The sequence below is a fragment of the Oncorhynchus masou genome, chromosome 25, assembly GCF_036934945.1.
Source record: "Oncorhynchus masou masou isolate Uvic2021 chromosome 25, UVic_Omas_1.1, whole genome shotgun sequence".
NCBI lineage: Eukaryota > Metazoa > Chordata > Actinopteri > Salmoniformes > Salmonidae > Oncorhynchus > Oncorhynchus masou.
In genome coordinates this window covers 42,778,647-42,850,735 of record NC_088236.1, presented here as the reverse complement: position 1 = coordinate 42,850,735, position 72,089 = coordinate 42,778,647, and the positions used below count along the sequence as shown (strand labels likewise).

The window sequence follows — 72,089 nt, the reverse complement described above, 5'->3', positions numbered from 1 at the left end:
TCAGCTCAGCTCAATCTCTCTGTAAATGCCATGTCTGTAGGTCTCTGTGTTTCACGCTCGCTTTGTGTCGTAACCTCTCTTTTGTTTAAGCACCTCATAGCACTTTGTCATCACCTGTGAGTATTGTTTTTGGTTATGGTGTTTGTGTTTGATTGCTGGTGGAAAAGGGGGAAACCAAGACAAGTCGCCCATGGGCATACACTACCCGTAGGTGAACTTTGTTAAATACACTAGTTAGAACTGGGCGGACCACCCACTGTATTTTTGGTTAGTTAGTTAGCTGTTGTTAAAGTAGGCTAGTCTAGCTTAGGGGTGTTTTTGAATACTTATTGTTTCTTTCCTTGGGTCCAGCCCAGCCCCTTTTCCTGCCCCCCCCATTACTGTGTGTTTATAAATAAACCTAGAGTTTGACGGTAGATTTCAGTTGTCGTGCTTATTTCGTTCACACTTTTCCTTTGTCACAATAATTTGCATGAGTTGTTACGAGTCTCATTACCATCCCCCCTAGACTGTCGGGCCAAAAGGGATTCGTAACATCAATATATTTATTTGGTTTTCTAATAAGGTGGAAACAAGATATAGCTGCATAACCACAGCTCGATCGTGTGATGAGTTGTTGGTTATTAATTTTTACATTTAGCGGAGGGTAATTCTTATTCAGTAAAACCAATAACAAACTCCTAAAACGCTACACAGTACTGCGTCGTTGCAGTGGCGGTTCTATCTTGTATTGCTCCCTGGGCGAACCCCCCCCCCCCCAATGTAATTCTTGAACAAATTTCGGTGTTGTGTTGCAACATGCACACAGGCTTGCCACTGTGAAAAAGTACTTGATGCCTTGAACGGTATACCTTATTATTTTACTGCATTGAATAAGATAATACTCCCTTTAGTGGATTCAATTTGATTCTCTTTGTATTGATAGTTTGTTAGCTACATGAAGCAGAATGTTTTCCCAGACATCAACACTTGCTAATGCCGACGATGGTTGAATTACTGATTATTGTGTAAACATGCTCTGACCATCTCCAATTCAACATCTGATGCCAAAGTAGTCCGTTGTGGCTCAGATAGCTGTGGGTTCGATTCCCACGGGGGACCAGTACGAAAATGTTTTCACTCACTCACTACTGTAAGTCTGTCACGGCAGATGTCCTCCTCTTCCTCTGAGGTGTAACAAGGATTTGACCAATACGTGGCGTGGTAGGTGTCCATGGTTTTTAATTTGAAAAACTGAACATAAACACGTATACAAAATAACAACATGAACTAGCAACGAAACAGTCACGTGTGGCACAAAGACAGACACAGGAAACAATCACCCACGAAATACCCAAAGAATATGGCTGCCTAAATATGGTTCCCAATCAGAGACAACGATAGACAGCTGCCTCTAATTGAGAACCAATCTAGGCAACCATAGACATACAATTTACCTAGACAGGTCACAGCCCCATAAACATACAAACCCCTAGACAAGCCGAAACATATAAATCAGCCATGTCAAACCCTGGCCTAACCAAAATAATAAAGAAAACAAAGATAACTAAAGCTATAATAAGCTGCTAAATTACTCAAATATGCTGCGCTCCCTCACTTTTTTCAATTTAAGAATGCACAGAGAAGGGAAAAATATTGGAGGAAAATAAATTATGATAAATTCAAAATAAATGATTGGCTATTTAATTACCACAAAATTCCAGGAAAAACGATAGAATGACAAACCAAATAAATATGTACAGCAGCTTAGAATTAACCAACTCGCTGAGTGGCTGCTGAACTTACAAGTTACAAAAGAACGGTGCGTATATGAACACACTGGGTGCCAAGCTCTTTCCTGGTCCAACAAGCCCTGCGCTCCCGGGCCAAATCCAAAATAACAATAACAGCCACAGACAGAAAACTCTATGAGGTGTTTCCAAAACGTCTGTCATCAAAACAGTTTGATATGGACCTGGGGCTGTATTATGCAAGATCAAATAGCATAGGCTATAGCATAGTAGTAGTGGTAGGCCTATGTTACAGTTACACCCCAACAAAAATGTTTACGAGCTTTTAGGATGCTCGCTGAAGCTGAATAGTCACTTTTCTAATGCGGCCAAAACTTCAACAGCTGCGCCGCTAGGCGGGATATAGCCTATTTGTATTTATTATAGATCCCCGTTAGCTACTGTCCATTATAAAGTATTCATACCCCTTGACATTTCCAAAATGTTGTTCGGTTACAGCCTTATTCTGAAACTGATTAAATCATTTTTTCACTCATCAATTTACAGATAATACTCCATATTGAAAAAGCAAAAACAGGTTTTTAGAAATGTTTGCAAATCTATTAAAAATACAAAAATGAAATATTACATTTACATAAGTATTCCAACCCTTTACTCAGTACTTTGTTGAAGCACCTTTGACAGCGATTACAACCTTGAGTCGTCTTGGGTATGACGCTACAAGCTTGGCACACCTGTATTTGGGGAGTTTCTCCCATTCTTCTCTGCAAATCCTCTTAAGCACTGTCAGGTTGGATGGGGAGCGTTGCTGCACAGCTATTGTCAGGTCCCTCCAGAGATGTCCGATCGCGCTCAGGTCCGGGCTCTGGCTGGGCTACTCAAGAACATGCTGCAGAAATGTTTTGGAACTCCTCCCCAGATCTGTGCCTCTGTCTCGGAGCTCAACAGAGAATTCCTTCAACCTCATGGCTTGGTTTTTGCACTGACATGGACTGTCAACTGTATATATATATAGGTGTATATATAGTTATATATAGGTGTGTGTCTTTTCATGTACAATCAATTGAATTTACCACAGTTGGACTCCAATGAAGTTGTTGAAACATCTCAAGGATGATCAATGGAAACAGGATGCAACTGAGCTCAATTCTCAAATCTCACAGGACACATTTTGAATGCTTATGTAAATACAGTGGGGCAAAAAAGTATTTTGTGTTTAGTGTGTTTTTTCATTAATTAAACATGAATCTCAATAGCCACACCGCATTTTTGTCCGACTCTCCTTCACCTATAGAAAGCCGTTACAGAATCACCCACCACAACAGGACCAAGCGGCGTGACAACAGGCAGCGGCAGCAGGAGATACGTAATAAGGACTTCTGGACTTGGGAGGAAATCCTAGACGGAGAAGGACCCTGGGCACAGCCTGGAGAATAATGCCGCCCCAAGGACGAACTGGAGGCGGCGAAAGCGGAGAGGCACTGGTATGGGGAGACAGCACGGCGACGCGGATGGAAGCCCGAGAGTCAGCCCCAAACATTTCTTGGGGGGATGCTTACAGGGAGTATGGCGATGCTAGGGAGGAGACCTACGCCAACTTCCTGTGGTTACCGGGGGGCTAGAGAGACCGGGCAGGCACCGTGTTATGCTGTGGTGCGCACGGTGTCCCCAGTGCGGGTGCATAGCCCGGTGCGGTATATTCCAGCTCCGCGTATTGGCCGGGCTAGAGTGAGCGTCGAGCCAAATGCCATGAAGCCGGCTCTACGCATCTGGTCCCCAGTGCGTCTCCTTGGGCCGGCTTACATGGCACCAGCCTTGCGCACGGTGTCCCCAGTTCGGATGCATAGCCCAGTGCGGGCTATTCCACCTCGCCGCACTGGCAGAGCAACCGGGAGTATTCAACCAGGTAAGGTTGGGCAGGCTCGGTGCTCAAGAGCTCCAGTGCGCCTGCACGGTCCAGTCTACCCAGTACCACCTCCATGCACCAGCCCTCTGGTAGCAGCTCCCCGCACCAGGCTTCCTGTGCGTGTCCTCGGCCCAGTACCACCAGTGCCAGCACCACGCATCAGGCCTACAGTGCGCCTCGCCTCTCCAGCGCTGCCAGAGCCTTTCTCCTCTCCTGTGCTGCCGGAGTCTCCCGCCTGTTTAGAGCTGCCAGTCTGCATGGAGCAGCCAGAGCTGCCAGTCTGCATGGAGCAGCCAGAGCTGCCAGTCTGCATGGAGCAGCCAGAGCTGCAAGTCTGCATGGAGCAGCCAGATCTGCCAGTCTGATTGAGTATTGTACATTTTTTCCTACAATGCACCCCAGTCGTGGAGCAACTGGAAATGACTGGCATAAAATAGTGTCTCTGTCTGAATTTTAAGTCTATGATTGATGCAAAGCTTGTGGACACATTTAATTGCTTTTCACTTTTGTCCATAAGTTTTTGTCTCAGTGTGTTGTTGTTGTCAATTGTCATTGCAGTGTCAGTGGCAGGGCAGAAATTGGGACAGGAAATATAATGGATTAGGACAGAGCGAGAGGCTGTCTCCTTCAGCTGCAAAGACAATGATCAGTGTACAACGTATGTCTACTGGTACCAGAAGAAGGAGGGAGAACATTTTTGCTTGATTCTCGAGGTGTGAATTAATGAAAAAGAAAGTGTACGGCACCACAGGAAGTGACATTGTCAGAGGAACTGTTAGAGACGACACACTCCAGCTGGTTTTTCACCTCTCTTCTTTATAATCAACTATATGATCCAAACCATACTTCAGTAAAGATCTGTTAAGTCAGTCTGATGTTCAATGTTATTTATAACGTGTAGCTTTTCATTTCCCCAATTATTAAGCACACGTTCATTGAACATGGACTCTGGTATAATAATATTCTCTCTTTGTCTGGGTAAGTGGTTTATCCAACCGGTATCCATATATTTGAATGGAGTAATTCTACTGTGAATTTTTTTGTGATCCACTTCTGTTTTACAGTGGCTGCTTCAGGACAGCGTCTGCAACAAGATCAGATATCAAAGACTAAGAGAGAGAAACAGAGTATCACCTTCAGCTGCAAAGTTACTGGTTCGTGTTCAGGTGGCAGGGTCTACTGGTACCAGAAGAAAGAGGGTGAAGCCTTCACTTGGATTAATGTTGATGCCAATTCTGCCAGCAGTGCTACCACTCATCCTTGGGGAGCAGATTTCATTGTTTGGAGGGAGTCTGCGTCTCACCCCAGTGAGCTGAAGATTAAGTCAGTTAAAGTGTCCCATTCTGCCACCTATTACTGTGCCTGCTGGGTCTCGGGAAGCCACAGTGTGAACTGATCCACACAGCCTGTACAAAAACTCTGTGGTTATAATCAAGCTTTGAATTCATGAAAAAGGTGTCTATACCAGAAGTAAGTGACATAAGAGGTTAGAGTGCAGTTTCTTCTTCAAATCCAAAGTGAAATGCAATTGTAAAAGGAATTATTAATACATCATATAAGCAAGATGTCTTGCAAATGAGCAAACAATGTATAAATCACATCTTCTTGCTGTGTCCTGTATACATACATTGTGTGCAAAGGTTGGGCAGAGGTTTGTGTGCTATCTGGGAAAATGGTCTGAATGTCGTATTTACAGTTCAAGTCGGAAGGTTACATACACTTAGATTGGAGTCATTAAAACTCGTTTTTCAACAACTCCCCAAATTTCTTGTTTAACAAATTATGGTTTTGGCAAGTTGGTTAGGACATTTACTTTGTGCATGACGCAAGTACATTTTTCAAACAATATTCCAACAATAGTTTACAGACATATTATTTCACTTATAATTCACTGTATCACAATTCCAGTGGGTCAGAAGTTTACATACACTAAGTTGACTGTGTCTTTAAACAGCTTGGAACATTCCAGAACATTATGTCATGGCTTTAGAAGCTTCTGATAAGCTAATTGACATCATTTGAGTCAATTGGAGGTGTACCTGTGGATGTATTTCAAGGCCTACCTTCAAACTCAGTGCCTCTTTGCTTGACATCATGGAAAAATCAAAAGAAATCAGCCTCAGAAACAAAATTGTAGACCTCCACAAGTCTGGTTCATCCTTGGGAGCAATTTCCAAATGCCTGAAGGTACCACGTGCATCTGTACAAACAGTAGTACGCAAGTATAAACACCATGGGACGAAGCAGCCTTCATACCGCTCAGGAAGGAGACGCGTTCTGTCTCCTAGAGACAAAAAGTGTAAATCAATCCCAGAACAACAGCAAATGACCTTGTGAAGATGCTGGAGGAAACAAGTACAAAAGTATCTATATCCACAGTAAAACTAGTCCTATATCGACATAACCTGGCCGCTCAGCAAGGAAGAAGCCACTGCTCCAAAACAGCCATAAAAAAAGCCAGACTACGGTTTGCAACTGCACATGGGGACAAAGACTGTACTTTCTGGAGAAATGTCCTTTGGTCTGATAAAACAAAAATATTACTGTTTGGCCATAATGACCATCGTTTTGTTTGGAGGAAAAAGGGTGAGGCTTGTCAGGAATTGTGAAAAACTGAGTTTAAATGTATTTGGATAAGGTGTAGGTAAACGTCCGACTCCAACTGTACACAAGTATTCAGATCATTTGCTATGAGACACAAATCCAGGTTTCCATTAATCATCTTTGAGATGTTTGTACAACTTTATTGGATCAAACCTGGGCAAATTTTTATTGATTGGGGACATGATATGGAAAGGCACACCCCTGTTTTTGTAAGGTCCCACAGTTCACAGTGCATGTCAGAGGAAAAACCAAGCCTTGAGTTTGGAGGAATTGTCCGTAGAGCTCCGAGACAGGATTGTGTTGAGGCACAGATCTGGGGAAGGGTACCAAAAATATCTGCAGCATTGAACGTCCTCAAAAACACAGTGGCCTCCATCATTATATAGTAACGTTATTAATATGAATGACGAAGCCTCTGTTTTGAAACCATTGGATACAGTAACCATTCAGCAATACTGTAATGGCTTTTGGTGGTGGAAGGAACAGTGGACCAAAGCGCAGCGTGGAAAGTGTTAATGATATTTATTTTCAAGAAACACTCAAACAAAAATAACAAATTCAAAAAACGAAAGCGAACAGTTCCATCAGGCACAGACACTAAACAGAAAATAACACCTCACAAAACCCAAACGGAAAATCACAACTTATATTTGATCCCCAATCAGAGACAACGATAGACAGTTTCCTCTGATTGGGAACCACACTCGGCAAAACAACAAAGAAATAGAAAACATAGATGTTCCCACCCAAGTCACACCCTGACCAAACCAAACATAGAGAATAAATACGGATCTCTAAGGTCAGGGCGTGACAAATACGTTTTATCATTGGGGACGATTTTAGAACTCATCACTGTATTTTTTACAAACATGTGGGATGGACCTCTCTGTCACGTTCTGACCTTAGTTCCTTTATTTTTGTCTTTGTTTTAGTATGGTCAGGGCGTGAGTGGGGGCGGGCAGTCTATGTTTGTTTTTCTATGTTGGGTTTTGAGTTCGGCCTAGTATGGTTCTCAATCAGAGGCTGCTGTCAATTGTTGTCCCTGATTGAGAATCATACCTAGGTAGCCTGGTTTTCACTTTTGGATGGTGGGTGTTTGTTTTCTGTGTGAGTGTTTGGTCCACACGGTACTGTTTCGGTTTTTGTTCGTTCACTTTATTGGTTTGTATTTCAGTGTTCAGTTTGTTTCATTAAATATTATATCATGAACACTTACCACGCTGTGCTTTGGTCCGATCCTTCTTCCACCTCTGAATGCCGTTACAGAAACACCCACCACCAAAGGACCAAGCAGCGTGGTAACGGGCAGCGGCCGAGGCCGAAATCTCAAGACTACTGGACATGGGAGGAGATTCTGGACGGTAAGGGACCCTGGGCACAAGCAGGGGAATATCGCCGCCCCACGTCCTGTGCCAGCTCGGCGCTACAGCTCTCCAAGCCGTGCTTACCGTGGCGGGCGTCATACTGGTCAGGCACCGTGTTATGCGGTGGAGCGCATGTTGTCCCCAGTACGCGTGCTTAGCCCGGTGCGCTACATCTCAGCTCCCCGCATCTGCCAGCTAGGGTGAGGATCCAGCCAGGGCGGATGGTGCCAGCCCTGATCTCCAGACCTCCAGTGCGACTTCACGGTCCGGTCTATCCGGTGCCACCTCCACACACCAGCCCTCCGGTGGCAGCCCCCCGCACCAGGCTGTCTCTCAGAGCCGCTAGTCAGCCAGAAGCTGCCAGAGCCGCCAGTCAGCCAGGAGCTGCCAGAGCCGTCAGTCAGCCAGGAGCTCCCAGAGCCGCATGTCAGCCAGGAGCTGCCAGAGCCGCCAGTCAGTCAGGAGCTGCCAGACCTGCCTGTCACGCCGGCGATGCCGGAATCACCCTTCACTCCGGAGCTGCCGGATACTCCCGCTTGTCCGGCGCTGCCTGAATCTCCCGTCCATTCGGGACCCGTGGTTTGAGTCCCCAGTCCAAGGTCGGCGGCGAGGGTCGCCGCTCTAAAGAGGCCATGGAGGCGGGCTAAGAGGAAGACAAAAACTATGGGGAAGTGGGGTCCACGTCCCGCGCCAGAGCCGCCACCGTGAACAGACGCCCACCCAGACCCTCCCCAATAGGTTTAGGTTTTGCGGCCAGAGTCTGCACCTTTGGGGGGGTACTGTCACGTTCTGACCTTAGTTCCTTTGTTTTTGTCTTTGTTTTAGTATGGTCAGGGCGTGAGTTGGGGTGGGCAGTCTGTTTGTTTTTCTATTGTGGGTTTTGAGTTCGGCCTAGTATGGTTCTCAATCAGAGGCAGCTGTCAGTTGTTGTCCCTGATTGAGACCTCTACATGCTTTGTAAGTAGGAAACCCTCTCCCAACTGTATATACACAGCAGAGGCGGACTGAAACAATAATTCAGGCGGGGAATTTGACTCCATCCCAGGCCACCCTGTTCACACAAACCATCAGACCGTTAATTTTGTAGGCTAACCCTAGGAGAGCATCCTTGTACCCTTGGGCCTTGCTTTGGATGGCAGGTTTTATGGTCACATCCTTTTCAATTATTTCCATAGTGATGACCACATCCTTGTAAAGTGCACGGTCAGGCTTTGCAAAGCTTCCAAATACTTTCCCCAAGGCCTCATCTTTGGCCCACCAGCATGTTTCACCAATTACATCAAGCCATCTGTGTCTCCTGTCCTCACTGGTTTCCTCCCATAGCTTCATGCGCTTGCAGGAATCTCGAACAAACACTACAATATCATTCAGAAGGTAGAAAAGGGATTCACCTGCCACAACAACCCCAGTGGTGTCAGTTAGCACAAGGTTGAGAACATGTGTGTAACACCATATGTGTATTTGGTTAGGAGACTCTCCTGTGAGCAATGTAGAGAAGCCCATGTATCGTCCCTGCATATTAGCAACTCCGTCTATCGAATGACACCTTTTGATATCTATGTCCATATCGCAAGGGTCTGTTTCACAAGGTCCACAAAGTACTGTCCAGTCGATGACTCACAGTCAATGACCGCAATGAGTCTTTCTTGGACAATATCAGTAACATCTCGCAGAACTACTGCACACTGGTCTTTGTGGTTAAATCCTGTGTTGTGTCCATTTGTATTGCCTTTCTCACTTCAATAGCAACTGTGGGCTGAATCAACATTCTGATGACTTGAATTACTTTATTTGCTTTTGTTTTGGACATCATAGTTACCAAGGACCCTCTTCCTTTACTTCCCATCTGCTTCTTGCTCTTCTCAATGCAATCATTAACATGCTCTTGTAGGCAGACATCATATTTGCTTAGCAACAATATAAGCTCAAAAAAACTTGCCATGATTGACGGCCATGTTTTCCAAGTTATATGCAGCTTCGTGTTTGTGTCCTCTGTAGCTCACATTTACCAATAACTTTAACTACATCAATCACATGTTCCATGACCCGCCTCCTCTTTCTGTCCTGGTCTTGTTGAACTGACATTTACTTATCACTCAGAAGGGTACGGATGTCTACTTTGCTGGCTGTGAGGAAAAGGGCTTCTGCACTTTCTCTATGGGTCTTGCTACTCTCATGTTCCTGTACTCTCTGATGGGCATGTTTCTAGGCCTGCATGCCTCCTTTGACAAATGCACTACACTGGCTGAAGCTTTTGCGAATGCAAGACACACTGAACAGAATAAAGAGTGAGTTACTTCATTGTAAGTCAGCCATTTTCTGTTTGTGCAATCTTTGGAGTGGAATACATTGGGAATGACTGTTTGAGGGGTTGGTTTTGAGTGGTACTGAAAAAAATAAGTCAAAATCCTTGGACTGAGGACGGGCAAAATAATCACATTTTCAGTGCTTTCGCCGTCCCTTGCTATTTTCCCTGTACTGGGCTCTGAACCTCTCTCTCTCTCTCTCTGCACATCTGGTTGCTCTGCAGAATGAGATTATTGTAAATAACTTAAACTTAAATTTATATTACTTGTGCAGTCATCAATTGTATGCCCCCCGATTACAGTCCTACTGATAATCTCATAAATAAAGTACATATTAATCTAAAATCATAGCCTACATGTTTAGGTTTGTGTCTTAAAATGTACCTGAAGGTTCCTGCTCTGAGTCTGACTCTGAACTGACCACCATCTCCAGTTCTGCAGGAGAACCTGAAGTTCTGGTGGTGGTGCTGCTTCCTTCTCCACCTTTGCAAAGAAAATACTCTTATCATACTTACTATCATTAGTGTATCGGAAGGCTACATTAATACAGCTCTGGAAAAAATGAAGAGTGGTCTCTTAATTTTTGCCAGAGCTGTATATTATTGTAGTAACTTAAAATGCTGGTACTAATGGTGCTAATGATCTTTGTCATTGCCTGTACTGTGTCACACAGGCTACTGTGTTAAGTTCATGGATGTATTATGGTTAGGTTACTGTAGCCTGTTTCGCTGTACAGTGTATGTGCACTTTACCAAGCTTATGTGGCATGAGTCATGACCGAATGCTGGCAAGTCCATAGTCTAGGTTTACTGTGTTTTACTAGTTGAAACATATTGCCTTCAATGTTATATTATGATCGCTACGTTGCACTCATTGCTATGATATAATTCCTCCACGAAGACTTAAGATGTGCAAACTGTTTAGCCTACCGGCCATTGTGTCACTGTTTTTAGCTATTACTTAGCTAGCCATATTGGGTGTCGTGTGTGTGTTTTAGATAGTGTTTTTGACTGACATGGTCCCTTATTTGCGAACATGTAATTTATTTTGCAGCATTTAGTTGTGTCTGTGGTAAGGGTCTTTCTATTTTTAGTCTCTCCCTCTCTGATCCACCTTTCCTTTTCTGACCGTCCATTACGCCGTTTGACCTTTCTAAAATGTTATCGGGAGAGAAGCAGGTAGACGGTTTCTATGTGCATTGCGGAGAGACCTGATGTCAATTTTGGCACGCTCACCCTCTCACGGGGACACGACAGCGCCTGATGCATGGATTCTCCATCAACTCATTCCTGCTTGCTATATTATCACTTGTCAAGTTGACTACTCACGGCATGCCAAAATGGGCCTCAGGGTTAGGGTGTGAATCCGGCTTTCATTCGCGAATTGCTACAAGGAAACCACTACTAAAGAACACCAATAAGAAGAAGAGACTTGAATGGGCCAAGAAATACGAGCCATGGAAATTAGGCTGGTGAAAATCTGTTCTTTGGTTTGATGAGTCCAAATATGAGATTTTTGGATCCAACCGCCGTGTCATTGTGAGACGCAGAGTAGGTGAATGGATGATCTCTGCATTTGTGGTTCCCACCATGAAACATGGAGGAGGAGGTGTGATGGTGCTTTGCTGGTGAAACTGTCAGTGATTTATTTAGAATTCAAGGCACACTTAAACAGAATGGCTGTCCCGGTTTTCACCAACCAGCTCTCCGGACTTCCGAAGACAAGGTTGCATGTACCTTCCCATATCGCATTCTTGTATTCCTCCACAACCACCTCTCTGAGACCCAGGGTTGTTGCCCTGCAGATTTGGTCGTCCGTTCACCACAACCATTAGTGTGGGCACAAATGTCAGAATTGGAGGCTGTTTTCCTAGCTTTTTGAAGATTCATAAACGGGTAAAAAAAAGGTGTTTCCCCAAAGCTTGTTGGCAAGACTGTCAATAGATCCTCCCATCACACAAAGGCTCAAAATGCTTCAAGTTGGTCCAATTTTAATTAAAACCCTTCATTGGTCATTACTAGGTGGCAGTGTAATCTCTCTGTTTTATTTTCAGAAAGCTCCATCATATAGTTTTTCTCCCCAACAGATTAACCTTTTCACTAGTCAGTTCCAAATATCTCCAACGGTCTCCCCAACATTACTTTTTTATGAGCATGATGTCAGAATGCACTCACTGTTCCAAAATGTGATTGTTACGCAACAGGACAGGTAACCTGCGCTGCCCTCAAACAAAGCCTGCTATTTATGTATAGGCTATATTTCAAATTGTCAACTTGTATTGTATTTTCTAACAGTTTAGTGTTAACCTGTTGAAACACCCCATCCCGGATCCGGGATCGTGACTAAAGCCTCAGGCTCATTAGCATAACGCAACGTTAACGATTTCTGAAAATCGCAAATAAAATGAAAATAATGCGCCTGCTCTCAAGCTTAGCCTTTTCTTAACAACACTGTCATCTCAGATTTTCAAAATATGCTTTTGAACCATAGCAATTGACTAATTTGTGTAAGAGTATGCTAAGCTAGCTTAGCATTTTGAGTACATTTACATTTACATTTAAGTCATTTGGCAGACGCTCTTATCCAGAGCGACTTACAAATTGGTGAATTCACCTTATGACATCGGAAAAAGTAGCATTTAGCACGCAACATTTTCACAAAAACCAGATAACCAAATAAATAAAATCATTTACCTTTGAAGAACTTCGGATGTTTTCAATGAGGAGACTCTCAGTTACATACCAAATGCGCAGTTTTTCCTGAAAGCGTCTGTGTGTAGGAGAAATTGCTCCGTTTTGTACATCACATTTGGCTACCGAAACGAACCGAAAATTCAGTCACCTACAACGTCAATCTTTTTCCGAATTAACTCCATAATATCGACCGAAACATGGCAAACGTTGTTTGGAATCAATCCTCAAGGTGTTTTTTCACATATCTCTTCATTGATATATCGTTCGTGGAAGCCTGCATTCTTCTCTAAATTCCATGGAAAAATACTTGCAGATGACTTTTGCGCACCAATTTCGGCGCAGGACACCGGGCGGACACCTGGTAAATGTGGTCTCTTATGGTCAATCTTCCAATGATATGCCTACAAATACGTCACAATGCTGCAGACACCTTGGGGAAACGACAGAAAGGGCAGACTTACTCCTCTCGCATTCACAGCCATATAAGGAGACAATGGAAAACAGTGCCTCAAAAATCCTGCTCATTTCCTGGATGCCGTCTCATCTTGGTTTTGCCTGAAGCTCACGTTCTAGGGCACGCACAGAAAATATCTTTGCAGTTCTGGAAACGTCAGAGTGTTTTCTTTCCAAAGCTACCAATTATATGCATAGTCGAGCATCTTTTTGTGACAAAATATCTTGTTTAAAACGGGAACGTTTTTCATCCAAAAATGAAATTGCACCCCTAGAGTTTCAACAGGTTAACCTCTTGGAACTCTGGGGCAGTATATCATTTTTGGATAAAAAAAACTTTCCCGTTTTAAACAAGATATTTTGTCATTTTGTTTGAATGCTTTTCTTGTTTTTGTGAAAATGTTGCTGGTTGAATTCTAGGCTTATAGCTATGCTAGCTATCAATACTCATACACAAATGCTTGTTTAGCTATGGTTGAAAAGCATATTTTGAAAATCTGAGATGACAGTGTTGTTAACAAAAGTCTAAGCTTGAGAGCAAATATATATATTTCATTTCATTTGCGATTTTCATGAATATTTAACGTTGCGTTATGCTAATGAGCTTAAGGCTATAAATAGGATCCCGGATACGGGATTGCTCGTCGCATGAAGTTAAGCTATTTGCCAGCTATGTGTGGTGCCATCAAATCAAATCAAATCAAATCAAATGTATTTATATAGCCCTTTGTACATCAGCTGATATCTCAAAGTGCTGTACAGAAACCCAGCCTAAAACCCCAAACAGCAAGCAATGCAGGTGTAGAAGCACAGTGGCTAGGAAAAACTCCCTAGAAAGGCCAAAACCTAGGAAGAAAGCTAGAGAGGAACCAGGCTATGTGGGGTGGCCAGTCCTCTTCTGGCTGTGCCGGGTGGAGATTATAACAGAACATGGGCAAGATGTTCAAATGTTCATAAATGACCAGCATGGTCCAATAATAATAAGGCAGAACATTTGAAACTGGAGCAGCAGCACGGCCAGGTGGACTGGGGACAGCAAGGAGTCATCATGTCAGGTATTCCTGAGGCATGGTCCCAGGTCCTCCGAGAGAGAGAAAGAAAGAGAGAAAGAGAGAATTAGAATTAGAGAGAGCACGCTTAAATTCACACAGGACACCAAATAGGACAGGAGAAGTACTCCAGATATAACAAACTGACCCTAGCCCCCCAACACATAAACTACTGCAGCATAAATACTGGAGGCTGAGACAGGAGGGGTCAGGAGACACTGTGGCCCCATCCGAGGACATCCCCGGACAGGGCCAAACAGGAAGGATATGATTGTTGACATTATACAATGCATTCTGGTTGTCACGTAAGAGCAACCAATTACCTTCTGAAGTCACATAATTAGTTAGATTGCACACAGGTGGACTTTATTTAAGTGTCACATGATCTCAGTATATGTACAGCTGTTCTGAAAGGCACCAGAGTCTGTAACACCACAAAGCAAGGTTCACCACCAAGCTAGCGGCACCATGAAGACCAAGGAGCTATACAGACAGGTCAGGGGCAAAGTTATGGAGAAGTACAGATCAGGGTTGGATTATTTAAAAAAAAAATGAAACTTTGAATATCCCACAGATCACCACTATTAGGTATAAATGTTTCACTAGACCAACATCCACTGAAATTGCAGAGCGCCAAATACAAAAACAGAAATACTCTAAATAAGAATTCTTAAAACATACGAGTGTTATACATCAGCTGAAAGATGTACTTCTTGTTAATCCAGCCACAGTGTCAGATTTCAAAAATACTTTACGGCGAAAGCATGCCATGCGATTATCTGAGAACAGCACCCAGCAGACAAATCATTACAAATAGTAACCAGCCAAGTAGGAGTTACACAAGTCAGAAATAGTGATAAAATTATTCACTTACAATTGATGATGTTCATATGGTTGCACTCACAAGACTCCCATTTACTCAATAAATGTTTATTTTGTTTGATAAAGTCCCTCTTTATATCCAAAAACCTCAGCTTTGTTAGCGCGTTTTGTTCAGTAATCCACTGTCTCAAACAACATCCGGTGAAATTTCAGAGCGTGAAACTCAACAAAACAGAAATTCTCATAATAAACATACATAACGATACAAGTGTTATACATCAGCTTAAAGATAAGCTTCTTGTTAATCCAACCGCTGTGTCAGATTTCAAAAAGGCTTTACGGCGAAAGCAAACCATGCGATTATCTGAGAACAGCGCCCAGTAGACAAATTATTACAAACATTAACCAACCAAGCAGAGGAGTAACAAAAGTTTGAAATAGCGATAAAATGTATCACTTACCTGTGATGATCTTCAGATGGTTGCACTAAGAAGACTCCATGTCACACAATAAATGTTTGTTTTGTTCAATAAAGTCCCTGTTTATGTCCTATATATGTCCTATTTATATACTCAAATATTTACAAAAATGTGAGGGGTGTACTCACTTTTGTGACGTATGTATAAACAGTACCAGTCAAAAGTTCAGACACACCTACTCTTTCAAGTGTTTTAATTTATTTGTACTATATTTTCTACATTTTAGAATAATAGTTGACATTAAAACTATGAAATAGCATCATGGAGTAACCAAATTTGTTAAATTAAAATATATTTCAGATTCTTCAATGTAGTTACCCGCTGCCTTGATGACAGCTTTGTACACTCTTGGCATTCTCTCAACCAGCTTCACCTGGAATGTTTTTCCAACAGTTTTGAAAGATTACCCACATATGCTGGGCACTTGTTGGCTGCTTTTCCTTCACTCTGCAGTCCAACTCAAATCATCTCAATTGGGTTGAGGTCGGGTGATTGTGGAGGCTGATTGTGGAGGCCAGGTCATCTGATAGAGCACTTCATCACTCTCTTTCTTGGTCAAATAGCCCTTACACAGCCTGGAAGTGTGTTGGGTTATTGTCCAGTTGAAAAACAAATGATAGTCCCAATAATCACAAACCAGAGGGGATGACGTATCTCTGCAGAATGCTGTGGTACCAATGCTGGTTAAGTGTGCCTTCAATTAAAAAAAACAGCAAAGCACCCACACACCATCACACCTCCTCCTCCATGCTGGGAATTACACATAAGGAGGTCATCCGTTCACCTACTGAAAATCTAACCCTAAACGTTGTTTCAACCAGTCAAATCACATTCATATGTATTCCTCAGAGATTCTAGAACGTAACCAGACTTCACTATATCATTAGGGGTGCGGTATATCCTATAGGACACCAAATTTGGTCAGAGAGTGACGCCTTCATGGCAAGCCGATGACTCAAGTGGTCTTCACTTGATCGACTCTAACTTTGTCAAATAAGAACCAATCGGGGTCAAACAAAGCTAGCTAGATAGCCAATGAGAAGGGATTTATGGGAGTATCTAGAAACCCTGTATCTGTCGCAAATTGTAGCTGCTGACCTTCTGCGACAGCATGCCTTTTCCTCTAGGACAAAAATTATAAGAATATTCAGAGTTATGAATTTATGAAAACTGGTTGTTTTGCAAATGTTGAACTTATAATATGGCTACTAATACTGGAGAAGCTAAATCCAAGTGCAAGTATACAGATTTGACGATATTCTTGCAGAAAAATGTAATATGAATGCAAATGTTTCCTTCACGATTTGCCCAAATGTACCTGGGTGACTTCAAACTAAATGTCATGTAGTTTGCACATACTTCAAGTTATTTTGCACATACACATGCCTGACTCCATAACAATAACATAGCAACATTTGGCAAGTTCGACATGGTGGAAGCACTTTTACTTTACGTGTTTGTTTTAAATGTTACTGGAAATAATTGCATCTGCTATTTAGATGAAAGAATAGTACATTCTCAGCAATTTCTCAGTCATGCAAACACTTTTGATGGCATCCAGCACTTTGGATTTGGAAGGAATGTTATATTCCAAACTTTAATAGCACCTTGGCACAAACCAAAACGATCATCGAAATCCAGTTTGATCGCAAATTAATGGTGGAGATCTTACATTAACTCTATGCCTTCTCTTATTGGGTGATATCCATCAATGCCCTGGACCTCACTTTATCAGGAAGCCCATCAAACGGCCTATGCACCCATGCTCCTCTTGCAAATGGTAGATAAAGAGTAACAGCAAAGCTTTGGTGTGTTTGGAATGCGCGCAGTGGATTCATTTAAAATGCAGGAATTCTAGCTTTGGGCAAGGGGTCAATGAAGCTTACCATTGCTGTCGGTGTGCTGTACCCGCGGGGTGTGTGAGCATTGAAGGTGGAGTGGGACCAGAGGACTTACCGAGGGTGGAGAGTGCACCGGAGGAGGGGGGTCCACAGCGGAGCGGCGGCAACCAGAGGTGAGTGAAGGGGGACACGGTGGTGAGGACGATGGAGTAGCACCTGGGGAGGGGTGCTCCATGGCGACAGAGAGTCCAACGGAGGCAGGGAAGTGGGAAAATGGCAGCGCAGTAGGAGGCGAATTACAAGTGGATCGGGAAATCAATGAGGCCTTTGGGAAGAAGGGCTTACATTTTGTGCACTTAAAAGTCCGAAGCCTACTACTGAAGATCAATGAGATACACCTGTCGGTTTGCAAATCAGAGGTGGGTGTCTTATGTTTTACTGAGACATTGGATTCATCTGTTTGTGACTCAGAAATTGAGATAGGTAATTACTCTGTTGTCAGGAAGGATCGGAATCGGAACGGTGGGGGGACATGTGCGTTCGTAAGATCTGACATTGCTTTAAACATCAGATTGGATTAAAACGCTGATCTGGAGATTGTCTGGCTGGATATCTGCCTTCCCAAAACCAAGCCGATTTTGTTGGGGGTGTGTAATAGGCCGCCCAAGCAGAATGCATTCTGTGAAGGCTTGGTTTACAGGAGTATTTATGGTCCTGCGCCCAGATATCTAAGATTACTTTCCTCGTGTTAGGGAGGCACACAATCACAGCACAAGATCAGGTGTTGCTGATGTGTGCTTATACAGATTCAGGAGTAATGCTGGGAAAGGTTCTTTCTTGTATACTGGAGCCTCAGAATGGAATGAGTTGCCTCTGCCTATAAAAACAACGTCCTCTATGGAGAGCTTTAAAAATAAAGTAAAAAATGTTTGATGTCTTCTGTGCCCATAGGAATAACTCCTATGATGTAACTGGAATGACGAGATAGATGTTCTTATTCTATGTTTTTGTTTAATTATTTCACTGCCATACTGTGTTCGATCTTGTCCAGGCATCTTGTCTCAAGAGGACCACAATGGAAATAAGTCCCAGACTTTATTGTGTGTTATCCTCTGATGTTATTCATGTGCATGTATGGCTTTTAGGTTTTATGTGTGCTTTTTTTATGGTCGAATTAATAAACTAAACTAAACACTGCTTCCATCTTGTGAACACCATTGGAATTATAACCAGAGTGATGACTAGAAGTGGGACCTTTGTTGCACGATTCTTAACTGTTATGTCATTCAGCCCTCGATAATCCACGCATGGGCGCAGGGACCCGTCCTTCTTCTGAACAAAAAGAAGCGTCCCGGGGAGGGAAGGAGAATGGTACCGGCTCGAGGAAACCCAAATAATCCTCGTGAGCCTTGTTCGGGAGCCGACAGAGTATAATCTAGGAAGTTCCGGAAGGAGATCAATCTACAGTCATACGACACTAACGACTGGAACAGTGCGCAAAATGATCGCCAGGCTCCTCCTTCCAGGTGTCAAATCGCAGGCTAGCCTCCGAAAATTAAAAGAAATGGTTTGGATTAAGATGGTGGTAGAAAAAAAAGTTTATTTTGTATTTTCTTCTACCATATCTATTGTGTTATTCTCCTACATTCAATTCACATTTCCACAAACTTCAAAGTGTTTCCTTTCAAATTGTACCAAGAATATACATATCTTTGCTTCAGGTACTGAGCTACAGGCAGTTAGATTTGGGTATGTCATTTTGGTGAAAATTGAAAAACAGAACATCAGTGATAGCAGATAGTCAAGCCAAAGCCAACCGTTTCCATTCAGAAGACTGAAAAGATATAGCCACTTATGTTAACCATTTCTCTATTAAACTTTTTCAGGCTTCTGTTTTAGCATAATCTTGTGGAGAAAGACACGGGGGAGCAATGTCAGTATTAATCGAGCAGTATGGGATTGGAACATAGAGGTCTACAATACATAAAATGTTAGGAGGTATTTAAACAAGGATACACATAGAATGTATCACTGAGCTGACTAGTATTGATAAATCTGGTACAAAGAATATAATGGTTGAATTTAGACAGTGAATGGGTGTTCACTACTTTCCACAATCATTGAATAAGATGAGACACCCTGGTCATGGAACAATTGGAAATGACTGGAGGAAAATAATGGCTCTGTGGTCATTCTTTACTCACTTTGTTGAAGTACTGTATATTTTCTTCTTACAATGCACCCTAGTCGTGGAGCAACTGGAAATGATTGGCATAAAATATTGTCTCTGTCTGAATTTAAGTCGTGGATTAATGCAAAGATTGTGGACACGTAATTGCTTTCAGATTTTGCTCATGTATTTTTATCTGAGTGTATTGTTGTTGACAATTGTCATTTCAGTGTCAGTGGCAGGGAAGAAATTGTACCAGGATATATCATGGACTAGGACAGATGGAGAGGCTGTCTCCTGCAGCTACAAAGACAATGATCCGTGTACAACGGATGTCCATTGGTACCAGACGAAGGAGGGAGAGGGAGAACCTTTTATCTTAATTCTTGGGCTGTGAATGAATCAAGCTGTGAATTAATGAAAAATATTGTGTTTTGCACCACAGGATGTGACATAATCAGAGGATCTGTTTGAGACAACACACCCCAGCTGTTTTTTCACATCTCATCTTCATAATCGACTATATGATCCAAACCATACTTCTGTAAAGATTTGTGGAATCAATTTGATTTTCAGTGATTAATTTCTTATTCTTATTCACATCGTTCAATGTTATATAGAACACGTCACTTTTGATTTTCCCAATTCTTAAGCACATATTCACTGAACATGGACTGTGGAAAAATAATATTCTCTCTTTTTCTGGGTAAGTGATTCATCCAACCTTCATCCAACTGGTGTCTAATATTTGAATGGAATAATTCTACTGTAAGTTTTTGTGAATTTTTTTGGTGATCCACTTCTGTTTTACAGTGGCTGCTTCGGGACAACAGCTGCAACAGGACCAGATTTTAAAGACTAGGAAAGAGAAACAGAGTGTCTCCTTCAGCTGCAAAGTTACTGGTTCGTGTTTTGGTAACACAGTCCACTGGTACCAGAATGGAGAGGGTAAACCCTTCTCTCAGATTTTTTACAATGTAAATAAATACCAATTCTTTTAAATACCAATTCTTTCACCTGTGATTACACTCATCCTCAGACAGCAGATTTCTCTGCCATGGGTAAGTCTGACTCCAGTGAGCTGAAGATCCAGTCAGTTAAAGTGTCCCATTCTGCCACCTACTACTGTGCCTGCTGGAACTCGTCAACCTACAGTGAGAACTGATCCACATAGCCTGTACAAAAACTCTGTGGTTTTAATGAAATTTTGAATTCATGAAAAGTTTTCTGCACCACAGGAAGTGACATAATCAGAGGTTAGATTGGTTTTGATTGTCTTCTTCTTCAAATCCAAAGCAAAATGCTATTCTAAAATGAATGATAAATACATAGTTGAGATGTCTTGCCAATGAGCAAAAAGTGTTGAAGTTGCTTCTTCCTGATGTGTCCTGTATTCGGACGCCATGTGCATTCGGACGCCATGTGCAGAGCTAGGGCAGAGGTTTGTGTGCAATTTGGGTATGTTGTGAATATAGAATGGCAAAAGGGTGTTCTTATTCATGGTGGAAGCAGAGTTGAAACGCACAGTGATAGGTTGGTCCTGGCTGACGATACCCATGGATTTAAGATATTGATTGTATTTCAGGTACACATATCAAACCAACTGACATTAACCTCTAGCGTCGAGCAATCCCGTACCCGGGAGCGTAATCATAGCCTCAAGCTCATTAGCATAATGCAACGATAACTATTCATGAAAATCGCAAATGAAATGAAATAAATATATTGGCTCACAAGCTTAGTCTTTTGTTAACAACACTGTCATCTCAGATTTTCAAAATATGCTTTTCAACCATAGCTACACAAGCATTTGTGTAAGAGTATTGATAGCTAGCATAGCATTAAGCCTAGCATTCAGCAGGCAACATTTTCACAAAAACAAGAAAAGCATTCAAATAAAATCATTTTCCTTTGAAGAACTTTGGATGTTTTCAATGAGGAGACTCTCAGTTAGATAGCAAATGTTCAGTTTTTCCAAAAAGATTATTGGTGTAGGAGAATTCGTTCCATTTTTTTCATCACGTTTGGCAAAAAAAAACGAAAATTCAGTCATTACAACGCCAAACTTTTTTCCAAATTAACTCCATAATATCGACAGAAACATGGCAAACGTTGTTTAGAATCAATCCTCAAGGTGTTTTTCACATATCTATTCTGTAACGGTTTTCTGTAGGCGAAGGAGAGTCTGACCAAAATGCAGCGTGTAGATTGCGATCCATGTTTAATGAAAAAAACGTAAAACACGAATCAATACAAATCATACAAAACAAAAAGAACGTAACGAAAACCGAAACTGCCTATACTAGTGTAAACTAACATAGAGACAGGAACAAGGACACTAAGGACAATCACCCACGAAACACACAAAGAATATGCTACCTAAATATGGTTCCCAATCAGAGACAACGATAATCAACCTGACTCTGATTGAGATCCGCCTCAGGCAGCCATAGACTATGCTATACACCCCACACAACCCCAAGATGAAACACACCACAAATAAACCCATGTCACACCCTGGCCTGACCAAATAAATGAAGATAAACATAATATATATCGACCAGGGCGTGACAGAACCCCCCCCTAAGGTGAGGACTCCCGGACGCACATCAAAACAATAGGGAGGGTCCGGGTGGGCGTCTGTCCATGGTGGCGGCTCGGGCGCGGGACGTGGAACCCACTATATAAATGTCTTAGTCCCCCCTCCTCGTGTCCTAGGAAAGTCCACCTTCGCCGCCGACCATGGCCTAGTAGTCCTCACCCAGAACCCCACTGGACACCTTGTATTTCCGGCGCCGACAGAGATGGCCGCCTCGCTTCGCGTTCCTAGGAAACTATGCAGTTTTTTGTTTTTTTACGTGTTATTTCTTACATTAGTACCCCAGGTCATCTTAGGTTTCATTACATACGGCCGAGAAGAACTACTGTATATAAGATCAGCGTCAACTCACCATCAGTACGACCAAGAATATGTTTTTCGCGACGCGGATCCTGTGTTCTGCCTTACAAACAGGACAACGTAATGGATCGCATGCAGCGACCCCAAAAAACAACTCAGAAAAAGAGGGAAACGTAGCGGTCTTCTGGTCAGACTACGGAGACGGGCACATCGTGCCCCACTTCCTAGCATTCTTCTTGCCAATGTCCAGTCTCTTGACAACAAGGTTGATGAAATCCGAGCAAGGGTAGCATTCCAGAGGGACATCAGAGACTGTAACGTTCTGTGCTTCACGGAAACATGGCTCACTGGAGAGACGCTATCCGAAGCGGTGCAGCCAACGGGTTTCTCCACGCATCGCGCCGACAGAAACAAACACCTTTCTGGTAAGAAGAGGGGTGGGGGTGTATGCCTTATGGCTAACGAGGCATGGTGCGATGAAAGAAACATACAGGAACTCAAATCCTTCTATTCACCTGATTTAGAATTCCTCACAATCAAATGTAGACCGCATTATCTACCAAGAGAATTCTCTTCAATTATAATCACAGCCGTATATATCCCCCCCCAAGCAGACACATCGATGGCTCTGAACAAACTTTATTTAACTCTTTGCAAACTGGAAACCATTTATCCGGAGCCTGCATTCATCATTGTTGGAGATTTTAACAAGGCTAATCTGAAAACAAGACTCCCTAAATTTTATCAGCATATCGATTGCGCAACCAGGGGCGGAAAAACCTTGGATCACTGTTACTCTAACTTCCGCGACGCATATAAGGCCCTGCCCCGCCCCCTTTCGGAAAAGCTGACCACGACTCCATTTTGCTGATACCTGCCTACAGACAAAAGCTAAAAAAGAAGCTCCCACGCTGAGGTCTGTCCAACGCTGGTCCGACCAAGCTGACTCCACACTCCAAGACTGCTTCCATCACGTGGACTGGGACATGTTTCGTATTGCGTCAAATAACAACATTGACGAATACGCTGATTCGGTGTGCGAGTTCATTAGAACGTGCGTTGAAGATGTCGTTCCCATAGCAACGATTAAAACATTCCCTAATCAGAAACCTTGGATTGATGGCAGCATTCGCGTGAAACTGAAAGCGCGAACCACTGCTTTCAATCAGGGCAAGGTGTCTGGTAACATGACTGAATACAAACAATGCAGCTATTCCTTCCGTAAGGCTATCAAACAAGCTAAGCGTCAGTACAGAGACAAAGTAGAATCCCAATTCAACGGCTCAGACACAAGAGGCATGTGGCAGGGTCTACAGTCAATCACGGACTACAGGAAGAAATCCAGCCCAGTCACGGACCAGGATGTCTTGCTCCCAGCAGACTAAATAACTTTTTTTGCCCGCTTTGAGGACAATACAGTGCCGCTGACACTGCCTGCAACGGAAAAATGCGGTCTCTCCTTCACTGCAGCCGAGGTGAGTAAAACATTTAAACGTGTTAACCCTCGCAAGGCTGCAGGCCCAGACGGCATCCCCAGCCGCGCCCTCAGAGCATGCGCAGACCAGCTGGCTGGTGTGTTTACGGACATATTCAATCAATCCCTATACCAGTCTGCTGTTCCCACATGCTTCAAGAGGGCCACCATCGTTCCTGTTCCCAAGAAAGCTAAGGTAACTGAGCTAAACGACTACCGCCCCGTAGCACTCACTTCCGTCATCATGAAGTGCTTTGAGAGACTAGTCAAGGACCATATCACCTCCACCCTACCTGACACCCTAGACCCACTCCAATTTGCTTACCGCTCAAATAGATCCACAGACGATGCAATCTCAACCACAGTGCACACTGCCCTAACCCATCTGGACAAGAGGAATACCTATGTGAGAATGCTGTTCATCGACTACAGCTCGGCATTCAACACCATGGTACCCTCCAAGCTCGTCATCAAGCTCGAGACCCTGGGTCTCGACCCCGCCCTGTGCAACTGGGTACTGGACTTCCTGACGGGCTGGGGCCCCACAAGGGTGCGTTCTGAGCCCTCTCCTGTACTCCCTGTTCACCCACGACTGCGTGGCCACGCACGCCTCCAACTCAATCATCAAGTTTGCGGACGACACAACAGTGGTAGGCTTGATTACCAACAACGACGGCCTACAGGGAGGAGGTGAGGGCCCTCGGAGTGTGGTGTCAGGAAAATAACCTCACACTCAACGTCAACAAAACTAAGGAGATGATTGTGGACTTCAGGAAACAGCAGATGGAACACCCCCCTATCCACATCGATGGAACAGTAGTGGAGAGAGTAGCAAGTTTTAAGTTCCTTGGCATACACATCACAGACAAACTGAATTGGTCCACTCACACAGACAGCATCGTGAAGAAGGCGCAGCAGCGCCTCTTCAACCTCAGGAGGCTGAAGAAATTCGGCTTGTCACCAAAAGCACTCACAAACTTCTACAGATGCACAATCGAGAGCATCCTGGCGGGCTGTATCACCGCCTGGTACGGCAACTGCTCCGCCCTCAACAGGAAGGCTCTCCAGAGGGTAGTGAGGTCTTCACAATGCATCATCGGGGGCAAACTACCTGCCCTCCAGGACACCTACACCACCCGATGTTACAGGAAGGCCATAAAGATCATCAAGGACATCAACCACCCGAGCCACTGCCTGTTCACCCCACTATCATCCAGAAGGTGAGGTCAGTACAGGTGCATCAAAGCTGGGACCGAGAGACTGAAAAACAGCTTCTATCTCAAGGCCATCAGACTGTTAAACAGCCACCACTAACATTGAGTGGCTGCTGCCAACACACTGACACTGACTCAACTCCAGCCACTTTAATAATGGGAATTGATGGGAAATGATGTAAATATATCACTAGCCACTTTAAACAATGCTACCTTATATAATGTTACTTACCCTACATTATTCATCTCATATGCATACGTATATACTGTATTCTATATCATCGACTGCATCCTTATGTAATACATGTATCACTAGCCACTTTAACTATGCCACTTTGTTTACATACTCATCTCATATGTATATACTGTACTCGATACCATCTACTGTATCTTGCCTATGCTGCTCTGTACCATCACTCATTCATATATCCTTATGTACATATTCTTTATCCCCTTACACTGTGTATAAGACAGTAGTTTAGGAATTGTTAGTTAGATTACTTGTTGGTTATTACTGCATTGTCGGAACTAGAAGCACAAGCATTTCGCTACACTCGCATTAACATCTGCTAACCATGTGTATGTGACAAATAAAATTTGATTTGATTTGATTTGACTGAGGGTCAGCTCGGGACTGAGGGTCAGCTCGGGACTGAGGGTCAGCTCGGGACAGAGGGGCAGCTCGGGACAGGGGCAGCTCAGCACTGAGGGGCAGCTCGGGACAGGGGCAGCTCAGCACTGAGGGGCAGCTCAGCACTGAGGGGAAGCTCGGGACTGAGAGGAAGCCCAGCACTGAGAGGAAGCCCAGCACTGAGAGGAAGCTCAGCCAGGTAGTTGGATCCGGCAGATCCTGGCTGGTTGACGGTTCTGGCAGATCCTGGCTGACCGGCAGATCTGGAAGAGTCTGGTTGACTGGCAGATCTGGAAGAATCTGGTTGACTGGCGGATCTGGAAGAGTCTGGCTGACTGGCAGATCTGGAAGAATCTGGCTGACTGGCAGATCTGGAAGAGTCTGGCTGACTGGCAGATCTGGAAGAGTCTGGCTGACTGGCGGATCTGGAAGAGTCTGGCTGACTGGCGGATCTGGAAGAGTCTGGCCGACTGGCGGATCTGGAAGAGTCTGGCTGACTGGCGGATCTGGAAGAGTCTGGCTGACTGGCAGATCTGGCTGCTCCATGCTGACTGGCGGCTCTGGCTGCTCCATGTAGACTGACAGCTCTGGCGGCTTCTTGCAGACTGACAGCTCTGGCTGCTCCATGCAGACTGGCAGCACCATGCAGACTGACAGCTCCTTGCAGACTGACAGCTCCTTGCAGACTGACAGCTCCTTGCAGACTGGCAGCTCCGGCTGCGCTAAACAGGCGGGAGACTCCGGCAGCGCTGGAGAGGAGAAAGGCTCCGATAGCGCTGAACAGGCGGGAGGCTCCAGCAGCGCAGGAGAGGAGGAAGGCTCTGGCTGCGCTGAACAGGCGAGGCGCACAGTAGGTCTGATGCGTGGTGCTGGCACTGGTGGTACTGGGCCGAGGACACGCACAGGAAGCCTGGTGCGGGGAGCTGCCACCGGAGGGCTGGGGTGTGGAGGTGGTACTGGGTAGCCCGGACCGTGCAGGCGCACTGGAGCTCTTGAGCACCGAGCCTGCCCAACCTTACCTGGCTCGATGCCCACTCTAGCCCGGCCGATACGAGGAGCTGGAATATACCGCACCGGGCTATGCACCCGCACTGGGGACACCGTTGTGTCGCTGTGAGCCCCCCCAAGGAAGTTTTGGGGCTGACTCTCGGGCTTCCTTGCCAACCGTGTTCCCTCATATCGCCGGCTCCTCTCTCCGGCTGCCTCTGCTCTCCTAAGTGCCTCCACCTGTGCCCATGGGAGGCAATCTCTTCCAGCCAGTATCTCCTCCCAAGTGTAACAACCTTTGCCATCCAAAACGTCTTCCCATGTCCATTCTTCCTTTCGCTGCACCTGCCTGTTAACACGCTGCTTGGTCCGTTTGCGGTGGGTGTAACGGTTTTCTGTAGGTGAAGGAGCGTCGGACCAAAATGCAGCGTGTAGATTGCGATCCATGTTTAATGAAAAAACGTAAAACACGAATCAATACAAATACTGCAAAACAAAAAGAACGTAACGAAAACCGGAACTGCCTATACTAGTGTAAACTAACATAGAGACAGGAACAAGGTACTTAATTAAGCAGGTTGTGTAGGTGGGAAGGGGGTGGGGGGATAAATGTGTATTTGTTTAACTTCTTCGATATAGGGGGCGCTCTTTTAATTTTTGGATAAAAAAACGTTCCCGTTTTAAACAAGATATCTTGTCACGAAAAGATGCTTGACTATGCATATAATTGACAGCTTTGGAAAGAAAACACTCTGACGTTTCCAAAACTGCAAAGATATTGTCTGTGAGTGCCACAGAACTAATGCTACAGGCGAAACCAAGATGAAATTTCATACAGGAAATGCTCCAGATTTTGAATGCGCTGTGTTCCAATATCTCCTTATATGGCTGTGAATGCGCAAGGAATGAGCCTACACTTTCTTTGTTTCCCCAAGGTGTCTGCAGCATTGTGACGTATTTGTAGGCATATCATTGGAAGATTGACCATAAGAGACAACATTTACCAGGTTACAGTTGAGAGACAGTTCAAGTTTAATAACTACAGTATGTACATGAAAAAAGTAAATCCACTTCTGATTTTGCAGAGTGTGGTGTTTGCCATCATAAAGCAACCATTCTCTTGGGAGATAAGCGAAGCTGCCATCTCTATCGGCAAGGAAACCAAGATGGACCTCAAGGAACTTCACTGGACTTTATGTAAACTGGAAACCATATATCCCGAGGCTGCATTTATTGTAACTGGGGATTTTAACAAAGCTAATTTGAGAACAAGGCTACCTAAGTTCTATCAGCATATCGATTGCAGTACACGAGTGAGTAACACACTCGACCACTGCCACTCTAACTTCCACAATGCATACAAGGTCCTCCCCACCATCCTTTTGGCAAATCTGACCATGACTCCATGTTGTTGCTCCCCTCTTATAGGCAGAAATCTAAACGGGAAACATCCGTGCTTAGGTCTATCCAACGCTAGTCTGACCAATTGGATTCCACGCTTCAAGATTGCTTCGATCACGTCGACTGGGATGTGTTCCGGGTAGCCTCAGACAATAACATTTACGTATACGCTGACTCGGTGAGTGAGTTCATAAGGAAGTGTATTAGAGATGTTGTACCCACTGTGACTATTAAAATCTTCCCTAACCAGAAACCGTGGATTGATGGCAGCAATCGCCAAAACATGAAAGCACATTCCACTGCATTTAATCATGGTAAGGCGACTGGAAACATGGCCAAATAATAAACAGTGCAGTTATTCCCTCTGTAAGGCAATCAAACAAGAAAAGCTTCAGTACAAAGAGACAAAGTTGGAGTTGCAAAACAATGGCTCAAACACGAGACAAATTAAACAACTTCTTTGCACGATTTGAGGACAATATAGTGCCACCGACACGGCCCACTACCAAAGACTGTTGACTCTCCTTCTCCATGGCCGACGTGTTAACCCTCGCAAGGCTGCCAGCCCAGACGGCATCCCAAGCCGCGTCCTCAGAGCATGGGCAGACCAGCTGGCTGGTGTGTTTCCAGACATATTGAATCAATCCCTATCCCAGGCTGCTGTTCCCACATGCTTCAAGAGGGCCACCATTGTTCCTGTTCCCAAGAAAGCGAAGGTAACTGAGCTAAATGACTACCGCAACGAAGCACTCACTTCCGTCATTATGAAGTGCTTTGAGAGACTAGTCAAGGACCATATCACCTCCACCCTACCTGACACCCTAGACCTACTCCAATTTGCTTACCGCCCCAATAGGTCCACAGACAACGCAATCGCAATCACACCCTGGGTCTCGATCCCGCCCTGTGCAACTGAAATGATCCACCCATACAGACAGTGTGGTGAAGAAGGCAAAGCAGCGCCTTTTCAACCTCAGGAGGCTGAAGAAATTTGGCTTGTCACCAAAAACACTCACAAACTTTACAGATGCACAATCGAGAGCATCCTGGTCGTGAGGTAGTGAGGTCTGCACAACGCATCACCGGGGACAAACTACCTGTCCTCCAGGACACCTACACCACCCGATGTCACAGGAAGACCAAAAAGATCATCAAGGACAACAACCACCCGAGCCACTGCCTGTTCACCCCCCTGTCATCCAGAAGGCGAGGTCAGTACTGGTGCATCAAAAGGGGGACCGAGAGACTGAAAAATAGCTTTTATCTCAAGGCCATCAGACTGTTAAACAGCCATCACTAAGATTGAGGGGCTGCTGCCAACATACTGACTCAACTCCAGCCTGTAACGGTTTTCGGTAGGCAAAGGAGAGTCAGACCAAAATGCGGCGTGGCTATTTCTATCCATGTTTAATGAAACAAAGTAAACACGAATCAAATACAAAAACAACAAACGTAACACGAAAACCGAAACCGAAACAGCCTAATACTGGTGCTAAGTAACACACGACAGAAAACAAGGACAATCACCCACAAAACCCAACACCAAACAGGCTACCTAAATACGGTTACCAATCAGAGACAATGACTAACACCTGCCTCTGATTGAGAACCATATCAGGCCAAACACAGAAACAGACAAACCAGACACACAACATAGAATGCCCACTCAGATCACACCCTGACCAAACAAAACATAGAAACATACAAACCAAACTATGGTCAGGGTGTGACAGTACCCCCCCCCCAAGGTGCGGACTCCGGCCGCAAAACTTGAACCTATTGGGGAGGGTCTGGGTGGGCATCAGTCCGCGATGGCGGCTCTGGTGCTGGACGTGGCCCCCACTTCACCATAGTCTTAATCCGCCACCTTTGGCCGCTTCCTTGGCCTCCTAACTACGGCGACCCTACTACATGACCCCACTGGACTGAGAGGCAGCTCGGGACAGAGGGGCAGCTCGGGACAGAGGGGCAGCTCGGGACAGAGGGGCAGCTGCTCGGGACAGAGGGGCAGCTGCTCGGGACAGAGGGGCAGCTGCTCGGGACAGAGGGGCAGCTGCTCGGGACAGAGGGACAGCCGCTCGGGACAGTGGGGCACCTGCTCTGGACAGAGGGGCTCTGGCGCCTCTTGGCTGAGGGGTGCTGGCGCCTCTGGGCTGAGGGGCTCTGGCGCCTCTGGGCTGAGGGGGTCTGGCGCCTCTGGGCAGAGGGGGTCTGGCGCATCTGGGCTGACTGGCGGCACTGGCGGCCCATGGCTGACTGGCGGCACTGGCGGCCCCTGGCTGACTGGCTGCACTGGCGGCCCCTGGCTGACTGGCGGCACTGGTGGCCCCTGGCTGACTGGCGGCACTGGCGGCCCCTGGATGACTGGCGGCACTGGCGGCCCCTGGCTGACTGGCGGAACTGGCAGCCTCTTGTAGACTGGCGGCACTGGCGGTGCTGGGCAGACGGGTGGCTCAGGCGGCGCTGGGCAGACGGGTGGCTCAGGCGGCGCTGGGCAGACGGGTGGCTCAGGCGGCGCTGGGCAGACGGGTGGCTCAGGCGGCGCTGGGCAGACGGGTGGCTCAGGCGGCGCTGGGCAGACGGGTGGCTCAGGTGGTGCTGGGCAGACGGGTAGCTCAGATGGCGCTGGGCAGACTGACGACTCGGATGGCGCTGTGCAGACTGACGACTCTGATGGCGCTGGGCAGACGGGAAGCTCCGGCAACGCTGGAGAGGAAGGCTCTGACAGCGCTGGACAGGCGGGAGACTCCGGCAGCACTGGAGAGGAGGAAGGCTCCGGCAGCGCTGGACAGGCGGGAGCACCTGTAAGGATGAGACGGAGAGACAGCCTGGTGTGGGGGGCTGCCACCGGAGGGCTGGTGTGTGGAGGTGGTACTGGGTAGACCGGACCGTGCAGGCGCACTGGAGCTCTTGAGCACAGAGCCTGCCCAACCTTACCTGGTTGAATACTCCCGGTCGCCCTGCCAGTGCTGCAAGGTGGAATAGCCCGCACTGGGCTATGCAGGCGAACCGGGTACACCGTGTGCAAGGCTGGTGCCATGTAAGCCGGCCCAAGGAGACGCACTGGGGGCCAGATGCGTAGAGCCGGCTTCATGGCATTTGGCTCGACGCTCACTCTAGCCCGGCCGATACCCGGAGCTGGAATGTACCGCACCGGGCTATGCACCCGCACTGGGGACACCGTGCGCACCACAGCATAACACGGTGCCTGCCCGGTCTCTCTAGCCCCCCGGTAAGCACCTGAAGTTGGCGTAGGTCTCCTACCTAGCGTCGCCATACTCCCTGTGAGCATCCCCCCAATACATTTTTGGGGCTGACTCTCGGGCTTCCTTCCACGCCGCCGTGCTTGTTTCTCCAACTTCATTCTCCTGTAACCCTCCTCGCACTGCTCCAGCGAATCCCAGGCGGGCTCCGGCACTCTCCCTGGGTCGACCGCCCACCTATCTATTTCCTCCCAAGTCATATAATCCAGACTTTGTAGCTCCTGCTGCCGCTGCCTGTTGTCACGCCGCTTGGTCCTGTTGTGGTGGGTGATTCTGTAACGGTTTTCTGTAGGCAAAGGAGAGTCAGACCAAAATGTGGCGTGGCTATTTCTATCCATGTTTAATGAAACAAAGTAAACACGAATCAAATACAAAAACAAAGCAAACTATGGTCAGGGTGTGACACAGCCACTTTAATAATGGAAAAATGTATGTAATGAATGTATCACTAGCCACTTTAAACAATGCCACTTTATATAATGTTTACATACCCTACATTACTCATCTCATGCATATACTGTACTCTATACCATCTACTGCATCTTGCCTATGCTGTTCAGCCATCACTCATTCAAACATTTTTATGTACATATTCTTATTCATTCCTTTACTCCTTTACACTTGTGTGCATAAGATAGTTGTTGTAAAATTGTTAGGTTAGATTACTTGTTAGATATTACTGCATGGTCGGAACTAGAAGCACAAGCATTTCGCTACACTCACATTAACATCTGCTAATCATGTGTATGTGACAAATAAAATTTGATTTGATAATAACCTGTTCCAAGAACGTGAGGACTTAGATCCCCACGTTGAAAGGACAAAGACCACCTACAGAACTAAGCCAACCTCAGCAAGAATCTAATCAAATTGGCATCAAATTTCAATATTAAGGTGAGGACCTACACGCTGGAAGGATAAATTTTGACTATACCAGCCAGAATATAGCATGAGCTTAAAGTATGGCAACCTGGTATAAAATTTGAACTCTTATTCACTAAAGAAGTGCTAACCCCTCCGCCCGCTAAACACGGGCAAGGAGAGGACGGACAGAGTATTCTTTCTACCACGCTCCATTTCACCAAGATACATTCTTCAAAGGACAAACTGGCCTTCCTTCGACGACCAATCTACCGAAGCGCAACTCAGAGTAAGTATTTCTTGCATTCTCCTCCTCCCAGCTGCCCACTGCACTGAGGATAGGAAACTCTGTCACCACCGATAAATCCACTATAATTGAGAATTTCAACAAGCATTTTTCTATGGCTGGCCATGCTTTCCACCTGGCTACCCCTACCCCGGTCAATAGCACTGTACCCCCCACAGCAACTCTCCCAAGCCTTCCCCATTTCTCCTTCTCCAAAATCCAGTCAGCTGATGTTCTGAAAGAGGTGCAAAATCAGGACCCGTACAAATCAGCCGGGCTTGACAATCTGGACCCTTTCTTTCTAAAATTATCTGCCGAAATAATTGCAACCCCTATTACTAGCCTGTTCAACCTCTCTTTCGTGACGTCTGAGATTTCCAAAGATTGGAAAGCAGCTGCGGTCATCCCCTTCTTCAAAGTGGGGGGCACTCTTGACCCAAACTGCTACAGACCTATATCTATCCTACCCTGCCTTTCTAAGGTCTTCGAAAGCCAAGTTAACAAACAGATTACCAACCATTTCGAATCCCACCGTACCTTCTCCACTATGCAATCTGAGCTGGTCATGGGTGCAACTCAGCCACGCTCAAGGTCCTAAACGATATCTTAAACGCCATCGATAAGAAACAATACTGTGCAGCCATATTCATCAACTCTGTCAATCATCACATCACATCACCATATGGTGTGGCAGCGTAGCCTAGTGGTTAGAGCGTTGGACTAATAACCGGAAGGTTGAAAGTTCAAATCCCCAAGCTGACAAGGTAAAAATCTGTCGTTCTGCCCCTGAACAGGCATTTCAGATAATAAGAATTTGTTCTTAACTGACTTGCCTAGTTAAATAAAGATAAAAAACATCCTCATCAGCAGACTCAACAGCCTCGGTTTCTCAAATGATTGCCTCGCCTGGTTCACCAACTTCTTTTCCGATAGAGTTCAGTGTGTCAAATCGGAGGGCCTGTTGTCTGGGCCTCTGGCAGTCTCTATGGGGGTGCCACAGGGTTCAATTCTTGGGCCAACTCTTTTCTCTGTATACATCAATGATGTCGCTCTTGCTGCTGGTGAGTTTCTGATCCACCTCTACGCAGACGACACCATTCTGTATACTTTTGGCCCCTCTTTGGACAGTGTGTTAACTACCCTCCAGACAAGCTTCAATGCCATACAACTCTCCTTTCGTAGCCTCCAACTGCTCTTAAATACAAGTAAAACGAAATGCATGCTCTTCAACTGATCGCTGCCTACACCTGTCCGCCCGCCCAGCATCACTACTCTGGACGGTTCTGACTTAGAATATGTGGACAACTACAAATACCTAGGTGTCTGGTTAGACTGTAAACTCTCCTTCCAGACTCACATTAAGCATCTCCAATCCAAAATTAAATCTAGAATTTGCTTCCTATTTCACAACAAAGCATCCTTTACTCATGCTGCCAAACATACCCTCGTAAAACTGACCATCCTACCGATCCTCGGCTTTGACGAAGTCATTTACAAAATAGCCTCCAACACCCTACTCAACAAATTGGATGCAGATTATCACCGTGTCATCCATTTTGTCACCAAAGCCCCATATACTACCCACCACTGCGACCTGTACGCTCTCGTTGGCTGGCTCTTGCTTCATACTCGTCGCCAAACCCGCTGGTTCCAGGTTATCTACAAGACCCTGCTAGGTAAAGTCCTGCTTTATCTCAGCTCGCTGGTCACCATAGCAGCACCCACCCATAGCACGCGCTCCAGCAGGTGTATTTCACTGGTCACCCCCAGGGCCAATTCCTCCTTGGGCCGCCTCTCCTTCCAGTTCTCTGCTGCCAATGACTGGAACGAACAACAAAAATCTCTGAAACTGGAAACACTTACCTCCCCCACCAGCTTTAAGCACCAGCTGTCAGAGCAGCTCACAGATTACTGCACCAGTACATAGTCCATCTATAAATAGCCCAAACAATTACCTCATCCCCTACTCTATTTATTTATTTTTGCTCCCTTGCACCTCAGTATTTCTACTTTGCACATTGACCTAATGCAAATCTACAATTCCAGTGTTTTTATTTGCTATATTGTATTTACTTGGCCACCATGGCCTTTTTTATTGCCTTTACCTCCCTTATATCACCTAATTTACTCACATTGTATATATACTTGTTTTTGTACTGTATTATTGACTGTATGTTTGTTTTACTCCATGTGTAACTCTGTGTTGTTGTATGTGTTGAACTGCTTTGCTTTATCTTGTCCAGGTCGCAGTTGTAAATGAGAACTTGTTCTCAACTTGCCTACTTGGTTAAACAATGGTAAAATAAATCAAATACTTATAACTTGGCAAACTATAAACCTTAAATGGTATATAAAACATTGTAAATTAAAAATAACAGAACACCAGTGATAGCAGATCGTGTAGCCAAAATCAACAGTCCCCATTTATAAGATTGAAAAGATATAGCCGTTGGTTTGTTATGTGAACCATTTCTCTGTTCAACTTTATCAAACATGATTTATGGATTTGTTTTACAACCATCTTGTGGAAAAAGACACGGGTGCAATGTCAGTATTAAAATAGCAATATGGAGCTGGTACATAGAGGTCTACATCAAACGTTAGGAGAACATTGAACAAGGATACACCTAGAATTTATCACTTAGCTGCGTAGTAAATCTGGTACGAAGACTAAAATGGTTGAATTTAGACAGTGAATGAGTGCGTCCATAATATAAACTTTCTCCCTTCATTGAATACGTGGAGGCATTGGCTAGTGGCCTTTTCACCATATTTCTTTCAAATCAGTGAAGGAAGTGAACAAGTGCACACTTTGGGAGGAAGTAGAGATAATATAATTGGAACATAGCCCTTGTCAACAACCACAGGAAGTGACATCAGATTGGAGGAGCAGTTCGTGACAGTGTTTCACCCTCACATCATCTCTGCTCCCACTAAACACAATTATCTTCAGGTTCAAAAGAAGACATCTCAGAATCATCATAGAAATGTCTCTATGCTCTGTGGTCATTCTTTACTCACTTTGTTGAAGTACTGTATATTTTCTTCTTACAATGCACCCTAGTCGTGGAGCAACTGGAAATGACTGGCAGAAAATAGTGTCTCTGTCTGAATTTAAGTCTATGATTGATGCATAGATTGTGGACAAATGTAATAGCTTTTAAGTTTTGCTAATATATTTTTGTCTTAGTGTGTTGTTGTTGTCAATTGTCATTGCAGTGTCAGTGGCAGGGCAGAAATTGGACCAGGAGATATCATGGATTAGGACAGAGCGAGAGGCTGTCTCCTTCAGCTGCAAAGACAATGATCAGTGTACAACGTATGTCTACTGGTACCAGAAGAAGGAGGGAGAACATTTTACCTTGATTCTTGAGCTGCGGAAGAATCAAGCTGTGAATTAATGAAAAAGAAAGTGTTTTGCACCACAGGAAGTCAGAGGATCTGTTTGAGACGACACACTCCAACTGGTTTTTCACCTCTCATCTTCATAATCAACTATATGATCCAAACCATACTTCAGTAAAGATCTGTTGAATCAGTCTCATGTTCAGTGTTATAACATGTAGCTTTTTATTTCCCCAATTCTTAAGCACATATTCCCTGAAATGGACTGTGGTATAATAATATTCTCTCTTTTTCTGGGTAAGTGGTTGATCAAACCTGTATCCATATATTTGTATGGAGTAACTGTACTGTGAATTTTTTAGTGATCCACTTCTGTTTTACAGTGGCTGCTTCAGGACAACGGCTGCAAAAGGACTCGATATCAAAGACTAGGAGAGAGAAACAGAGTGTCTCCTTCGACTGCAAAGTTACTGGTCGGTGTGGTAACCTGGTCCACTGGTATCAGAAGAGAGAGGGTGAACCATTTACTTGGATTCTATACTATAATTCTGGTGACAATTCTGACAGCCGTGCTACCACTCATCCTCAGAGAGCAGATTTCTCCGTTTGGAGGGAGTTTGACTCCAGTAATCTTATGATCAAGTTTGTTAAAGTGTCCCATTCTGCCACCTACTATTGTGCCTGCTGGGTCTCGGGAACCCACAGTGAGAACTGATCCACACAGCCTGTACAAAAACTCTGTGGTTTTAATCAAGCTTTGTATTCATGAAAAGGTTTCTATACCACAGTAAGTGACATAATAAGAGGTGAGAGTGTAGTGTCTTCTTCAAAACCAAAGTGAAATGCAATTATAAAAGGAATTGTAAATAAATAAACAAGATGTCTTGCCAATGAGCAAACAGTGTCTAAACTGGATCTTCTTGATGTGTCCTGTATATGTATATTGTGTGCAGAGGTTGGACAGAGGTTTGTGTGCTTTTTAGGTATATATGGGTATAATGGTCAGAATAACGCATTAACAAAAGTTTTCAGATCTTTTGCTATGAGACTCAAAATTGAGCTCAGGTGCATCCAGGTTTCAATTGATTTGCTTCCAGGTTTAAATTCACTTGATTGGACATGATATGGAAAGGCACACCCCTGTCTATATAAGATCCCACAGTTGACAGTGCATGTCAGAGCAAAGAACTAAGCCTTGAGGTAGGCGTCATTGTCCATAGAGCTCTGAGACAGGATTGTGTTGAGGCACAGATCTGTGGAAGGGCACCAAAAATTGTCTGCAGCATTGAACGTCCCTAAGAACACAGTGGCCTTCATCATTCTATCGTTACATTATTTATATCCATGCGGACGCCTATGTTTTGAAACCATTGGATTCAGTTTTCCATTCAGCAATACGTTTTATTACTGGGGGAAGTTGTAGAACTCCTCATTATATTCTTTACAAACATGTGGGATGGACCTCTCGGTCTGTAGGAAGAGAGCTGCACAACCTTTTAATGATTTACAATGCCGTTTTGCAACCCTTTGGTCTCCACATAATTGAGAAAATCTGCTTTTAGTTTTTTTGCTCCTTGTGTAAAACAAAATGCAGAATTCCTTGCAATTAGATATTCTGGTGCCTTTCAGGCAAATAAAATGATTGATTGGAGACTTTTACGTTACAGAATGCGATTGCTTTTCTTAAATATATTTAATGTTGTGTATTATGTGTTTTATTATAGTGTTTTGTAGGGCTGTTGTGTTTATAGGGCTCTCATGTAAAATAGTTTTACCTCAGTGTGACTCCTTGTTTAAATAAAGGTTAATTCAATTCTTAAATGGAAGAAGTTTGGAGCCATCAAGTCAATGTCCTTGAGTGGCCCAGCAAGAGCCCGGACTTGAACCCGATCGAACATCTCTGGAGAGACCTGAAATTAGCTGTGTAACGACGCTCCCCATCCAACTTCACAGTGCTTGAGAGGATCTGTAAAGAAGTAACTCACCAAATACAGGTGTGTCAAGCTTGTAGAATCATACCCAAGAGGAATCTAGGCTGTAATCGCTGCCAAAGCTGCTTCAACAAAGTACTGACTAAAGGGTCTGAATACCTGGGTAAATGTGAAATTTTTAAAAACAATTTCAAAAATGTCTAAACTTGTTTTCGCTTTGTCATTATGGGGTATTGTGTGTAGATTGATGAGGGGAAAAAACTATTTATTTAATCTTAGAATAAGAATGTAACATAACAAATCTGAAAAAGTCAAGGGGTCTGAATACACTGTATACATCTGTTGCTCACAGATACCTTTTAAAACTCTGGAGGTGCGTGGATCAGTAAACCAGTCAGTATCTGATGTGACACATCTCCTTCGCATAGAGTTGATCAGGCTGTTAATTGTGGCTGTGGAATGTTTTCCTACTCCTCTTGAATGGTTGTGTCAAGCTCCTGGATATTGGAGGAACTGGAACACGCGGTCATACAGGTCCTTCCAGAGCATCCCACACATCCTCAATGGGTGACATATCTGGTGAGTATGCAGGCCATGGAATAACTGGGACATTTTCAGCTTCCAGAAATTGGTTACAGATCATTGCTTAAACATGGGGTGGTTAGTGCGTTGGGCCAGTAGCCAAAAAGTTGCTGGATCGAATCCGTGAGCTGACAAGGTAAAAATCTGTCTTCCCTGGAAGGATGTTATTGTAAATAAGAATGTGTTTTTAACTGACTTGCTTAGTTTAAAAAAAGGTTATATTGAGAAAAAACATGAGGTGATGGTGGTGGATGAATGGCACGACAATGGGCATCAGGATCTCGTCACGGTATCTCTGTGCATTTAAATTGCCATCGATAAATGCAATTATTTTGGCTGTCTGTAGCTTACGCCTGCCCATAAAATAATCTCAGCACCACCGTGGGACACTCTGCTCACAACTTTGACATCAGAAAACAGCTCGCCCACAGAACACCATACACTCTCTCTTCCATCTGCCCGGTACAGTTGAATCTGTGATTCGTCCGTGAAGTTGAATCTCTTCTCCAGCCTGCCAGTGCCCATAGAAGGTCAGCATTTGCCCACTGAAGTCAGTTTCGACACCGACCTGCAGTCAGGTCATGACCCTGGTGAGGACAATGATCACGCAGATGAGATTCCCTGAGTTTCTGACAGGTTTTGCAGAAATGATTCTCTTGTGAAAACCCACAGTTTCATCAGCTGTCCGGGTGGCTGGTCTCAGATGATCCTGCAGGTGAAAAAGCCAGATGTGGAAGTTCTGGGCTGGTGTGGTTACATGTAGTTTGTGTGGCTCAGTTGGTAGAGCATGTTGCTTGCAATGCCAGGGTTGTGAGTATGAGTCCCACGGGGGACAAGTACAGACCTAGACTTGTGGACATCCGGTACCGCTTACTGTGCGGTAGCAGAGAGAACAGTCTATGACTAGGGTGCTGGAGTCTTTGAAACATTTTAGGGCCTTCCTCTGACACCACCTGGTATAGAAGTCATGGATGGCAGGAGGCTTGGCCACAGTGATGTACAAGGCCGTACGCAGTACCCTTTGTAGTGCCTTGCGGTCAGAGGCCAAGCAGTTGACATACCAGGCAGGGATGCAACCGGTCAGGATAATCTCAATGGTGCAGCGGTAGAACCTTCTGAGGATCTGAGGACCCATGCCAAATATTTTCTCCCGAGGGGAAATAGGTTTTGTCATGCCCTCTTCACTTGGTGTGCTTGGACCATGTTAGTTTGATGGTGATGTGGACACCATGGAACTTGGTCTGCTTGGTCCTCTTTTTCCTGTAGTCCACAATCTACTCCTTTGTATTGATCACGTTGAGGGAGAGGTTGTTGTCCTGGCACCACACGTCCAAGTCTCTGACCTCTTCCCTATAGGCTGCCTCGTCGTTGTCGGTGATGAGGCCTACCACTGTTGTTCCATAGGCAAACTTAATGATTGTGTTGGAGTTGTACCTGGCCTTGCAGTCATGAGTGAACAGGGAGAACAGGAGGGGGCTGAGCACTCACCCCTGAGGGGCCCCTGTGTTGAGGATAAGTGTGGTGGATGTGTTACCTACCCTTACCACCTCGGGGCGGACTGTCAGGAAGTTCAGGATCCAGTTGCAGAGGGAGGTGTTTATAGTCCCAGGGTCCTTAGCTTATTGATAAGCTTTGAGGGCACTATGGTGTTGAATGCTGAGCTGTAGTCAATGAATAGCATTCTCACATTGGTGTTCCTTTTGTCCAGATGGGAAAGGGCAGTGTGGAGTGCAATAGAGAGATTGCATCATTTGTGGATTTGTTAGGGCAGTATGCAAATTGAAATTGGTCTAGGGTTTCTGGGATGATGGTGTTGATGTGAGCTGTTACGAATCCCTTTTGGCCCGACAGTCTAGGGGGGGATGGTAATGAGACCCGTAACATAACTCATGCAAATTATAATTGTGACAAAGTAAAAGTGAGAACAAAATAACCAGGACAACTGAAATCTACCGTCAAACTCAAGGTTTATTTGAAAACACACGGCAATGGGGGGAGCAGGAAAAGGGGCTGAGCTGCACCCAAGGAAAGAAACAATAAGTATTCAAAAAGAAACTAAGCTAGACTAGCCTAGCCTACTTTAACAACAGCTAACTAACCAAAAATACAGTGGGTGGTCCGCCCAGTTCTAACTAGTGTATTTAACAAAGTCTACCTACGGGTAGTGTATGCCCATTGGCGACTTGTCTTGGTTTCTCCTTTTCCCACCAGCAATCAAACACAAACACCATAACCAAAACAATACTCACAGGTGAAGACAAAGTGCTATGGAGGTGCTCAAACAAAAGAGAGGTTAATACACAACGAGAGAGTGAAACACAGAGACCTACAGACATGGCATTTACAGAGAGAGATTGAGCTCCAGAGCAAACAACTGACAGTGTTTTTAAACCAAGGGAAAGGAACTGTGATTGGGTAGGAAACAGGAGGAGGTGTGTCTTCTGATTGATGATTGATTGTTGACTGATTGGGGAGTGATGATTTTCTCCTGTGAGGGGAGAAGGAGAGAAAACACACACACAGGATACACAGACAGGATACTGGTATCCGTAACATGAGCCATGACCAGCCTTTCAAATAACTTTATGGCTACAGATGTGAGTGCTACAGGTCGGTAGTAATTTAAACAAGTTACCTTAGTGTTCTTGGGCACAGTCACTATGGTGGTCTGCTTTAACTTCTTGAGTGGAGGCGGCAGGATTTTTGTTTTTTGGCTACAAAAACATACCCATTTGAAACTGCATATTTCTCAGGCACAGAAACTAAAATATGCATAAAATTGTCAGATTAGGATAGAAAACACTCTAAAGTTTCCAAAACTGTCTGTGGGTATAACAGAACTGATATTGCAGGCAAAAACCTGAGCAAAATCAAACCAGGAAGTGGTGTTTTTCCTGGAAGCTCTCTGTTCCATTGGATGCCTTGCCTCCATTTAAAGGGATATCAACCAGATTCCTTTTCCGATGGCTTTCTCAAGGTGTCAACAGTCTTTAGACATAGTTTCAGGCTTTTATTTAGAAAAATGAGCGAGAAAGATAACTTCGCGTCAGCGGATAGCTGGGTGTTCGCAGAGTTTTGCTAGCGCAACCGAGTGGGTCAGCCATTGTCTTACTCTCCTGTTGAAAAAGCGACAGTCCCGGTTGATATATTATCAATTATATATTTTAAAAACACCTCAGGATTGATTATAAAAAACGTTTGACATGTTTCTGTAGACATTACGGATACTATTTGGAATTTTCGTCTGCTGTGTCATGACCGCTCGAGCCTGTGGATTTCTGAACATAACGCGCCAAACAAATGGAGGTATTTTGGATATAAAAATCATCTTTATGGAGCAAAAGGAACATTTATTGTGTAACTGGGAGTCTCGTGAGTGCAAACATCCGAAGATCATCAAAGCTAAGCGATTTAATCTATTGCTTTTCTGACTTTTGTGACCAATCTACTTGGCTGCTGGTGTTTGTGATATTTTGTCTACTGAGAGAGATGTTCTTACATAAATGCTTGTTATGCTTTCGCCGAAAAACTGTATTGAAATCTGACACGCCAGGTGGATTAACAACAAGCTAAATTGTGTTTTGTGATTTCATGAAAATTAAATATTTTTAGTAATTTAGTAATTTAATTTGAATTTGGCGCGCTGCAATTCAGCGGGTGTTGATGAAAATAATCCCTCTAAAGGGATGAGTGCGGCAGCTTACCGATCGCTGCAGCTGTACACAGCCCATCTGTAAATAGCCCATCCAACCAACTACCTACCTCATCCCCATATGTGTTTTTGTTTTTCGGCTCTTTTGCACACCAGTATTTCTACTTGCACATCCTCCTCTGCACATATATCACTCCAATGTTAATTGTGAAATTGTAAATACTTTGCCACTATGGCCTATTTATTGTCTTACCCCCTTACTTCATTTGCACACACTGTATACAGATTTTTCTATTGTGTTATTGACTCTACGTTTGTTTATTCCATGTGTAACTCTGTGTTGTTGTTTTTGTCACACTGCTTTGCTTTATCTTGGCCAGGTTGCAGCTGTAAATGAGAACTTGTTCTCAACTGGCCTACCTGGTTAAATAAAAAAATAATAATAATAGATAGATCTGTAAAAAAAATAAAGCTCAAGAGTTATGCTTAGATATGCAGAGAAACATTTAAATATTTTGGATTAACAATTAAAAATGCTAAATTATCAAATTTAAAGATGGGGGCGACAAACTACCTCAGGAAAAACCCACCAACCCCCCACCACCCCCAATATCCACCCCTCCAGGCTATCCTCACAGTGCAGACTACTTTTTGAGAAGGGGATTTTCACTGTGAAGGCTCGAATTTGGCTCTGGCACGAAACTTTATGTGACAGGTAAGATATCCGTTCCTCTGATTTTCAAAAGGGAAACAAAGCAGTAGTCCTTAATAATTCATATTTAATCTATAGCTCTATTCACTATCCAAAATCATTTCGAAAACATCTGCAGTATTGCTCTGCAAATATGCACTATTCATGATTAATCCATGTTAGGACAAAAATATGAAGTATTTGTTATTTGTCTGTACAATAGATCATTCTGATTTTCAAGGAAGCCATATGAACATTTTACAGTATATTGCATGTCCCTACTCATAGAGATATACACCCTCAGTTAAATTAATGATATAAATGTAAAGTAATTTGACATAGAGCAAAAATGTTGAACTGTTTACTTAAATAAGAGTCTTACGTTATGATATTGAAAGTTATGATTTACATTGAAATAAGATATTCCATAAAGGATAGTTGTTATGAAGAAAAATGTAATTAATTGTTCACTTGAATATAGACAGTACAGCTGAATATAAAACAAATGGTGTGGGACATCACGATTCATCTTGTCTGTAAATGTTATTATTTCTCTTGAAAATCAGACGGCATTCAACGAAAACCCAAAGTGACGCTGTACTCAGCGTCCAACTCTGAGTCTAATGAGAAGACCACCCTGCTATGTCTGGCTAGAGACATGTTTCCAGACTTGGTCAAGATCTCATGGAAGATTGAGGATGCAAACAGCGGAAGAACGGAGGTGCCCAAAGCAGTGGGGGAACAGCTGGAGCAGAGGGAGGAAGAACAGACGACCAGTATGATCATCATTGATAAAGAGAATACGTACAGGAACAAATACATCTGTTCTGTGGAGCATGAATTGGGTGCTCAACATTTTGACATCCCAAAAGGTAAAGCCAGTCATTGAAATAGTTTTACATTAGTATGTAGGCCTATTATGTTTTTCATGCACCATTATTCATTTATTATTTATGTACTATATTTATATGAGTAGGTTATCATGGATTCAACCATGTATAACTGGCATAGGCCTATTAAAAACTACATAAAAATGTGACACACAATTGGCCATTGCATAGGAATGTTGTTGTGTAGTTAGTTTTGCAAGTTAAAACAAAACACCTTAATTAGCGTAACAATTATCCCTGACAGTAGCCTACATAATATTCTGAAAGCATATTCTTTAATATGTTCTTTTTCCACCTCATTCTCGAAAAAAAAACAACTGAAGATACTCCAACCACCATGTCTGCACCAGCGTTCAGAAATGACACGCAGGAGTCACTGACTCTGCAGTGTACCGAAGGTAAAATTCATGTATATTTCATGCAGGGTTGGGGTCAATTCCAAACAAAAAGAAGAAAAGAAGGGAAAAAATAAAAATATGAGGGGTTGGATAAATGAACAGATTTAGACAGGTATTAAATCCGATTGAGCTTTGTAGCCATTCCACCTTCTGAGGAACGCGCTTTGAAGCCATTCCACCTTCTGAGGAACGCGCTTTGTAGCCATTCCACCCTCTGAGGAACGCATTCACTTTACATGCTGTTTATGGCCGCTCAATTTTAAATTACCTTCAATTAAGGGCGCTTTCACATATGCTCTTATGATCCGGATCCAGGAGCGTTTAGTAGCCTACCATGATCCGCGCTATAAAGCATGTGTGAGACACAAATTAACCCGGGCTGAAACGAATCCTAGACCAGCGTAAGTAGTGGGTCCAAGATCCAGGACCAGAGTACCAGGAATTGTGACTTGGCAGAGCGAGTCGAATGGAACTTTTTTACCTGTTGCACTCTCCAAGGTCATGTAAAATGTTCATATTGTTAAAATTTCCTAATTAGTGTATAGCCGACAAAACGCGATCGGATAGATAATCTGATCTTGGTTTATAGGCAAAGTGCCCCTTAAAGACACTTGTTTGCCGACATGCTATCCACGGTAAATGTAGCATATGTCGGCTTAATAAGAACATGTGTTTTTAAACGGCAATGCCTGCAACCTGCATTCAAATTGAATCCCAGCCTTAATCTTTTCTCTTCCCCAGATTCCTTCCAGTCAACGTGCAGTCTGAACCTGGCCTCTGTGGTTTACACAGTGATGATAGTGAAGAGCATGGTGTACTGCTGTGGGCTCTCTCTCCTGCTGCACAACAGGATCCTGGGAAGAGGACCCAGCACCTGAAGACCTATATGAGGAAAATCATTTATGTGCTTTTTTACATTGATACAATGTTGTTGTTGTTGTTGTTGTTTTTTTACATTGATACAGCTTACATGACATTTTCCTTGCCTAACACTGCCTGCTCAAATTAACGAAGTTGCTCAAAATAACCATATTATTTCAGAAGAGGATGCCTTTGTGAACAAAATGTTGCAACAACAATTTATCTGTAAATGATTGTAAAATACATTTTTACAGTTCCGTGCTGTTTTCGGTGAATAAAGTTTACTTAAAACCCCAAAAATATTGCATCTCTTTACTATAAGATCATCTATTCATATTTGGGAAAATGTTATTTAATTGAATCTCATCAGAAGCGGAACAATAAGATTGTAAGTTCACCAATGATCTGTTTTCAACTTGTTTGCTTCAATGTGCATGTTCCCGACGCAGATGTTGAGCCTAGACTTAATAGTGGTGGGATAATATGGTTCATGTTTCTTTGGTGTTCTAAGGACATGTGAAACGATAGTTACTGGAAACAAGACATAGCTAGCTGCTGAACCACAGCTCGAGTGTGTGAAGAGATGGTTATCCAAAGCTGCTGGATGATTCACTTGGCCTTGATCTGTTTTTACCTCTAGTAGTGGGTTCACAGCTCTTGCCATCAAATTGAAGAATATGACAGCGATGGCAGATGAGTCCGTAATGGTAGTTTATGGTTCTTGCATTTGTAGAATTATAGATCTATGGCAAAACAAACTTTTTACACTTTTGTTTATGTGTACATTTTACCTTGAAACAATCAAATTAAATTAAATCAAGGTTGGAGAGTTTAATTTGTTTTTAACATATATATTTTGCAAGGAAATGAACATTGTTATCAAGAGAAGTATTTTCCATGTTATTGTCATGTTATTACCATTTATTCTGTGCTTCAATGTAAAGTGCTACCGAAATGTCTTATTAATTGTTTTCTTTTCTCTACATCGAAACCATGAAATAACACATATGGAATCATGTAGTAACCAAAAAAAGTGTTAAATAAATATATTTGATTTGAGATTCTTCAAAGTAGCCACCCATTGAATTGATGAATTCATTGCACGCACTTGGCATTCTCTCAACCAGCTTCATGAGGTAGTCACCTGGAATGCATTACAGTTAACAGGTGTGCCATGTTAAAAGTTAATTTGTGGAATTTCTTTCCTTAATGCATTCGAGCCAATCAGTTGTTTTGTGACAAGGTAGGGGTGATATACAGAAGATTGCCTTTTTGGTAAAAGACAAATCCATATTATGGCTAGAACATCTCCAATAAGCAAAGAGAAATGACAGTCCATCGTTACTTAAGAGAAAGGGGGATACCTAGTCATTTGTACAACTCAAATGTGTCTTCCGCAACACTCTAACCTATAAGACATGAAGGTCAGTCAATACAGTTTCTTCAAGTGTAGTCGCAAAAACCATTAAGCGAAACTGTCTCTCGTGAGGACCGCCACAGGAAAGGAAGACACAGAATTAACCCTGCTGCAGAGGATCAGTTCATTAGAGTTAACTGCACCTCAGATTGCTGCCCAAATAAATGCTTCAGTAACAGACATATCTCAACATCAACTGTTCAGAGGCGACTGCGTGAATCAGGCATTCATGGTCGAATCATATTAAACACTATTGTTGCACACAGAGTGAGTCCATGTAACTTATTATGTGACTTGTTAAGCACATTTTTACTCCTGAACTTATTTATAATTCATTTTAAATTCAGGCTGTAACACAACAAAATGTGGAAAAAGTCAAGGGGTCTGAATACTTCCCAAAGGCACTGAATATTGTGCGTTTTGAAACCTTTCATCATCCTCATTACTTGCATTAAATGCCTCCCTCAAGTGTCACTAAATGTAGAGTGGTCCAAAATGATTGGCACCCTGGATGAGGGGGCGACAGGTAGCCTAGTGGTTAGAGCATTGGGTCAGTAACCGGGGAGAGACTATATGGACACCCCTGGCCTGCAAAGCTATGATTTATGTCATGCAGCCAAGTGAACATATCACACAGGGTTGTGACAGCTAAGGAGTGTCGGTATTTTTGCATTGCTGTGTGATCGATTTTATACCTGTCAGCAATAGGTGTGGCTGAAATAGCCAAATCAACTAATTTGAAGGGGTGTCCACATAATTTTGTATATATATATATGTGTGTGTGTGTAGTTTTAACCTTTATTTACAATGACGGCCTAGGAACAGTGGATTAACTGCCTTGTTCAGGAGCAGAACAACAGATGTCAGCTCGGGGGTTTGATCAAGCTACCTTTCAGGTTACTGTCCCAACGCTCTAACCACTAGGCTACCTGTCGCCCCACAGTATACGTATAAACAAGGATAGGTACCTCCCCAGCAGCTAATGAAAATATTATTCTACTTCACAGCAGCTTCAAGAAGATAGTTAGCCTACTAAAATAGTCTGAGCTTCATGCATCTTACCCGACAGCATGAGATTGGTGCCTGAAACTGATCATTGTAATCTACAGTAGGCATAAACCATTACTGTAAAGAAATACAGCATGTTAGAATTATTTTTACAGGAGGCAATCTACAGCCTTGATTCTGTAAAACACATGTATGGTATTATACTGTGCACTACAGTGTTTTACTGTTGAAATTGCAGAAAAGTATTCAATACATAAAATAAATGGCTAAAATCCCAGCCTATAAACTTTTATTTTCTCCAGATTCATTCCAGTCCATGTGCAATCTGAACCTGGCCTCTCTGGTTTACACAGTGATGATAGTGAAGAGCATGGTGTACTGCTGTGGGCTCTCTCTCCTGCTGCACAACAGGATCCTGTGAAGAGGACCCAGCACCTGAAGACCTATATGAGGAAGTACACCCAGCACAAGTGGACACATTAATTGAAAGGAAAAACCCCAAGTATTGTGATAGTTGTAAGTGGGCTGGTAATAACAAGGATTTTACATCCCATTGAGGTCGAACATTTTTTAATTTTATTTTTTATTTGTCGTACTTTATCTTAAGATGCTAAAGTAATGTGAGCCATATCTTTCCTTGTCTTCCATTAACTTCAACTGCCAATTATGAAATTAATTGCAGAACTTTTAATTGTGTATATTGTGTTTCCTTAAAATTGTGTCTCCTTAAAATGTACAATCACATTTTACTTTTGATGATTGTGGGAGCTACTTGCTGCAGACACTTGAAAGAAGGTTAAGTTAAGGTTTCTGAAAAATAGGTAGAGCAAATATTGAAGGTAGATCCTTATCATAGCGGTACATTATTTTCACTAAATCCGTCGTTGATTTACACCAAAATATTTAAAAAATATGAATGTGACCTATAGCTTATTAAATATGTAGTCTCATTATTTCTAAATATGGATCATTATCCAAAATAATATTTAGTAAATTGTCATGTGTGTAATGAAGTGTAATTTATTTCAAGAAATTTTAGTTCGTTTTCTAACATAGTATTTAATACCTTAATTCAATTATTTTATTAATTTACAATGAATAATTGAAAATCCAGATGTTATTTTTGTTTTAATGAACTAAATGCTGAGTGTTTATTGAGCAGACGAATAAGTGAAATCATTAATTTGTGCTTTTTACATTGATAGTGTTTTTCCTTACGTAACACAGCCTATGCAGTGTGCAAAGTTTCTCAAAATAACAAAATCCTTTCAGTATCGGTTTAATAATCGCTGTATTCGTGAAAGAAATGTTACAGCAAACTTGGTTCTGCAAAGTAGCCTATTGTAAATGTTGTACTGAAAATCGGTTTAATAATCGCTGCATTCGTGAAAGAAATGTTACAGCAAACTTGGTTCTGCAAAGTAGCCTATTGTAAATGTTGTACTGTTCCGGGCTGTTTTTGAGGAAACTGTCACCATAATATAACATAAAGGCTATATACGTTGTATTTATTTTCTATAAAATAATCTATTGTTATTTGTGAAAATTGTATTTTATTGAATCGGAACAAGATCATAAGATCCCCCTTTCTCTGTTTTTAAGCTGTTTGCTTCCATTTGTGTTTCGAAGCAGGTGTTGAGCCTACTCACCCAATAGCAGTGCGAAAATGTGGTTAATATGTTTCTTTGGTTTTCTAATGAAAGGTGAAACGTAGTTACTGGAAACAAGACATAGCTGCATAACCGCAGCTCGATCGTGTGATGAGTTGTTGGTTATTCAAAGGGTGATGGATGTGACATTTTTTTGTGGGTTCATTTTGACATTTGCATTTGAGTCATTTAGCAGATGTTTTTATCCAGAACGACTTACAGGAGCAATTGGAGTTAAGTGCCTTGCTCAAGGGCGAATCTATCGATTTTTCACCTAGGGGTGTGTTCGTAAATTCGCTCTGGCTATCTACTCCGATTTCAGAGCATTCTCGTCTGAGTGTGCCAGAGCGCTGAAAAACTGATGCATTTACAAACGCTCAACACATGTTGAATATGGCCGGAGTCGGTAAAGGTCGAAAAAAAATGTATTTAAATTGTTGCCAGCAGCATAGTTGCAGTGGATAACATGAACACAGCCTAACCAGCTTTGCTCGGGCGAGGACAATGGTCAGAGAGGTGTTCTCTCATTTGTATTTGGAAGTAGCTAGCTAGCAAGCTAGCCAACGTTAGCCAGTTAACTTGGGTGCTTGACTGCCATTGTGTGGTCAGGACGCTCGGTTCAACTCTAATCCTCGGACAGAGCGTCTGAACGCCCCGAGAGCGAAACGCGCTGAATTTACGAAACCCAGTGCGCACACAGAGGGAATTTACGAAGGCACCCCTAGTCGGCTCGTGGACATGAATAAGTGACATTTCGGTTACTGGCGCAACACTCTTTTATTTAATAAAATCAGATGTTATTTGTCACATGCGCCGAATACAAGTGTAGACTTTACCGTAGCGTTAAATGCTTATTTTCCAGCCCTTTCCCAACAACGCAGTTCAAAAGTAACACAATTAGCAAATAGATAAAAAGCAAATAGCAGCATTTAGGCCTAAGGGGTAACCAACAAGGAGGCTATAGCTAGGTTCCCTGGTAAATAATGAATAACCTGGAAGGTATATTTCACGCCATGCTAACAGAGTGGAATTAACCTGCCACAGAGTTGCTTTATTTTCCAGAGAACGCATAAAGCCCCGAGTTCATCATCATTTTCATATCATGGCTGTAATGTACACATTTGCCGGTAAGAAATGTGTTTAAAATCCACTGAAATAGCTAGAAAGTTTAATAGATAGCTACAGTAGTTACCTTGGTAACCAAACAGACGTGCTAGTTTAGCTAACCAAACGTTTATGAAAATCCAATTCAAGAATTACAATGTTTTCAATACATTTTATTTAATTATATTAAAATACAAAAAATTAACATCTTTAATACTATAATTAACAGAAATTAATGATACAATTTTCACTTTCATCCCAAAAACGAAATACAAAGACGAGTAATGACAAACTAATAAAAAGCTAGATAGCCTGCACGGTATTGCTTCACTGAATTAATTAAGCAAGCAATGTAATTATTGATCATGCACATAGGTTTTCCACTGTGAAAATTAACTTGGTGCCGTGAACAGTGAACCTTATTCATTTACTCTATTGAAATTGAGAAGAGAATGCTCTCTTTCGTGGGTATGAAACAACAAGGCCGGATTTCAATCTGGTTAACTTTGTCGTCTACAGGATTGACAGTTAACTACATGCAGCAGGATGTTTTTTCTCACACATCAACACTTGCTAATGGTGATGATGGTTGTGGCATTTATGTTGTTTGATCAGTGAGAGATACAAGTTTCCAGTAAAGCAGGCAACCTATTCTAATCTTCAACATGAGTATCTTGGTAGGCTATCTTTTCCCAATGCCTTTGAATTATTGATTATTATGTAAACATGCTCTGACAATCTCCAATTCAACCTCTGATGCTACTTTACAAAGCATAGTAGTATGGTCCCGTGTAGCTCAGTTGGTTTTGGGTTTGATTCCCAAGGGGGACCAGTAAACTATTAACCGCTAGGCTACATGCCACCATATTTCTTTCAAATCAGTGAAGGGAAGTTCACATGTTGGGAGGAAGGACAGATATGTAGATAATACAATTGGAATATAGCCCTTGTCAACAACAACAGGAAGTGGCATCAGATTGGAGGAGCAGTTAGAAACCACAAGGCCCAAGTGACAGGGTTTCACCTCACATCTTCGTCTTTGCACCAACTGAACATAAGTATCTTCAGGTTCAATAGAGGACACATCAGAATCATCATAGAAATGTCTCTCGGCTCTGTTGTCATTCTTTACTCACTTTATTTAACTAAGTGCGTACCAAACAATATTTTTTTCTGAACAATGCACCCTGGTCATTGATGCAAAGTTTGTGGTCACATAAATTATTGTAATTTCTGCTAATATATTTTAATCTCAGTGTTTTGTAGATTAGTTTTTGTTGTTGTATTCTCCTGCAGAATCTTGTCAGATCACAAAAGGTGACGTGTGGCTTGAAGCAATGCGTGAGGGTTCTATTTAAAGGTCAGTGGCCATGCTGACAGCATTCCCCAACCCAAAAGCAATTACATTATGCCCACAACCCCTACCCAACCCCTTCCCGTTTTTCAACTGGTCATTCAGTACATCACCGTTTCCATTCAATTGAACTCGTATTTTTAGATTTTCCCAATTCTTAACAACATAATCACGGAAAATGGACTGTCATATAATCATATCACATCAACTGCAGGACATACACATTATTATATGGTGTGTATTGTTTCCCTCCTTATAATTAAAATTAATATTACATTTTACTTAAGGACTTATGTACACATTATTTGACATTATTATAACATTATTATTATTATATATTTTTCAGGTAGATCAATTCTGATTTAATTTTAGACTGTTTTGTGAAAGTTGTCCTGCAAACTATGTCATAGTTAAATTATTTTCACAAAATCTGTATTTGATTTCTACAAATATATACAGTATATTATATATATATATATATATATATATATATATATATATATATATATATATATATATATATATACAGTGTGGAGAACAAGTATTTGATACACTGCCGATTTTGCAGGTTTTCCTACTTACAAAGCATGTAGAGGTCTGTAATTTTTTTAATCATAGGTACACTTCAACTGCGAGAGACGGAATCTAAAACAATAATCCAGAAAATCACATTCAATGATTTTTAAGTAATTAATTTGCATTTTATTGCATGACATAAGTATTTGATCACCTACCAACCAGTAAGAATTCCGGCTCTCACAGACCTGTTAGATTTACTTTAAGAAGCCCTCCTGTTCTCCACTCATTACCTGTATTAACTGCACCTGTTTGAACTTGTTACCTGTATAAAAGACACCTCAATCAAACAGACTCCAACCTCTCCACAATGGTCAAGACCAGGGAGCTGTGTAAGGACATCAGGGATAAAATTGTAGGCCTGCACAAGGCTGGGATGGGCTACAGGACAATAGGCAAGCAGCTTGGTGAGAAGGCAACAACTGTTGGCGCAATTATTCGAAAATGGAAGAAGTTCAAGATGACAGTCAAACACCCTCGGTCTGGGGCTCCATACAAGATCTCACCTCGTGGGGCATCAATGATCATGATGAAGATGAGGGATCTGTCCAGAACTACACGTCAGGACCTGGTCAATGACCTGAACAGAGCTGGATCCACAGTCTCAAAGAAAACCATTAGTAACACACTACGCCGTCATGGATTTAAATCCTGCAGCGCACGCAAGGTCCCCCTGCTCAAGCCAGCGCATGTCCAGGCCCGTCTGAAGTTTGCCAGTGACCATCTGGATGATCCAGAGGAGGAATGGGAGAAGGTCATGTGGTCTGATGAGACAAAAATAGAGCTTTTTGGTCTAAACTCCACTCACCGTGTTTGGAGGTAGAAGAAGGTAGAAGAAGGAGTACAACCCCAAGAACACCATCCCAACCATGAAGCATGGAGGTGGAAACATCATTCTTTGGGGATGCTTTTCTGCAAAGGGGGCAGGACGACTGCACCATATTGAGGGGAGGATGGATGGGGCCATGTATCGCAAGATCTTGGTCAGCAACCTCCTTCCCTCAGTAAGAGCATTGAAGATGGGTCGTGGCTGGGTCTTCCAGCATGACAACGACCCGAAACACCCGAAACACACAGCCAGGGCAACGAAGGAGTGGCTCCGTAAGAAGCATCTCAAGGTCCTGGAGGGACCTAGCCAGTCTCCAGACCTCAAAGCAAATTGAATCAAATCAAATCAAATCAATAGAAAATCTTTGGAGGGAGCTCAAAGTCCGTATTGCCCAGCGACAGCCCCGAAACCTGAAGGATCTGGAGAAGATCTGTATGGAGGAGTGGGCCAAAATCCCTGCTGCACCTGTTCAAGAACTACAGGAAATATATGATCTCTGTAATTGCAAACAAAGGTTTCTGTACCCAATATTAAGTTTGGCTTTTCTGATGTATCATATACTTATGTCATGCAATAAAATGCAAATTAATTACTTAAAGATTATACAATGTGATTTTCTGGATTTTTGTTTTAGATTCCGTCTCTCACAGTTGAAGTGTAACTATGATAAAAATTACAGACCTCTATATGCTTGGTAAGTAGGAAAACCTGCAAAATCGGCAGTGTATCAAATACTTGTTCTCCCCACTGTAAATATTTAGATTACTTAAATATTTCATTGGTAAATATGTAGGCCCTTGAGTTCTAAGTATGTATCATTATCCAATATAATATTTTGTAACTTGTCATATTTTCTAATGTAGTATTTCATACCTTAATTCAATTAAGTCGGTGTGGCTCAGTCGGTAGAGCATGGCGCTTGCAACGCCAAGCGTCGTGGGTTCGATTCCCGCTGGGGCCACCCATATGTAAAAGTAGTGGCCCCAGCCGACTTGTAAGTCGCTTTGGACAAAAGCGTCTGCTAAATGGGATATTATATATTATATAATTATTTCATTCATTCACCATGAATACCTAATCATCCAGCTTTTATTTTTGCTTTAAATAACTAAATGCTGAATGCTTATTGAGCAGGTATATTTGTCTATGAGGGAAATCATCTATTTGTGCTTTTTTACATTGATACAATGCTGTCGTTGTTGTTTTACATTGATAGGGATTGTATGAAGAGTGACATTTTCCTTGCGTAACACAGACTGCTCAAAATAATTAAGTTTCCCAAAGTAACCATGTCCTTTCAGATGGGGATGGATTTAATAATAGCTGCCTTTGTGAAAGAAAAGTTACAACACAAATGGTCCTGCAAAGCATTGGTGCTGTTTTGGATTAGAAAAATGTCACCATAGAAGATAAAGGCTACTTGAAACCATCAAAACATTTGATTTCTTTACTATAAGATAGTTTATTCTTAGTTGTGTAATGTGTATTTTATTGAATCATTTCAAAGTTGTGATGACACAGAGGAAATGGCTTGTTGAGCAAGAGCAGTGGCAGCCAGGGAAAGTGTTGGGGGAAAAATGTGGTGACATCTTGTGGTTTTAATTTGAATTACAGGCAGGGGGCAGTTACCCCAAGGGGCTAATTAACCTCTAGTACCCTACTTCCCAAAGAAGGCCCTTTAACCCTAGGATGCATAGTAAACATGGCACCCCAAGAATGCATATGCCGGGCCAAAATGACCCGATAATGTAATACCTGTGTTTTATTAATATGGGTCTAAAATATCCATTTAAAATATCCATTTCAATGATAACATATTATGAAAATTCATAACCGCTATTACAATCCTCTTCTGGCCCTGGCTGCTCTGAGTGGTGTTGGCAGGGTTCTCTTTCATCACCCCACGTCTTTCCATTTACCTCAGTTCTTCTGTGGAGATGGAATAACCTTCCAGAAGGACAACCATCTCTGCAGCAATCCAACAATCAGGCCTTTATGGTAGACTGGCCAGACAGAAGCCACTCCTCAGTGAAAGGCACATGCCAGGCCGCTTGGAGTTTGACAAAAGGCACCTAAAGGACTCTCAGTGTCACGTTCTGACCTTAGTTCCTTTGTTTTGTCTTTATGTTACGTGTGTGCGTTTTAGGTAGAGGTGGATTTATTTTCTTAACTTGGCACCCTGTGTTTTTTGGGTTGTCACGTTGTTGTCTGCACCCTGTATTGTTGGGCTTATCATTTTGTGTGCTGAAGTAAAGAGGACTTTTCCTCAGTGGAACTCTCTGTGTCTGATTCCTTCACCCACCTAGTCCCGCGTGACAGAATCCCGCACCAACAAAGGACCAAGCAGCGTGGTAAAGGACAGCAGCAGCAGCGGCGAAAAACACAGGACTCCTGGACATGGGAGGAGATTCTGGACGGCAAGGGACCATGGGCACAGCCTGGTGAATATCGCCGCTGAGCTGGAGGCAGCGAAAGCCAAGAGGCAGTGGTATGAGGAGGCAGCACGGCAGCGCGGCTGGAAGCCCTTTTTTGTTGGTCTTATCAATTTGTGCCAAAGTAAAGATCACTTTTCCCCAGTGGAAATCTCTGCGTCTGATTCCTTCAACCACCTTGTCCAGCATGACACTCAGACCATGACAAACAAGATTTTCTGATAAATCAATCAAATGTATTTATAAAGCCCTTCTTACATCAGCCGATGTCACAAAGTGCTGTACAGATACCAAGCCTAAAACCCCAAACAGCAAGCAATGCAGGTGTAGAAGCACGGTGGCTAGGAAAAACTCCCTAGAAAGGCCAGAACCTAAGAAGAAACCTAGAGAGGATCCAGGCGATGAGGGGTGGCCAGTCCTCTTCTGGCTGTGCCGGGTGGAGATTATAACAGAACATGGCCAAGATGTTCAAATGTTCATAGATGATCAGCAGGGTCAAATAATAATAATCACAGTGGTTGTCGAGGGTGCAACAGGTCAGCACCTCAGGAATAAATGTCAGTTGGCTTTTCATAGCCTATCATTCAGAGTATCTCTACCGCTCCTGTGTCTCTAGAGGGTTGAAAACAGCAGGTCTGGGACAGGTAGCACATCCGGTGAACAGGCCAGGGTTCCATAGCCGCAGGCAAAACAGTTGAAACTGGAGCAGCAGCACGACAGGTGGACTGGGGAGCAAGGAGTCATCAGGCCAGGTAGTCCTGAGGCATGGTCCTAGGGCTCAAGTCCTCCGAGAGACAGAAAGAAAGAAAGAAAAGAGAGAAAAAGTGAATTAGAGAGAGCATACTTACATTCACACAGGACACAGGATAAAACAGGAGAAATACTCCAGATATAACAGTCTGACCCTAGCCCCCCGACACATAAACTACTGCAGCATAATTACTGGAGGCTGAGACAGGAGGGGTTGGGAGACACCGTGGACCCGTCCGACAAAACTGGTCTGATGAAACCAAGATTAAACTCTTTGGACAGAATCCCAAGTGTCACGTCTGGAGGAAAGCTGCTCATCCACTGTGAGCAGTCGATGGGGATAAACCTTCCTCTACACAGTTTGCTAGGAAAAGGTCCCACACATACCGGAAGGCTGCCTGGTGGTCCATTGCCTCTCAGAACACTCTGGTCCACTTGTCATCCAGACTCAGGTAGCGACGGATATCCTCATATCTTCCGACCGACATGGAGGCCTTAAACATTGGATTCTGCAGTGGATCCAAATATAGCTCACCTCTTCACCATTCCGTCGAGGAGGGCTAAACCAATAAAGACCTTTGGTTCCGCTTTGTTGACCTCTCTCCACTCTGTCCCCTTTGCTGTATCTATTCTCCATCCTTCTAAATTTGTACACTTTAGGACCTCCTCAATGATGTTGTCACTAATGAACAGCTCCCAGGCAACTTTTGGTGACAAATGTTGACCCTGGCACAGACCCTGGGCAGGCTCCTCAGGATGTTATGGCTTCTGGTCCTGCCTTTAGTGGGGGGAGGGGGTGTTCACTCCAGTAAGACCCATTTTTACTCAGTCTATTTCACTGGTTTTCATCTGTAGAATCATCTAGGACAGCTGGACTACCAGGTGCATCCACAATGCCAACTTCAACCACAGTCACATATTCTGTGTCATCTGAATTGGATACTTCAGATTCTGAGTCAGAGGCACCAATGGCTTCCTCATCCAACATCTGTAAAACCATTATGGTTGTATATCTGGCAACATTCTTATGAGCCTCCTTTTGAAACTATTTTTACTCAATGACTGAAAAAGGAGAAATGAAAACGGTGATTAATGAACATTAAAAACAAGATATTTAATAAACATTTGATGAATTACTTGGATTTTATTGTTGTAGCTAAAATAAATGCAGTGAATTCCACACAAAATACAAATGGGTCATACTTGACCCACATATGAAAACTTGGGGTAGTGATGCAAAAACTCATTTTGACCAGGCATATGCATCCGTGGGTTAACAATATATGCTAATGTAAATTTGATTAAAATAACATAAAAGCGAATCGTAACATATATATAATACTATCATTACCAGAAATTAATCATATGCCTACAATTTTCACTTTCATCCAAAAACCAAAATACAAAGAAGAGTAAAACCAATAACAAGAGATTTGAGGTGACCCTAAGCATACTAAGCCTTTCTAATTGACCTGGCCGGGATATCCTGGAATGACATTGACCTCATCCCGTCAGAAGATGATGCCTGGCTATTCTTTAAAAGTGCCTTCCTCACCATCTTAAATAAGCATGCCCCATTCAAAAAATGTAGATCTAGGAATAGATATAGTCCTTGGTTCACTCCAGACCTGTCTGCCCTTGACCAGCACTAAAACATCCTGTGGCGTTCTGCATTAGCATCGAATAGCCCCCGTGATATGCAACTTTTCAGGGAAGTTAGGAACAAATATACACAGGCAGTTAGGAAAGCTAAGGCTAGCTTTTACAAACAGAAATTTGTATCCTGTAGTACTAACTCAAAAAAGTTCTGGGACACAGTAAGGTCGATGAGTAATATGAGCACCTCCTCCCAGCTGCCCACTGCTCTGAGGCTAGGAAACACTGTCACCACCGATAAATTGACTATAATTGAGAATTTCAATAAGCATTTCTCTACGGCTGGCCATGCTTTCCACCTGGCTACCCCTACCCCAGTCAAATGCCCGGCACCCTCCACAGCAATCCGCCAAAGCCCCCACCATTTCTCCTTCACCCAAATCCAGATAGCTGATGTTCTGAAAGTGCTGCAAAATCTGGACCCCTACAAATCAGCCGGGCAACAAAAATTTTGGCAACCCCTATTACTAGCCTGTTCAACCTCTCTTTCGTATTGTCTGAGATTCCCAAAGATTGGAAAGCTGCCGCGGTCATCCCCCTCTTCAAAGGGGGTGACACTCTAGACCCAAACTGCTACAGAGCTATATCTATCCGACCTTGTCTTTCTATGGTCTTCGAAAGCCAAGTTAACAAACAGATTACTGACCATTTCGAATCCCACCGTACCTTCTCTGTTATGCAATCTGGTTTCAGAGTTGGTCATGGGCGCACCTCAGCCACACTCAAGGTTCTCAAGGTCTCAAGGACATCATAACCGCCATCGATCAGAGACATTACTGTGCAGTATTCATCGACCTGGCCAAGGCTTTCGACTATGTCAATCACCACATTCTTATTGGCAGACTCGATAGCCTTGGTTTCTCAACTGATTGCCTCGCCTGGTTTACCAACTACTTCTCAGACAGAGTTCAGTGTGTCCAGACCTCTGGCACTCTCTATGGGGGTGCCACATGGTTCAATCCTCAGGCCAACTCTCTTCTCTGTATACAGCAATGATGTTGCTCTTGCTGCTGGTGATTCTCTGATACACCTCTATGCAGACGACACCATTCTGTATACTTCTGGCCCCTCTTTGGACACTGTGTTAACGAACCTCCAGACGAGCTTCAATGCCATACAACTCTCCTCCCGTGGCCTCAAACTGAAATCATGGTTATACTGATTGACAATCAGATTTTCCAATTTAACAATGGATATGCTGTTGGTAGTCACTGTAGGACGTCCACATTCATCCGTAGCAGTACAGGGGTTAAGTGGACCATTGACCACATCCTTCTCTGCCTTCTGACATGGAGATCTCTCTTTTCCTTTTTCTTTTTTCCATATGTAGATTGGTGGGGTGCCTTCCATTACAGCTTAGGCAGGTCATTCATTTCTTGCAGTCTCTGCTCATGTGCTCCTGCAGCAATCTCTTAGCCTCAGTAAAGCCCCTTCGCGCATCCATATGAAGACAGCTTCTGACCAGATCCCTAGGCTGACCAGAAGTGAATTGCTCGAGGTAGTAGAGCGTGTCCTCCCTGCTACTTGTTTTGGCTTCTATGCCATGCTCAAATGCCTGCATGAAGGACTTGTAATCCAAAGGATTACCCTCAAAGATTACCCTCAAGGATTACCCTCAAGGATTACCCCCTAGCTGTATGTGTGCTTGTTGTACTATGAGCAGGTCAGATATCTCATTCTGTCTTTGCATGACAGTGATTGGGTTGTCATGGTTAACATGGCTTAGTTGACAAGGCCATTGTTGATTGAACCTTTGTGCTGGTAGGGGTGAACCTCTTCCTATTGCTGGTTTCAAACTGGACTCTGGTAATATTGATGGTAAGTCTAAGGCCCTTTGCAGTGGGGAGAAAGCAATAACTTTATGAAATCCATAGGTGATGTTACAGGTGTCAGTTCATCTTCCATAAGTACACTGGGATTTTCCTTCAAAATCGTACAAACTTTCTAATTTGGGAAAATGAAATTGTTCCTTATAATTCCTCTAATTATAATAATTTACAAGTGAAATAAATAAAGAGTATAGTGTGCAGTAAGTTCAATGTCCAAAAACTATACTGCTCCACTGCGTAACCGAGACTCCTCCTCATAGGCCCGAATTCCCCCCTCAAATAAAATGTCCTCCTCCCGTAGCCACCACACCGGCCACAAAGGGGTATTCATCTCCAATAATGGTCAACGTGAGTACTATGGGGCGGTAAACATTTAGGCAGGTAACCTTCGCTTTCTTGGGCACAGGGACTATGGTGGTCTGCTTGAAACATGTAGGTATTACAGATTTGGTCAGGGAGAGGTTGAAAATGTCAGTGAAGACACTTGTTAGTTGGTCTGCGCTTTCTTTGAGTACACATCCTGGTAATTCGTCTGGCCCCGCGGCTTTGTGAATGTTGACCTGTTTAAAGGTCTTGCTCACATTGGCTACGGAGAACATGATCACACAGTTGTCTGGAACAGCTGGTGCTCTCATGCATGCTTCAGTGCTGCTTGCCTCGAAGTGAGCATAAAATGCATTTATCTCGTCTGGTAGGCTCGCGTCCCTGGGCAGCTCGCGGCTGAGTTGCCTTTTGTAGTCCATAATAGTTTGCAAGCCCTGCCATATGCGACGAATATCAGAGCCAGTGTGGTAGGATTCAATCTTAGTCCTTTATTGACGCTTTGCCTGTTTGCTGGTTCATCTGAGGGTATAGCAGGATGTCTTATAAATGTCCTTATTAGCGTCCCGCTCCTTGAAAGTGGCAGCTCCAGCCTTTAGCTCTGTGTAGAAAATGCCTGTAATCCATGGCTTCTGGTTGGGATGTGTACGTACAGTCACTGTGGGGATGACGTCGTCGATGCACTTATTGATGAAGCCGGTGACATAGGTGGTATACTCCTCACTGCCATTGGATGAATCCCGGAACATATTCCAGTCTCTGCTAGCAAAATAGTCCTGTAGCGTAGCATCTGCATTATCTGACCACTTACGTGGTCATTGGTAATTCATGCTTTAGTTTTTGCTTGTAAGCAGGAATCAGGAGGATAGAGTTATGGTCAGATTTGCCAAATGGAGTGTGAGGGAGAGCTTTGTACGCTTCTCTGTGTGTAGAGCAAAGGTGGTCTAGAGTTCTTTTTCCTGTGGTTGCACATGTGACGTGCTGGTAGAAATTTGGTAAAATGGATTTAAGTTTCTCTGCATTAAAATCCCCGGCCACTAGGAGCACCGCTTATGGATGAGCATTTTCTTGTTTGCTCATGGCCTTATACAGCTGGTTCAGTGCGGTCTTAGTGCCAGCATCGGATTGTGGTAGTAAATAGAAGGCTGCAAATTATATAGATGAGAACTCTCTTGGTAGATACGGTGGTCTACAGCTTATCATGAGGCACTCTACCTCAGGTGAGCAATACCTCGAGACTTCTTTAATATTAAACATCGCACAGCAGCTGTTATTAACAAATAGACACACAACCACACCCCTCGTCTTACCAGACATAGCTGCTCTGTCCTGCTGATGAATGGAAAACCCAGCCAGCTCTTTATTTTCCTTGTCGTCGTTCAGCCACGACTCAGTGAAACATAAAATATTACAGTTTATAACGTCCCGTTAGTAGGATAGTCTTAATCATAGATAATCCAGTTTATTTTTCAATGATTATACATTGGCCAATAGTACTGGTGGTAGTGGTGCTTTACAAACTCGCCTACGAATTCTCACAAGGCACCCGTACCTCCAGACAGACACGTTTTCTCTGTCTTTTCTTCACATAAATGATGGGGATTTGGGCCTGGTCATTGAAAAAGCAGTATTTCCTTTTTGTTGGACTCATTAAAGAAAATGTATGTAGCGTATATAGCTGTATATGTATATTCTGTATATAGCGCAGTTAAAAACACATAAATAAGGAAGTGTCTAACTATTCTCCATGGTTGTTCCTCTTGCCTATTCTTTGAATGTGGAAGGATGTCACGCCTTGGTCATTGTATTTTGTGTTTTCGTTATATATTTGGTCAGGCCAGGGTGTGACATGGGTTTATATATTGTATTTTCGTATTGGGGTTTGTAGTATTTGGGATTGCGGCTGAGTAGGGGTGTTGTTTAGGTTTGGCTGCCTGAGGCGGTTCTCAATCAGAGTCAGGTGATTCTCGTTGTCTCTGATTGGGAACCGTATTTAGGTAGCCTGGGTTTCACTTTGTATTTCGTGGGTGATTGTTCCTGTCTCTGTGTTAGTGTTCACCAGACAGGCTGTATAGGTTTTTCACGTTCCGTTTGTTGTTTTTGTTATTTCATGTATCGTCATTTGTTCTATTAAAAACATGAGTAACCAACACGCTGCATTTCGGTCCGACTCTCTTTCGACAAACGAAGAACGCCGTTACAGAATCACCCACCACACACGGACCGAGCAGCGTGTTAACAGGCAGCTGGAGCAGCGAAGGGAGGACGTTATGGACAGCAGAGGATTGGAGTATACGACGTGGGAAGAAATAGACAGGTGGGCGGCCGACCCAGAGAGAGTGCCGGAGCCCGCCTGGGATTCGCTGGAGCAGTGCGAAGAGGGCTATAGGAGAATGGAGTCGAAAAGAAAGACACGGCGGCGCAGAGCGAAACCCGAAGATCAGCCCCAAAAATTTCTTGGGGGGGGGGACTCAGAGGGAGAGTGGCTGAGTCAGGAGACAGACCTGAGCCAACTCTCCCTGTTTATCGTGAGGAGCCAAGGAGGAGACCAGAACCGGTGTTGGAGGTGAGCGAAGCAGAGACTGTGAAGGAGTTAATGGGGAAATTGGAGGAGAGAGTAATGAGGGAGTTCCTAGTTTGGTGCTTTAGGTATAAGATTCGTCCGACGGAGCGAGTCTGGGATTTAATGGCACCTGGGTCAGCGCTCCATACTAGTCCTGAGGTTGCGTGTTTGTCGGCTGGTGAAAAATGTGCCAGCCTCACGCACTAGGCCTCCTGTGTACCTACCAAGCCTTGCACGTCCTGTGCCAGTCCTGCTCTCAGGCTCTCCAGTACACCTTCACGGTCCAGTCCATCCTGTGCCACCTTCACACACCAGTCCTCCGATGGTAGCTCCCCGCACCAGGCTTCCTGTGCGTGTCCTCGATCCAGTACCACCAGTTCCAGTACCACGCACCAGGCCTTCAGTGCGCCTCGCCTGTTTGAGCGCAGCCAGCGCTTTCTCGCTCTCCTGCGCTGTCGGAGTCTCCCGCCTGTTCAGCGTTTCTAGAGCCTTCCTCCTCTACAGCGCTGCCGGAGCCTCCTGCCTGTTCGGAGCAGCCTGAGCTGCCAGTCTGCATGGAGCAGCTAGAGCTGCCAGTCTGCATGGAGCAGCTAGAGCTGCCAGTCTGCATGGAGCAGCTAGAGCTGCCAATCTGCATGGAGCAGCCAGAGCTGCCAGTCTGCATGGAGCAGCTAGAGCTGCCACTCTGCATGGAGCAGCCAGAGTTGCCAGTCTGCATGGAGCAGCTAGAGCTGCCAGTCTGCATGGGGCAGCCAGAGCTGCCAGTCTGCTTGGAGCAGCTAGAGCTGCCAGTCTGCATGGAGCAGCTAGAGCTGCCAGTCTGCATGGAGCAGCTAGAGCTGTCAGTCTGCATGGAGCAGCTAGAGCTGCCAGTCTGCATGGAGCAGCCAGAGTTGCCAGTCTGCATGGAGCAGCTAGAGCTGCCGTCTGCATGGGGCAGCCAGAGCTGTCAGTCTGCTTGGAGCAACCAGAGTTGCCAGTCTGCATGGAGTTGCCAGTCTGCATGGAGTTGCCAGTCTGCAAGGAGCTGCCAGTCTGCAAGGAGCTGCCAGTCTGCAAGGAGCTGCCAGTCGGCAAGGAGCTGCCAAAGCTGTTAGTCTGCATGGAACAGTCAGAGCTGTCAGTCTGCAAGAAGCCGCCAGAGCTGTCAATCTGCATGGAGCAGCCAGAGCCGCCAGTCAGCATGGAGCAGCCAGAGCCGCCAGTCAGCATGGAGCAGCCAGAGCCGCCAGTCAGCATGAAGCAGCCAGAGCCGTCAGTCTGCCAGACTCTTCCAGATCTGCCAGTCAGCCAGACTCTTCCAGATCTGCCAGACAGCCAGACTCTTCCAGATCTGCCAGTCAGCCAGACTCTTCCAGATCTGCCAGTCAGCCAGACTCTTCCAGATCTGCCAGTCAGCCAGACTCTTCCAGATCTGCCAGTCAGCCAGACTCTTCCAGATCTGCCAGTAAGCCAGACTCTTCCAGATCTGCCAGTCAGCCAGACTCTTCCAGATCTGCCAGTCAGCCAGACTCTTCCAGATCTGCTATTCAGCCAGACTCTTCCAGATCTGCCAGTCAACTAGACTCTTCCAGATCTGCTAGTCAACCAGACTCTTCCAGATCCGCCAGTCAGCCAGGATCCGCCAGTCAGTCAGGATCTGCCAGATCTGCTAGTCAGCCAGGATCCGCCAGTTGGCCAGGATCTGCCAGTCAGCCAGGATCCGCCAGTCAGCCAGGATCTGCCAGATCTGCTAGTCAGCCAGGATCCGCCAGTCGGCCAGGATCTGCCAGTCAGCCAGGATCCGCCAGTCAGCCAGGATCCGCCAGTCAGCCAGGATCTGCCAGATCTGATAGTCAGCCAGGATCCGCCAGTCAGCCAGGATCTGCCGGAACCACCAGCAAGCCAAGATCTGGTAGATCCATCAACCTGCCTGAGCTTCGTCTCACTCCTGAGCTTCCTCTCACTCCTGAGCTTCCTCTCACTCCTGAGCTTCCTCTCACTCCCGAGCTTCCTCTCACTCCCGAGCTTCCTCTCACTCCCGAGCTTTCTCTCACTCCCGAGCTTTCTCTCACTCCCAAGCTTTCTCTCACTCCCGAGCTTTCTCTCAGTCCCGATCTGCCTCAGTCCCGAGCTGTCCTTCAGTCCCAATCTGCTCCTCAGTCCAGTGGATTTCTGGGTGAGGACTATTCGGCCATGGTCGGCGGCGAGGGTGGATCATCCCAGGATGCGAAGGGGATGAACTATGACATTTATGGAGTGGGGTCCACGTCCCGAGCCGGAACCGCCACCATGGACAGACGCCCACCCGGACCCGCCCTATGGTTTTGAGGTGCGTCCGGGAGTCCGCACCTTGGGGGGGGGTTCTGTCACGCCTTGGTCATTGTATTTTGTGTTTTCGTTTTATATTTGGTCAGGCCAGGGTGTGACATGGGTTTATATATTGTATTTTCGTATTGGGGTTTGTAGTATTTGGGATTGCGGCTGAGTAGGGGTGTTGTTTAGGTTTGGCTGCCTGAGGCGGTTCTCAATCAGAGTCAGGTGATTCTCGTTGTCTCTGATTGGGAACCGTATTTAGGTAGCCTGGGTTTCACTTTGTATTTCGTGGGTGATTGTTCCTGTCTCTGTGTTAGTGTTCACCAGACAGGCTGTATAGGTTTTTCACGTTCCGTTTGTTGTTTTTGTTATTTCATGTATCGTCATTTGTTCTATTAAAAACATGAGTAACCAACACGCTGCATTTCGGTCCGACTCTCTTTCGACAAACAAAGAACGCCGTTACAAAGGAGCCACAGTTATACACCTGAGCCTGCTTACTGCACAGCACAATCCATCAATCAGATTGATACACGAGAGTACATGAGTGGGTTATAGGATGTCTAATTGTTTTATATTTTTTCAATATGGGTGACTATTAAAAGAGCCTGTTTTGTTTTTGTACAGACATCACCCTTACCTACACAGCACCCTCACCTGAGAAGTAGAAACTGGGAATTGAATAACTGCAGTTGTCATAGCTAAGTAAATGGAAGAATACTCTTATTCCAATGTGGATAGCTCTTTAAAAAGCCTTTGGTTGTGCATAGTGTAGTCTATGGTGTTGCCAGGGAACAGCACCCTCTTCAAAGAGGTAGGAGATATAGATCTCCCACAAACGGATTGCCTCCCATGCTGCGTTGTTGGCCCCCACCCTTGCAACATCCTGCAGAGCAGCAGACCTCTCCTCTGGCACACGGCAGCAAGCTGCAGGTCACCTCCTGGTCCTCATGTCCATCCTCATGAAGCTGTGCAGAACACAGGTAGCATTCACACATGCCTGAATTAACCCCATGTGGCAGTCCCAGATGTCCCTGGTCACCCAACCGTACAGTGCTCTACACAGTAACTGTTGGCAATCGTTTTGAAGGAATCTCCAGTTGCAATGTATCTGTAGGAATAAGGAAGATAATGTCATTATTAGACTTTTACATCACCAGGTCATTCTGGATTACTAAAACATAATATCTCTTATAACAAATGTTAACATTGGATAGATAGATGCATGTGCACACGTGCATGTGTAGCATGTGACAACAGCAGGATCATATCAAGGATATTGTCACCAATTAATACATAAATACCACTTGAAGCTTGATGACGAGGACCATTTGAATCAGTTGTGTATTGCTAAGGTAAAAACAAAAATCATGACTGAGAACCACTGCTCTTCATTGTGAGCTCTTCATCTGCAGACAGGCTTTCACAGCTCTCTGTATCTGAGGATAGAAAATAACACAAGACACAGACATCATTATACACAAATTAGACAGCACTGAATATTATGTTACTATCATCTCTGTCCTCACTTCTAGGGACTGGAACTACACAAAGTATAGGATAGTCTACTCTCTCACTTTGACAGTTGGGGCTGCTATCCTTTCACCCTCCTCCATGGCTGTTAGTTAGCTACCTACAAATGCATTTGGAGTTTGTTTTTTACATTGACAAATACATCAAAATAGCTAGCTAATATGAAGTTCGGTAGCTGTTCATACTTAATTCACTTAGCTAGCTAGCTATACAGTATGTACAGTTGGCTAAAAAGCTAGTTAGCTACATTAGCAGGTCATTTGAGTTAGCCTGCACTTGTAATGAATATTCAGGGAGAAAAAGGTGTAGATTCACGCTCAGAGCGCGGCAGGTGTTTATTTTGCCCTTGCAGAAGACAGGAATCGTGGTCACAGGCAGGCAATAGCCACACATAGGTAGGCAAACAGGCAGGTGAATCAAAACTAGGACTGAAGGCTATAACTGGTACTCACAAACAAGCTAGGTTAAGGCTTAGCAGAGTCTAAATGAACACAGGTGAAATCAATTAACAAAAATGAAAGACAGGGCTACGTTCCAGAACACAAAGAAACAGGGCTACGTTAAATGACACAAAGAAAAAGAACACATGGTTGACTAAGAAAAGAAAAACAGAAACTTAGCACTGTAGCTAGTTCGCTAATTTTTAAAACATTTTCAAAATGTATTTATTTACTTGAATAGGTTCTCCCAGCCATGTAAACGATTGGAAACAGGGCAGCAAAGTTTTTTTTTGTCACCAGAGCAGTTTAGAGCATATTACTATTTACCTGTGAATAAATTCATGAAATGGAGAATGGATTAAACTATTTACCCATTTAATAACCAAACCTTCATACAAACTTGCTATGCTGAATTCTTGATGCACAGTCAAACGTGCTGTTATATGCTGCCAGCACACCCACAAGCGAGCCACTCTGGGCGCCATAAGGCAAATTACTGCATACTAATGTACACATACGGTTAGGCAACACGTTAGTAGAATTAGGTTAAGGTTAGGGAAAGTGTTAGGGTTAGCTCAAATGCAAAATAAAATACTTTTGATTTTAATTTGATAAAGCCTGATCACTTTTAGCCAGGACTCCTTTTCGGCCTAGATTACATGGTTGCATTCAAGACAAGGTCGTTTTTTATTGATCTGTTGTCAGTGTCAGTAGAGTAGACCTAGGCAACCATCATATTAAAAATGATTGTGCTAATGTCTCCAGTCATATGTAGTAATGTTTATCAAATGTTTATCAAATGTTTATCAAAGGCTGTGGTGATGAGTAAATTCGTTTTAGGGACTGTTATCATGCAGTTTGGGGTAGCCACTCGACTGTTGTTGTTAAAATAATTAATGTGGTGGTCTTCCAACATGGCCGCCAGGAGGCAATGTATGTCAACTGCAAGCCCTCTATTATAGCTGTTATTTGGACAGATACAGCTTACTAGTCCTTTATACAAGCTAACTAGTAAGATTTATGCAAAGCGACTTACCGATGATAAAGTGCTTGAAAACAAATAAATGTATCGAGGAAGTGGAGCCCACAGGTTTCCATCATCATCGCAGCCTAATAGCCGGAAACCAGTGGAGGCTGCTTAGGGGAGGACGGCTCATTATAATGGCTGAAACGGAGCACCTAGAATGGCATCAAACACATGGAAACTGTATTTAATACCATTCCAATGATTCCGCTCCAGGCATTACCACAAGCCCATCGTCCCCAATTACGGTCCCACCAACCTCCCCTGTGCCTGAAACCATAGGGTTCGTCTAAACTGATCCTTGGGTAGTTGATGAAACTTCATTTGGTGAGCTTTTCTCCTACTATTATTCAAGCAAAATGGTATGCAACAGGTTTTTCGGCATCTTACAAGTAGGGTTAGTTAGCTAATTGAAATAAGTCCGTTGGAATCGATTCTTTGGCTGATAATCGTGATGTACATTCCATTCAACAGTTTAGCTGTTCATACAAAAAAATGTACGAGCATGAAAGTGTTTTCAGGTACGATGTAGTTTGTTGATTAAGACGACATAGATGTTAAAAATGACCAACCAATCATATCTAAAATGTTTATAGAATTTTTTTTAAGGAATACCGCCATTGTCGAGTTAATGCGTGAAGTAGGCAATTTAACATGGGAGTAAAGAGAGTATCCCATGTCTGTAACCTACTTGGGGGCGAAGGGGTTGCCCTCTACTGGACATACAGAATAGGACTCCAAACGCCTTGCTGACTGACTGACCAGAGGATTTCTGTGTCACCAAAGGAGTTTAGCTCCACGGATAAAATATTAGACTGTCGAAAAATACAGAATGCTGCAGCATGGGTTCTGACCAAGACCAGACAGAGAGCAAACATCACACCGGTTTTAAGGTTTTCTATTGGTTTTTAAATCAATTCATGATTGTGCACCCCAGGATATGTCATCCATGGTTTTAAGTTAGGTACCCAGTAGGTCCCTTTGTAGGCACTGGCCTTTTGACTATCCCCCAGCCTCTGGGAAAGCCTGCCGGAGAACCTGAGGGGCGGCAAAATTGTGGACATATTTAAAAGATCTTATAACACATATTTTAGCTTTGATTTTCCTTTTTAGTTCAGGTTGTCATTCTTTTGTTTTTTAACTTATGTTTGTGTAGTAAATATTTCAGCTTTTATTATAATTTTTATTTAGATTTGTCCTGTAAAGCGCATTGCGTTGCATTCCATGTCTGAAATGTGCTGTATAAATAAAGCTTGATTTGACTTAATCTGACCAAATAGGTAAATGAAAATGAACAATGCCATTTAAGAAAGCATGTATTTTGTGCAGAGAGAAACTATTTAGCCATTTAAACAAAATGTATCTCTGTTCCACTCTGTCTCCCCCCACAACCCCAACATATGACCCTATTGAAATAAACTGTATCAACACTCACAACGTTATTGGCACCAATATATTAGCAACATACATGCTTCTTGGACCAACTACCTTCATAATCTCATTGTGGTCTCGTAAAGAATATGATGCACATGGAAACTGAAAATAACAATATTCACAGGCTTGCCAATGCATAAAGATTGTATTCTCATCCACTAGGTATCCATGCAGGTGCATGCCTCTTATTGATCCTCCAATGGCTTTGGTCTAGGACACAGTAGGGCTGAAGTGGGGGTTAGTCAGTGTTACTCTGCTCCAAAATTCTCTCTCACACTTGCAGCCACAGTACGAGCAGCAGGGTAGCCAAAGAGCACAGCCAGTGTAAGGTCGTTCTGCGCCAGTGGGGGGTGCTGTTGCAAAGGTCTGAAACACAGCAGTGGATCCACACCCCGGGTAGCTCCTGTTGGCAGTGCTGAGACGTGGCACAACCGCTGGTCAGAATGATTCCCATGGCACCTGCAGGGTTTGGACGCACACACACACACAGAAATAATAAATATGCATAGACAGTGAGAGATACATCTGAGAGATACATTTGAAAAAGACAGGTATTTGAGACAAGCATGGGGACACACTGAGCTGAGGACTGGGGACTGAGGAGGAGAGATAGACAGGAGGGATGCTGTAAGCATGTTATGAGTGAGAAGCTGCCTTGACAGGGATGAGAGTGACTGTGCAGGATTAGACCAGGGACTCTGATCTTTCCAGAAATTCCCCCTGCCTCACACAGCACATGACTCATCATATCACACCCCCTTACTTATCCATGACCCCAGATCTTCCTGCAGCAATCTCAATCAGATTGGGGTCTTTCTTTGTCACTGCAATCCGGTTATCACTGTCTCTATTATTGTTGTTGACTAAAACTAAAATTAATTGACTGGACAGTTACAGAATGTGTTTGCATACACTAGGTAAGAGACATTCTTCTACTATTTCAACCCAGGTCTGGCACTCACGTAACGAGTTGCTTTAGATACGGACCGTGGGGTAAAAAATGTAAGGGTGAGGGTGAAGAAGAGGGTGAGGAGGACTGTACTCACTGCTCTCCGTCTTAATGCAAAAGCGATGCTTGAAGCCTTTGTGTGAGTGGGAGCAAGTGATGACCTTGGGGCTGGAGCAGCCCACATCCACGTACATCTGCCCCTGGAGGATGTTACAGCCATAGCACTGCAGCGCCTCACCTTCCACAACACACAGAGAACATTAGGACAACACTTTGCCACTGTACATTGCCCTGGTGCCATTTTCAAAGGTTAAAGTTGAGCCAGTGGCACAGTTTACATAAGCACCACACTAGAATATCATTAACATTAAGGCTGGACCAAAATGTTACAAATGACATACAGTTTAAAGTTCAGTGGAAGGTTTTTGAACTTAGCAAGCCTGAGGATGGCTGCGAGAAAGGATGGCAAATGGAAGAATCGCTGAAAATAAAAATAGGATATATATTACAGGGCCAAAAGTTTGTGGACACCCCTTCAAATTAATGCATTTGGCTAATTCAGTCACACCTGTTACTGACAAGTGTATAAAATCAGGCATGCAATCTCCATAGACAATCATTGGCAGCAGAATGGCCCGTACTGAAGCGCTCAGTGTCTGTCAAAGTGGCACCGTCATAGGATGCCACCTTTCCAACAAGTCAATTTGTCAAATTTTTGCCCTGCTAGAACTGTGGAGTCTGTTTTAGCAGCAAAGGGGGTACCAACTCCATACAAATACCCATTAGTTTAGAATGTACGATGATCAGGTGTCCGCATACTTTTGGCCATGTAGTGTAGATATGTTTAAAATACTGTATTCACAAACATCAACTGTAGTATTCTTGAAAAACGTATGTTTTTCCATGTTCAGTCAGATACTTTGCCATGTAAGATCAATACTAAGACACACCTGCAACACATCACTGACACACCTGCAACACATGGGTGTCAGGTAGCCTAGTGGTTAGAGCATTGTGCCAGTAACCGAAAGGTTGCTATATTGAATTCCCAAGCTGACAAGGTTAAAATCTGTTGCTCTGCCCCTGAGCAAGACAGTTAACCCACTGTTCCCTTGGCACCGAAGACGTGGATGTCGATTAAGGCAGCCCCCCGCACCTCACTGATTCAGAGGGGTTGGGAATGCTGACGACTCATTTCAGTTGATGACATTCAGTTGTACAACTGACTAGGTATCCCTTTCCCTCTCACACTCTCATATACACATGCCCACACACACACACACACACACACAGTAAGACATGCTCTCACACTCTCATACACACACAAACACACTCTGTCTCGCTTTCTCTCTATACACTTTCTCATATACTTACCATGTGAAAATAGGAGAGTTAAAAAAAAATACAGTCCAAATCCATGCATTAGCCCGGTGTGTGGAGTAATGGGTGATGTCTTGTCAGTGGTCAGACAGAACTGTGAGCTATGTGGAGTGAGAGAGAGACACTCTTCTCCTGTTATACTCTGGTGGGGAGTAGGGTGTCCACCCCCTCTGCGCAGAGTGGGTAAAAATGTGCTTTGGTGATGATATTTCAATTTATTATGTGATGAAATACATTTTGCAAAGACAAATATGATTCTTCAAGTTCTGAATCATTCAGTGGGTTCTTTCTCTAATATATCATTAATATTATATCCTAAAAGTTTGGGGGGTGAAAAAAACCCATTACCATGATATTTAAAAAATATATTTTTTCTTTATCTTTTATTGTAAGTGCAAAAAAATGTACATTACAGTCAATGGGTACAGTAGCTGAAAAACAGTTGTGGCATCCAGGGATTCATAAGAGAGGGCATTTCTAAGCTCTTATTTAGCTCTTATTTAATGTGAAAAAAATGATTACACAGTCCTGGAAACTCACTAAACTAGTCCTGGAAATCATTTGAATGTCCAACTCACAAAATTATAATTAATAATTACACACACACAAAGTTTCATAAAATGTGCTAATTTTGCAGACATCTTTTAAAGAGCCAGGAAGATAAAGTTATCAAATTCACACCACCACACATGTGATATCATTGAAAAGCCCAGAATGTCCTCTCAAAGGGACAACAGTACTTAATACAGTGGCGTGTATGGCG

General features: G+C 43.6%; 1 gene segment (V, D, J or C); it reads left to right on the top strand.

Moving 5' to 3' along the window:
• Window positions 1-35,598: 35,598 nt before the first annotated feature.
• On the top strand, window positions 35,599-45,837 carry LOC135513652 (T-cell receptor gamma chain C region C7.5-like). The segment is given in 5 exon segments: window positions 35,599-36,075; window positions 36,162-36,491; window positions 43,201-43,506; window positions 43,848-43,922; window positions 44,664-45,837. Coding segments are annotated over 5 exon segments (885 nt in total).
• Window positions 45,838-72,089: the final 26,252 nt, after the last annotated feature.